The 72,089-nt window shown below is 45.9% G+C and overlaps 1 protein-coding gene and 2 pseudogenes across 1 annotated transcript; all 3 read left to right on the forward strand.

Annotated features, from left to right (window-relative positions):
• The first annotated feature begins 12,602 nt into the window (after positions 1 to 12,602).
• LOC123405023 (probable methyltransferase PMT28) lies at positions 12,603 to 13,655 on the forward strand. The gene is made up of 2 exons (XM_045098894.1): positions 12,603 to 12,770; positions 13,390 to 13,655. The coding sequence occupies exons 1-2, from the start codon at positions 12,603 to 12,605 to the stop codon at positions 13,495 to 13,497; spliced, it is 276 nt and encodes a 91-aa protein (XP_044954829.1). The 3' UTR covers positions 13,498 to 13,655.
• LOC123405025 lies at positions 13,523 to 34,169 on the forward strand (annotated as a pseudogene).
• Positions 34,170 to 40,383: 6,214 nt separating this feature from the next.
• On the forward strand, positions 40,384 to 41,553 carry LOC123405026 (annotated as a pseudogene).
• Positions 41,554 to 72,089: the final 30,536 nt, after the last annotated feature.

Genomic DNA, 72,089 nt, shown 5'->3' on the forward strand with positions numbered 1-72,089 from the left:
ATCTAGGAGAGCTAGTTCTAACAGGAGAAATAGCAGGTTCTACTTCAATAATATCAGCAGTTTCAGAAGTATCATCACATCTAGCAGCAACTCTAGCAATTTGTGCATCTAGGAATGCACCTAGTGGCAAAGTAGTATCAAGCAAAACATCATCACAAGCATCATGGAAAACAGAAGTAGCATCATCAAGCACAGGCGACACATCAAAATTTCTAGCACGAGGTGGTGTCGCAAACTTACTCATAACTGAAGGTGAACCAAGTGCACAGCTAGATGGCAGCTCCTTACCTGTCCTCGTAGTTGAGGGCAAGACTTTAGTTTTTGGATCTCTCGGATTCCTCGTAGTGATCAGCAGACGTAAATCCCAAGTGACTCAGAGAATAGAGCTATGCCTCCCCGGCAACGGCGCTAGAAAATAGTCATGATAACCCACAAGTATAGGGGATCGCAACAGTTTTCGAGGGTAGAGTATTCAACCCAAATTTGTTGATTCGACACAAGGGGAAGCCAAAGAATATTCTCGAGTATTAGCAGCTGAGTTGTCAATTCAACCACACCTGAAAGACTTAGTATCTGCAGCAAAGTATCAGTAGAAAAGTAGTGTGATACCAACAGTAGCAATAGTGACACCAGTAGCAACAGAGTAGGAGTAGCAGCAGTGACAGCAGGAGCGGCAAAGTAACGTAGCAAGGACCAGTAGGAAAAACTCGTAGGCATAGGATCGGTGATGGATAATTATGCCGGATGACATTCATCATGCAACAGTTATAACACGGAGAGATATGTAACTAGCTCCAGTTCGTCAATGTAATGTAGGCATGTATCCCATATGTAGTCATACGTGCTTCAGGAAAGAACTTACATGACATCTATTGTCCATCCCTCCCGTGGCAGCAGGGTCCTAATGGAACCTACGGGATATTAAAGTTCTCCTTTTAATAGAGAACCGGAACAAAGCATTTGCACTTAGTGAATACATGAACTCCTCATACTATGGTCATCTCCGGGAGTGGTTCTGGCTATTGTCACTCCGGGGCTACTCGGTCATAACACATAGTAGGTGACTACAACTTGCAAGATAGGCTGAAGAACACACATATATTGATGAGAACATAATAGGTTCAGATATGAAATCATGGCACTCGGGCCCTAGTGACAAGCATTAAGCATGGAAAAGTAGTAGCAACATCAATCTCAGAACATAGTGGTTACTAAGGATCAATCCCCATCAAAACTAACTCGATTACAAGATAGATCTCATCCAACCCATCATCGTCCAGCAAGCCTACGATGATATTACTAATGAACGGTGGAGAGCATCATGGAATTGGTGATGAAGGAAGGTTGGTGATGACGATGGCGACGATCTCTCCTCTCCGGAGCCCAGAATGGACTCCAGATCTGCCCTCTAGAGGAAGAACAGGTGGTGGCGGCGCCTCCGTATCGTAAAACGCGATGAACTCTTCTCCTTGATTTTTTTCCAGACGAAAGGCACTAAATAGAGCTGGAGTTGGAGGCGTCGGAGCTCCGAGGGCCCCACAAGCCTGCTAGGCGTGGCCAGGGGGACCACCTGGTGGGCTTGTGGGCTCCTCGCTCCACTCCTCTGGTTGATTCTTGCACCAGTATTTTTTATATATTCCACAAAAAATCCTCGTAAATTTCCAAGTCATTCTGAGAACTTTTATTTCTTCGCAAAAACAACACCATGCTAATTCTGCTGAAAACAGCGTTAGTCCGGGTTAGTTCCATTCAAATCATACAAATTAGAGTCCGAAACAAGGGCAAAAGAGTTTGGAAAAGTAGATACGACGGAGATGTATCAACGTGCTCGGGTGCGACGGCGACGCCGAAGAGAGAACGGGGGGATGGAAGTTGGTGGAAATTTCGGCAACTTCCGGAATATACGAATACCTTTGTTTCCGGTTGGTGGCTCAAACCGGAACCAAAGCAACACTTTAGTCCCGGTTTGGTACACCAACCGGGACTACAGGTCAATTTCGTCGGCCCAAAAGGGCAGGAAGAAGAGACCTTTAGTACCGGTTTGTTACTCCAACCGGGACGAAAAGTCAGTATTGGTGCCGGTTGGAGCCACCAACCGGGACCAAAGTGTGGTGTTGCCCGGGCCAAAAGTTTATTCCCACATCGCCAGCGGAGAGAGGTAGCGATTGGTTTATAAGCGCTGTTGTGCACAACCTCTTGAGCACCTCAAAATTGCATGCTTCCGGGCCTAATCTGTCACTGCGTGTGGGCCTATTTGGCCTACTGCGGGCCTGAATCCTAACCTAATAGGATGGTTGGGTTTCTAGTCGTATTCTGGCCGTGGTCGCCTAGTAGGTGACATTTTTTATTTTTTAGTTTTTTTTACTTTATTTATTTTATTTTGTTCCCGCTTACTGTTTTTCATTGATTCTTTTTGCTTTTAGGTCACAAAATCCAACTATTTCTGACTTCATTTGGTATTTTTCATGCATTTACTGATTTTTTTAAAGCTAAATGACCCTTAAATTGAAAAGCACTACAAATGAACTCTGAAAATGTTGAAAGTTGGCATGGTATCATCATTTCACCCACATAGCATGTGCTAAGAAGTTGAGAGGGTTACAACAAAAACTGGATGCACTTCGTGTACACAACGGACAATCTATTTCGTAGTATCACGGTTTCATACGAAAACTCATCTGTTACAATGGGATTTCATTTTTTGAACTTATTTGAACTCCAGACTTTTTGTGTGTTCAAAATGCACCATTCAAAGCCACATCATCAATTTTCAACTATTTCTGACTTCATTTGGTATTTTTCATGCATTTACTGATTTTTTTGAGCTAAATGACCCTTAAATTGAAAAGCACTACAAATGAACTCTCAAAACGTTGCAAGTTGGCATGGTACCATCATTTCACCCACATAGCTAGTGCTAAAAAGTTGAGAGGGTTGCGGAAAAAACTGGATGCACTTCGCGTACAAAACGGACAATCTCTTTCGAAGTATGAGGGTTTCATACGAAAACTCATCTGTTACAAAGGGATTTCATTTTTTTGGAATATTTGAACTCCATACTTTTGTGTGTTCAAAATGGACCATTCAAAGCCACATCATCAACTTTCAACTATTTCTGACTTCATTTGGTATTTTTCATGCATTTATTGATTTTTTTTAGCTAAATGACCCAGAAATTGAAAAGCACTACAAATGAACTCTCAATAGGTTGAAAGTTGGCATGGTATCATCATTTCACCCACATAGCATGTGCTAAAAAGTTGAGAGGGTTGCAGCAAAAACTGGAGGCACTTCGTGTACAAATCGTACAATCTATTTCGAAGTATCATGGTTTCTTACGAAAACTCATATCTTACAAAGGGATTTCATTTTTGAACTTATTTGAACTCCAGAACTTTTGTGTGTTCAAAATGCACCATTCAAGGCTACATCATCAATTTTCAACTATTTCTGACTTCATTTGGTATTTTTCGTGCATTTATTTCAGTTAAATGACCCTTAAATTGAAAAGCACTACAAATGAACTCAGAATTGGTTGAAAGTTGGCATGGTATCATCATTTCACCCACATAGCATGTGCTAAAAAGTTGAGAGGGTTGCGGGAAAAACTGGACGCACTTCGTGTACAAATCGGACAATCTCTTTCGAACACTCAGAGTTTCATACGAAAACTCATCTCTTACAAAAGGGATTTCATTTTTTGGTATTATTTGAACTCCAGACCTTTTGTGTGTTCAAAATGTACCATTGAAAGTCACATTATCAATTTTCAACTATTTCTGACTTCATTTGGTATTTTTCATGCATTTATTGATTTTTTTGAGCTAAATGACCCAGAAATTGAAAAGCACTACAAATGAACTGTGAATAGGTTGAAATTTGGCATGGTTTCATCATTTCACCCACATAGCATGTGCTAAAAAGTTAAGAGGGTTGCGGCAAAAACTGGACGCACTTCGTGTACAAATCGGACAATCTCTTTCAAAGTATTAGGGTTTCATATGAAAACGCATCTGTTACAAAAGGGATTTGATTTTTTGGAATTATTTGAAATCCAGCCCTTTTGTGTGTTAAAAATGCACCATTTAAAGTCACATAATTAATTTTCAACTATTTCTAACTTCATTTGGTATTTTTCATGCATTTATTGATTTTTTTTTGGAGCTAAATGACCCAGAAATTGAAAACCACTACAAATGAACTCTTAATAGGTTGAAAGTCGGCATGGTATCATCATTTCACCCACATAGCATGTGCTAAAATGTTGAGAGGGTTGCGGCAAAAACTGGACGCACTTCGTGTACAAATCGGACAATCTCTTTTGAAGTATCTGGGTTTCATAAACTCATCTGTTACAAAAGGGATTTCATTTTTTGGAATTATTTGAACTCCAAACCTTTTGTGTGTTCAAAAATGCACCATTCAAACCACATCATCAATTTTCAACTATTTCTCATTTGATTTGGTATTTTTCATGCTTTTATTGATTTTTTGAGCTAAATGACCCAGAAATTGAAAAGCACTACAAATGAACTCTGAATAGGTTGAAAGTTGGCATGGTATCAACATTTTACCCACATAGCATGTGCTAAAAAGTTTATAGGATTGCGGCAAAAACTGGACGCATTTCGTGTACAAATCGGATAATCTCTTTCAAAGTATCACGGTTTCAGACGAAAACTCATCTGTTACAAAAGGGATTTCATTTTTTAGAATTATTTGAACTCCAGACCTTTTGTGTGTTCAAAATGCACCATTCAAAGCCACATCATCAATTTTCAACTATTTCTGACTTCATTTGGTATTTTTCATGCATTTATTGATTTTCTTGAGCTAAATGACCCAGAAATTGAAAAGCACTACAGATGAACTCTGAATAGGTTAAAACTTGGCATGGTATCATCATTTCACCCACATAGCATGTGCTAAAGAGTTGAGAGGGTTGCGGCAAAAACTGGACGCACTTCGTGGACAAATCGGACAATCTCTTTCGAAGTATCATGGTTTCATACGAAAATTCATGTGTTACAAAAGGGATTTCATTTTTTTAACTTATTTGAACGCCAGACTTTTTTGTGTTTAAAATGCACCATTCAAGGCCACATCATCAATTTTCAATTATTTCTGACTTCATTTGGTATTTTTCATGCATTTACTGATTTTTTTGAGCTAAATGACCCAGAAATTGAAAAGCACTACAAATGAACTCTGAATAGGTTGAAAGTTGGCATGGTATCATCAGTTCACCCACATAGCATTTTGTGTTTGCGCCAAGTAAGGACTTTGGGATGGTCTACGGTGTTTGCAATTTAATTTTGCTGAAAAAACATTAACTTTTGACCTCAGTCCAGGAATTTTTTTAAATTCACTAGAACGTGCTTTTGATCTCAATTTGTTACAGAAGATTCATATACAATATACCCAGATTGTCTTAATTTTTCATAATTTTTGGAGTTACATAAGTATTCGAATTATACAAATTACTTCCGACTATTCTATTTTTGAGAGATTCTGCTTTCTTTGTGTTGCTTGCTTATATCGATGTATCTATGGGTTGTATCGGGGGTATGAACCATGGAGAAGTTTGAATACAGAAAATATTACACCAATATGAATAAATAATTAGTTTACAACAATACCTAAAGTGGTGATGAATAAACAAATGGCTAAATAACCATTCAAATTTGGAAACTATATAATAGCACAAATAGAAACTAGATATATATAAATTGGTCGAAGCAGTACATAATAAAACATGCAAGAAGTACATAATAATAGCTAGCATACATATATATACAAGTGTTCGCCATTCTGAACATTACTCGTCTGAATCTGAATCTGAATCTGAATGTCCCAAAGCTGGTGCTGCGAGGTGACACTGGCCTTAGTTCACGATACTAATCTTGCGGTACAACTTGTATGCAATGCATGCATCTTTTGCTGCATACTGAATGTTGATAGGGTAGAGTGGGGTCTTCCCCCACTTCTTGTGCTGAGACTTCGGGAATGAAGTCCTCATATCATGGTACTCCTCGTCGATCAAGGCGACTGTCGTATCAGCCATCGGAGTCCTCGGATATTGAAGCTGGAATAGGCCTTGGAGATCAATGTGGCACTCAGCTGGTATCTCAATGCCAAAGTTGCGCCTCATATTCGGCCCATCGTTCATTATGTCAACGCTAGCAAAACGTATGGCACTGCGAAGGAAGACCATGAGTTCTGGACAATGCTTGTCACTACTACAACATCAATAAATTAAAATGGAACAAATGTTACATACTAGTGCAACAAGAGAAATTTATCATAACGATTCAAATGGAACATATTGCTATTCTATGCAATTTTCATATCCTATGAATTGATTTTTATAGGATTCCAATATTGTAACATATTGCTATCCGATGCAATTTTCATATCATATGAATTGATCAAAAACCCTCAATTAACTATCCAATGGAACATATAAAGAAACTGCATATTGCTATCCAATGGAACCTAGAGAGATCAGTATATGCAATTTTCATAACCTTTGGATCGAGGAAAGCCTCAAAACTTACCAATGAAAAATTGTTTCACTACAACTAAAGAGAAATTATTCTTTATTGGATTCCAATATTGCAACATATTGCTATCCTATGCAATTTTCATATCCTATGAATTGATCAAGAAACGCTCAATTAACTATATATCCAATGGAACATATATAGAAACTTCATATTGCTATCCAGTGGAACCTAGGGAGATCAATATATGCAATTTTCATAACTTTGGATCAAAGAAAGCCTATGTTGTAATATATCCAATGGAACCTAGGGAGATCAAATATATGCTATCCAATGGAACCTAGGGAGATCAATATATCAAATGTTGTAACACATATTGCTATCCTATGCAATTTTCATATCCTATGAATTGATCAATATTTGATATCCAATGGAACCTTTGGATCAAGGAAACCCTCAATTAACTATCCAATGGAACGTATATAGAAACTCCATATTGCTATCAAATGGAACCTAGAGAAGATCAATACATGCAATTTTCATAACCTTGGATCAAAGAAAGACTCAAAACTTACCTCGCCCATTGGAAGATCAAGACATGCTGTTTGAAACACAGCAGGATGACGGCAACACCTTGATGGTTGGCCGTGTACTCTAGATCAAGCCCCAAGAACGCCTCATGCTCCGGCGCGGCGTCAACCCACTCGTGGAACCGTGATAGAAAATTTGGCACCGCCCTACTCTTTTTCGTGTACCTGACCCTGAGTTTCATCATGCCATGTGCGCGGACCACTCCGGTTTCATATGTCATGGTGGAAGAAGAATGGAAGAAGAGAGGCGAAGAAGAGAGGAAGAAGAAGAATATAGGATAGCGCTAGAGGAGAAGAACATAGAATGGTGATAGACTCTGCTTTGGTTGCAGTTTTCATCGCTGGAAACGACGCGGAAGGGCGAACCGTTTGGACCTTTAGTCCCGGGTTGGACGACAAACCGACACTAAAGGGGTGATTCGAAGGGTCGCCACCCCGGTTTGATCCACCAACCAGGACTAAAGGAGGATACGAACTGTTGTACGAACGCCCGCCACCACACCTTAGTCCCGGTGTGATCCACCAACCGGTACTAAAGGGGATACGAACGATTTCCGGCCTATTAGTCCCGGTTCTTGACTAGAACCGAGACAAAAGGGGTGAGACGAACCGGGACCAATGGCCCACGATGCCCGGCCGGCGCCCTGGCCTGACGAACCGGGACCAATGTCACCATAGGTCCCGGTTCGTATGTGAACCGGGACTAATAGGATTTCAGGACCTGGACCAAAGCCTTCTTTTCTACTAGTTGGTGGCAGAGGGGTATATATTGGCATCTCCAAAAATCCAACCGTTACAACATTATTGCCCAACTCGGTGACACCGACATGAATCTCGGTGATACCGAGTTGTGCTAAATGTGGCAACTTTCGGATTCTCGGTGAGACCGATATATGAATCTTGTTGGTACCAATATGGTGCCTAGGGCAGTTTCCAAATCTCGATGAGGCTGATTTCAAAACTCAGAAATTTCGATTCTTGAAATCGACAAACCAAAAGGTTGATCACTGATTTTTTGTGGCACCGAAGTAAAAGATGGTGGTACCGAGATTCTAGGGCTTGCCCTATTAGTCTCGGTTTGTAAACACGCTGGCACTAATGTGACCATTAGTGCCGGTTCCAACGGCTAGGGGGAGGGCATCATTAGTCCCGATTCGTGTTGAACCTCTAGTACCGGTTCGTGACACGAACCGAGCCTAAAGGGGTGATGGCAGGCTGGTATCAGGCTGGGGCCCCACTAGCACCTTTAGTCCCTATTCGTGGCACGAACTGGTACTAGAAGCTCACATTTAGTCTCGGTTTGTGTCATGAACTGGAACTAAAGGTTTTCCTATATGAACCCTTCGTCCAGCCTGTCGTGGTTATAAGCCTGATAGTAGATGTGTAGGGTACAAATGGAGAGGGAAGAGTCCTAGCTACGACAAGGTTGTATGAGTTCAGGCCCCTCTGCATGGAGGTAACAGACTACGTCATAGTGCTCGTGGAGCTTATGTCGAGTGGAATATGATAGTTACAAAGATGCGAACCCTTGTGCCAGAGGGAAGGGGTGGCTTATATAGAGTGCGCTATCCCTCATCAATGCTCGGCATGCAAGGGTGCGGTTAGTGGTGTTTAAGTGCGTGCGTTACTGATAACGTACGTAATAAATGGTGTTAATTACGGCCAGCTGAACGCCTGCCCGTTAGCCTCTTTTAGGTGGCTTCTGACCTTCTGTGTCGACTAGCTTCGCGCGCTATCGAGTGGAAGAGGAGTCCTCCGAGTGAATTTATACCGAGTGGATTAGACATTGGACGAGGACTGCAACGGGGAGAGTGGTCGACAATGGAGTCGACGGGTGACGAAGAAGGACGCCACGGGAACCTGCACTGAAGTCCGTTGCCCCACGGATCGGGAGCGCCTCAACGTCCAGAGGCGCCTCCTGAAGCCATGTTGAATCATCGGCGATGAAGATGAGGGCGCCGAAACGGATCTCGTGGCCCGAAGACATACAGCCGACGAAAGACATGTTGAAGACGAAAAATTGCAAACTTGCCGGAAGTCGCCTAGACGCCTGCCCCACGGTGGACGCCAACTGTCGTGGGATTGACCCTGACAGTAGAGGTGTAGGGTACCAATGGAGAGTCCTAGCTACGGCAAGCTTGTACACTCGATGTATGAGTTCAGGCCCCTCTCATGGAGGTAACAGCTCTATGTCTCACTGCTCTAGAGCTTTGTGTCGAGTGGAATATGTGTGTTATAGGGAGTGCGAACCCTTGTGCCAAAGGGGAGGGGTGGCTTATATAGAGTGTGTTACCCCTCGTAAAGGCTCGGCAACCAAGGGTTCGATCAGTGGAGTTTAAAGGCATACATTACTGATAACGTACATAATAATTGTTACTTATGACGGCCAGCTGAATGGTCACCCGTCAGCCTCCCTGGAGTGGCTTCTAGTCTTCTGCGCCGACTGACTTCTGGTTCTTCCGAGTGGAATTTAATTGTCGAGTGAAGTGGGATATTCTCCATGTGAATTCCGTACCGAGTGATTTAGACGCGATGGCTATCCAGTCGGAGTCTTCCTTGTAGTCTTCAAGTCTTTCATGAGGAGCCCTTAGGTAGGACATGTAGGTCAGGTCTATGACCCTATCTTAGGTACATATCCCCGTCAGGTACCCCTATCTATGTTTCTATGTTGTGCTTAGGTTGATCTTGGGTTAATTTTCTATCTAGTTCATGCAATGGTACTATCTATGCTACTATATTGATGTTGTTCTATCTAGAAAATTAATGTCGTGCTTGATGTTCTATCTAGTTGATCTATGTGTTAGTAATAAAAGTAAGATGCAACCATGGACATGCAACCATGTTCGTGCATACAAAGAATCTATCTAGTTCATGTATTAGAAGAATCAACAATAATGGACAAGCACCAAATATGTAAAGAAAAAAAAGAACAAATTACAATGCATACATGTGTTCAGGCAGCCATGCATGAATGGATCTATCTATCCTCCTTAAAAAATGATTCGATTAATTTATCGAAAACAGACATGTTATGGTACATGCAATGGTGCACGTGAGAGCCCTTTTATTTTCTTCATTAATTTATCCATAAACATTGTCTATCACAAAATGTTTTATATATTTACATTGTGTATCAAAAAATGACCCATCATAAAATTTAATGCACGACATTTTTTTGCCGAAGCAATATGGGTGCACCAAGCGGGTGGGCTTGTTTTTTCTTTGGGCTTGCTTTTTCTTGGAGTCATCATGAGCCCACGGTCCAATAACTTTTTTTTACCCTCAACACTCCACCGAAATCTTTGTTAACTGAAGAAGGGGCTGCAAGTGTATGTGACAGAGGAGACCAAATTATTGTATTTTATTATCAGGGGAAGCAAATAATCCAGGGACAGAAGAGATATACTTCATGAATTGTTGCATTTTATTCATTAGGGGCTATAAATATAACTAGAATCAGAGTCATTACAAGAATTCATGAAAGTTTTGATTGGCACAAATTCAGCTAGCAAATGCTCCACGGACTAACTCAAACTACTAGCTAGACACACTATCTGAAACTAGGGACCCCTGAAACTAGCTTGACACACTAACTGAAACTCTAACAACTTCTAGTGATTGATGAACATCAAGTAAAACAAACCCGTAGGAATGATACAACAATAAAATGCTCCAGTCATCATACCTGCTTGCTGATCAAATCGATCATCTACTTTAGTTTCTTGTTTATTTTCTTTAGTTCCCCATTCAGTTCAGCATTGTCGATCATTGGATCGGCTCTGTCAGCCGCCAAATGAGGGGTGGGTTCCGTAGCAAGCGCCCCCACCAAAATTAAGCTCTTGGATTGATGCCTCCAATTTTAACCTCTCAACGTACTCATCGAGCTACTCAAAATGCCCACATTTCTTCAAAACCTGAAAAACAGTGGTCGGCGCCACATAAACCCTAGATCCACTGGTCAAATTCAACAGAAAAAAGACAGAAATCGGGAGAAATTAGACCATACGATTGGTGAAGTACACATATCTAACCGGCCCTGGTTGTGGCCTGCTCAAGCATTTCACGAACTCGCGCCCACGGTTGCCATCTTCTTCTTCATACAATTCAAATGCTTCAAAAGCTCCATGCGTGGGCAATCGGGGCATCTTGGCAACGACACTGGACCGTACTGCCACCATGATTGGCGGGAGTGCGAAGTCGAGCTAGACATCACTCGCTGGCCGGTGTTACCGCGCTTCATCGCTGAGAAGAGAAATAACAGGGTGGGGGAAAGGAAAGGGGAAGGGCAAGCAATGGGGCCGGCTCGGGCTCGTGGCTGGCTCGGGCACGTTGATGAGCACAGACATGCTTATGTGGATAAGTTGTGAGTCCCGCACATATATAAGTAAGTTGTAGGTCCCATGTTGATGTGGATAACAGTGGGTCCCGTGTCATAACTCAAATCGCTAACCCCTTGTGTCTTATGTTTTATGGTTAAAGAGGACCATGTCACATAGGAGCTATACTTGCCATAAAAAATATAGCACGGGAGTTATTTTCATATACTATGGCATAATTATTTCAATTCAGCTCAAACATGTCGCATAGGAGCTATTGACTCCAAACTTACTTATAGTTCTAGAGGTCTTGATAACTCACAGTTACTACATGCATTCATGCCCTATATCAGCTCCTAATATAGTTACGCACGTTTGACAAGAAATCTCCCCTAATAATAAAGCGCGCAGCGCTTCTGCCGTCCGTCGTGGCTTTTTGCGAAAAATTCCCTTCATTTTCGAACATTCAACCCGCAGTCCCTGATTAAGTGGAAAAACGTTTTAGATTTGCAAGAAAGCCCCTCGGATCGGATCCGCCCCACCGCCGCCAGGGCCGCTCCGCGCCAGCCACCCTCGCGCCTCCCCCGGCCTCCTCCGCCCCCTTGGCCCTCCTCTCCACCGACCGGCTCCTCCTAGCACCGGCCACAGCCCCGCCGACGAGCTCCTCGTCGTCGACGAGCGCCTCCGCATCCAGATTTACTCCTCCAGGGAGGGCCGCTGGGGCTGTCCGCGCCGCGCTCCCCCGCCGCCAGTCCAGGCTGTTCCACGACTCCTACCCCTTGGTCATCGGCCGCACCGTCCACTGGCTGTGCAACCCGGAGCCGCTGCCGCCGTTGAGGTACCTGTCTGGCCCGGAACCGTATATTGTCGCCGTGGACGCCGACACCATGGAGGCCTCCGTGATTGATCTGCCGCGGGGCTGCACTAGCAGAATGACGGCCTCTATGAGCACCACTACACCCCTTGCGTGGATTTCGATGGAGATGGGAGCCAGAAGCACCACGAGCGGAGCTGCCCGAGGTCGCTGGTCACATGCCTGGTGTCGCTGCCAAAGGAGTACAAGCTGCGTGCTCCATGGCCGGAGAGGAAGGAGAATGTGAGGGGGTCGAGCATAATTTTATGAAAAATCATGATGTTTTCCTTCCTCTGCTTTACTAGGTTGTTCTTGTGGGTCTGAACTCTGAACTGTCGTTATGCACTTACCTGTGCAGGTTTGGTATGGGAATGTTGGACATCCTAGGTTGTCAAGCTATGCCAAGGACCACAGCTGGCTGAATCGGACCGGCGAGCACCTTGTTTTCCCGCCGGAAGAATCAGAGTTCAAAGGCGGCGCAAGACATTATATCGACACAATTGATGAGGTAACAATCGGTGGATCTTTTACATTTGCTTTTGATGCAAGGTAGTTGTATGCAGAAGGAGCTCTAGCACTCATACAGTTTACTACTGGGAAATGATATTAAATCAATTTCTGCACATTGCCAACTGATTGAACACTAAATAAGTGCAGTAACAAATGAGTATTATAATTGTCGATATGGAACAAATTATTTGGGAAATCTATACACATAGCTCTGTTCTTTTTAAAGATTGAACTATTCTGCGTAGAGGATAATTAATGTCTTAGCTGTGATCTGCTTAGATGATTTTCATCTTCAGTCTCTTAGGTTCATTTGTCGATAGCTTTCCTGTTTTTTCGAAGGTCATTTACCACTGATCTGCACTGAGTGTCCTGGTATACGGATTCAAAAAATTTATTCTTACACAATAACGCGTAATGGAACAAATTAGTTTACTTTGCCTAAAACTTAAAATGGAAGATTGTTTACATTTTTTGTAAATGAAACACAAATATTATTATATTTTGTACTCCTTCCATCCCAAAATAAGTGTCGCTGATTTAGTACAAATCAAAATAATGGAGGGAATATTACTTAGTGTGCTTAACACAATTTACATGATATTTTGTTTGTCACGTAGATGGCACCTGATCTTGACTGGGGTAAAAATATTCGCATAGCATTGGACATTGGATGCAAAAGTGCTGGATTTGGAGTTGCTCTACTCGAGAAGGCTCATGAACTTTAACTTTTCCTAAAAGGAATGTATTGATATGGCGAAGATACCAAGTAATCTGCACAGAGCACAGCAGAGTGAACTGGAGGTCTAAGAGACGGCCTTCCGCCGTACCCTGTTGAAGGAGGGCTTGAGTGGCTGGCTAGCGCTGGGCTCAAACGGTAGCAGCGGCTTCTTGACCAGCATGCTACTGCCACCACCACCGCCGTGGCCGGACGCCGTTGCAGCGCCAGCGCCGGGCGGTTTGCCGGCCCTCTACTTCTTGGCCTTGGGGGCCTCCAGCCGCTCCAGGATCCTGGAGGTTTTCTCGTCGAGCGGCTTCACCGGAGACAGCAGCGTGGAGACCACCGGAGGCCTGTGGAATAACGGGGCCCTGGAGCTGGAGGAGGAGACATGGGTGCAGAAGTCGTCGTTGTCGTCGATGATGATGAACTTCTCCCACTCCTCGGAGATGCTGGGCGACGCCTTCTTCTCCTTGGGCTAGCTCGGGAGCTTCTTCTCCCTGGGCTGGCTCGGGGGCCTGTCTCTCGGAGCTCGGAACGACGGTGTTGTCGTCGTCGTCCTCTGCGGCTCGCTGAACGCGTAGATTCGGTCGGCGTCTCTGGCCTTCTCCCTCTGGCTCATGAACATGTTCTCCCAGGGAACCTGCAATGCTGTTATGCTGGTATTTGTGGCTCGCTGAATGAGTCGAGGCGGGCGGCGTCCTTCACAGCGTAGGGTGGGGCGACTGACCTGCAAAATGAAGTTGAATCAATGAGAACTTCTCATATATAGTCTCTTGGTAAGCCAGCCAAGTAGCAAAACCCAAGTAAGAACTCAAAACCGTACCCGAATTGCAGGCTATCCTTCACCAGAGCATTCAGCTTCGAGTGGAAACCTCTTTCATGGTGTAGGGGGTTGTATTCCTTCAGAGCAATCTGAAATACTTCCAGGTTGTTAGCAGGCATGTGGTAACATACTTGAGAAACCAATGGCAACCACACCGTGCAACAAGAGATACCTGGAGCCATGTCATAAAAAGAAGATAAAAAAGAGATACCTGAGGCGGTCCGGTCCAATAACCATACCTTCGATAAGGTTTCGATTGAATTCTTGGTGCCCATGCTAACAGTCGGGGGCGGAGCCAGGATTTCAACATAGGGGGGCGAAGAACACATTGAAACACACAAAAGACATAACTTAAAAATATTTAAAGTCTTGAATATTATAGTGTATCAAAGATGTAATAGTATAAGCTTTACAACAACAAAAACTACATTTCTACTAGTTTGAACGAAGATCTACGCCCCCAGCCGGTCGATCGAATAAATCAATAATCTCATTAACATTGAACTTTGCAGCTATTTCCTTTTCAATGTATACAACCATGTAATGTCGAAGAAAATCATCACTCATTTCACTTCGGAGACGCGTTTTGATAACCTTCATTGATGAAAAAGCTCTCTCCACAGTTGCAGTTGACACCGGGAGAGTGATGATCAATCGCAATAATCTATCAACCATTGGATACACAGAAGCTTTACCTGTTTTATGCAATGCAACGGTCAAATCAGCAAGTGATGACGAAGATTTCAGTTCTGAATGGTTGTGAACATCTAACTGATAGTGTGGAAGTTGTGACTCTAGATGGGCCTGCTCTTGATTAGAAAAATCCGTTGGATAATTTTTTTCCACAAGCCTGCAAATCTTTGACATGTCAAATGACTCATGCCTTGGATCCAATGATGCGCAGAGTGTCATCAGCTCTGTAGTTTGAACACTAAAACGGTCATTTAGCTCCACCAATTGTTGATCGATCGCCACATTAAACACATCAGCTTTGTAGTGGTGAAGCACGGTGATGTTATTATGTTTATTCCGAGACTTAGTAACATCAACATACCTGCAAATTACAAATACAATATATGTGTTAGTAAAGCATGTGTGATTAATATATTATTCTATTATACAAATAGAGGAAAGGGACGTACTTGCGACTCATATCGGGGATCTCAACTTCGTGCTTCGTACAAAAGTTCTTAACCTCCTCTACGAGAGGTTCACATCCTTCTTCTCTTAGATCAGCAAGGAGCACCTTAGTGTTCGATAGTGTATCTAATGCATTCAAAATGTCCAAAGATTTCTTCTGGAGTGTTTGGCATAAGACATCTGTGATTTTCATAATCCTCTCCATGAGGTGCAAAATGAAAACAAAATCAAAAGAAACAATTATCCTTAGGGAGCCTCCAGCATCTCCACGGGAATATTTTGTGACCGAACGATCATTCGCTATACTTCGCAGGACTGTAACTGTAGCACCAAACATCTTTCTTAAGCTCTGAATTGACTTGAAGTGTGAACTCCATCTAGTATCTGCTGGTCTCTGTAAAGAGCCTATCTGGTTTGCCCCTTTTCCCGTATCAAGCTCCCCGAGTTCAATTTCACGTGCAATCTCGGCGGCTTGGTTTGCTAGTAACTCATCATTGCGTTTAGGTGAAGCACTAACAACATTTATGACAAAATTGGCATGTTGAAAAAAATTATGCACTTCATGTACCTCACGAGAAGCTGCAACAAGGGCCAATTGAAGTTGATGCACCATACATTGAATGTAGTATGCATAAGGGGACTCCTTCAGAATTAAAGCCTTCAATCCATTCCACTCCCCTCGCATATTGCTCACCCCGTCATAGGCTTGACCTCTGATATCTTCCACATCTAAATTGTTATCTGCTAGGCTAGTGCAAATTGTCTCCTTAAGAGTCAATGCAAGAGTGTCATTCACATGAATGACATCAACGAAACGCTCATATATAAACCCTTCTTCCACCTATCAAAGCCCAATACAATAAATGTTTCTGAGCCGCACTTCCCAATTGGCTTTCTTGAGAAGAGGAAACAATGGAAGCAATATGCACGCTTTGTGTAAGGTGAAAACTCGAGCCATTCAAAATCCTTGAACCAACTGTACTGGAAACGCCGATGATGTTTTGGTGGATCATCATTATATGGATACTCTCTCATGTATGGCATGTATCGACCTTCAGAAATATAGAATTGCCGTGCTTCATTTTTCTTCTCAAGAGGAAGTTCCCAAATCTGTTTGCACTTTCCAGGGTCTCGCTCAAACGGTGTGCTTCCGATTCTTTGTTGTTCTAGAACTTTCACAGATGCCTCAATATTTTGCTCAGGGGGTGGCATATCAACTGAACTGAGATTGGTGGCATTATGACCAATGGGTTGATCTATGGCATCTACCATCATGGTTGCATTTGCATTTTCAACTGTAGAGTTTGTAGTAATTGGCTTGAAAAAATTACTTATGAGTGGTATCTTCCTCTTCCTCATGACCTATGAAGTTCTCACATTAGTAAAAAATAAATACGTAAATATGTATGAACCTGTAGGTTGTAGTGTAGACAGTAGCCATCACAATGACAGTAAAGAAAAACCATCCCAAGCTCCCAATGAGTCAACGACAGCAGCCATGAGCCATCCAACTATATATCCAAGAGAGAAGAGACCAAGACTCCAAGAGATCAATGACAACAACAGTTTCATTACATTTACCTCTGGGCATTGGGCTACGTACGTGATTCCTGGAGCGATACATGCAGCCTGGTGGCTTCCTTCCCTTGCGTTTTGGGCTTGAGAGTAATTAAGCTCATATATAATATTGTAGCCAGATGATTAAGCCCATAATATTAATACTAATCCCCTCTACAGTTAGTTGGGGGGGACCATGGGGGGGTCTGGCCCCCGCCCCCCCCCCCCCCCACACCCCCCCATTCCCTCTACCACTGCTAACAGTATAGTTGCGAGGTCGACTCACATCCGGGAGAGGCAGTATCTCTTCAGATCCAGCGAGCCTCTACAGCACAAACATGTTCCTACCATCAGAGCCAAGCAATGACAACGCACACACCCTACATCTCCCCTAATAATAAAGCGCGGTGCGCTTCTGCCGTCCTTTGTGGATTTTTTGCGAAAAAGTCCCTTCATTTTCGAGCATCAAGTGGAAAAACGTTTTAGATTTGCAAGAAAGCCCCTCACCCCCGAATCGGATACGCCCCACCGCTGCCAGGGCCGCCCCGCGCCAGCCTCCCCCGGCCTCCTCCGCCCCCTGCCCCTCCTCTCCACCGACCGGCTCCTCCTAGCACCCGGCCACAGCTCCGCCGGCCCTCGACCGGGCCAACTCCGGCTAGGACCCGTCCCTCCTCCGCGGGGTCTCCTACAAGGCGGAGGACAGCGATGCCGACAGCCCCGTCCGCGTTGTTCAGCGCCGACGAGCCCTCCGTGCTCCGCGGCTTCAACGACACCCTAGACTTCGAGCCCGTCGCCTCCCGCGACGGCCTCGTCGTGCTCCGCCGCCTCCGCCCCAGCCCCCTCTTCGGCCAGTCCATCGAGGAGGGGCCCCCCGGCAGCGTCCTCCGCGTCTGCCACTCCTTCACTGGCGTCGTCTCCGTCCTCCCATCTGTCTCCATCCGCGACTACCGCAAGCACGCGCTCCTCTCCGTCGAAGACAACGACCGCGCCTTCGAGATCCTCGTCGCCGACGAGCGCCTCTGCATCCAGATTTACTCCTTCAGGGAGGGCCGTTGGGGCCCCATCCGTGCCGCGCTCCCCCGCCGCCAGTCCAAGCAGTTCCACGACTCCTACCCCTTGGTCATGGGCCGCACCGTCCACTGGCTGTGCACCCTGGAGCCGCTGCTGCCGTTGAGGTACCTGTCTAGCCCGGAACCGTATATCGTCGCCGTGGACGCCGACACCATGGAGGCCTCCATGATTGATCTGCCACGGGGCTGCACTAGCAGAATGACGACCTCTATGAGCCACAGGGGGCTCCTCCTGGCTTCTTCGGTGGACGGGAGGCTCAAGGTGGTTCTCTCGAAGACCCAAGTGATATCCATGTGGACCATGTCACCCCCCGTCGAGGGGGAGCCACCGAGATGGGTCAGGCAGGTGCTGATAGACAAGCAGGACTGGGGCGTGCACAGCTCAGTTCAGTTCGAGGGGTTCCGGCTGAGGAGTGGCACCTGTTGGAATTATGCCCTAGAGGCAATAATAAATGTATAGTTATTATTATAATTCCTGTATCAAGATAATAGTTTATTATCCATGCTATAATTGTATTGAATGAAGACTCATTTACATGTGTGGATACATAGACAAAACACCGTCCCTAGCATGCCTCTAGTTGGCTAGCCAGTTGATCGATGATAGTCAGTGTCTTCTGATTATGAACAAGGTGTTGTTGCTTGATAACTGGATCACGTCATTGGGAGAATCACGTGATGGACTAGACCCAAACTAATAGACGTAGCATGTTGATCGTGTCATTTTGTTGCTACTGTTTTCTGCATGTCAAGTATTTATTCCTATGACCATGAGATCATATAACTCACTGACACCGGAGGAATGCTTTGTGTGTATCAAACGTCGCAACGTAACTGGGTGACTATAAAGATGCTCTACAGGTATCTCCGAAGGTGTTAGTTGAGTTAGTATGGATCAAGACTGGGATTTGTCACTCCGTATGACGGAGAGGTATCTCGGGGCCCACTCGGTAATACAACATCACACACAAGCCTTGCAAGCAATGTAACTTAGTGTAAGTTGCTGGATCTTGTATTACGGAACGAGTAAAGAGACTTGCCGGTAAACGAGATTGAAATAGGTATGCGGATACTGACGATCGAATCTCATGCAAGTAACATACCGAAGGACAAAGGGAATAGCATACGGGATTATACAAATCCTTGGCACTGAGGTTCAAACGATAAGATTTTCGTAGAATATGTAGGATCCAATATGGGCATCGAGGTCCCGCTGTTGGATATTGACCGAGGAGTCTCTCGGGTCATGTCTACATAGTTCTCGAACCCGCAGGGTCTGCACACTTAAGGTTCGACGTTGTTTTATGCGTATTTGAGTTATATGGTTGGTTACCGAATGTTGTTCGGAGTCCCGGATGAGATCACGGACGTCATGAGGGTTTCCGGAATGGTCCGGAAACGAAGATTGATATATAGGATGACCTCATTTGATTACCGGAAGGTTTTCGGAGTTACCGGGAATGTACCGGGAATGACGAATGGGTTCCGGGAGTTCACCGGGGGGGCAACACACCCCGGGGAAGCCCATAGGCTTTGGGGAGACACACCAGCCCTTAGTGGGCTGGTGGGACAGCCCCAAGGGAGCCTATGCGCCAAGAATAAAGAATCAAAGGAAAAGAAAAAAAAAGAGGGAGGAAGTGGGAAGGGAGGGGGACTCCTCCCACCAAAGCAAGTCCAACTCGGTTTGGGGGGGGAGTCCTCCCCCCCTTGGCTCGGCCGACCCCTTGAGGGTCCCTTGGACCCCAAGGCAAGCTCCCCCTCCCTCCTCCTATATATATGGAGCAATTAGGGCTGATTTGGGACGACTTTCTCACGGCTGCCCGACCACATACCTCCATAGTTTTTCCTCTAGATCGCGTTTCTGCGGAGCTCGGGCGGAGCCCTGCTGAGACAAGATCATCACCAACCTCCGGAGCGCCGTCACGCTGCCGGAGAACTCTTCTACCTCTCCGTCTCTCTTGCTGGATCAAGAAGGCCGAGATCATCGTCGAGCTGTACGTGTGCTCAACGGGGAGGTGCCGTCCGTTCGGTACTAGATCGTGGGACTGATCGCGGGATTGTTCGCGGGGCGGATCGAGGGACGTGAGGACGTTCCACTACATCAACCGCGTTCTCTAACGCTTCTGCTGTACGATCTACAAGGGTACGTAGATCACTCATCCCCTCTCGTAGATGGACATCACCATGATAGGTCTTCGTGCGCGTAGGAAAATTTTTGTTTCCCATGCGACGTTCCCCAACAGTGGCATCATGAGCTAGGTTCATGCGTAGATGTCTTCTCGAGTAGAACACAAAAGTTTTTGTGGGCGGTGATGTGCGTTTTGCTGCCCTCCTTAGTCTTTTCTTGATTCCGCGATATTGTTGGATTGAAGCGGCTTGGACCGACATTACTCGTACGCTTACGAGAGACTGGTTTCATCGTTACGAGTAACCCCCTTTTGCTCAAAGATGACTGGCAAGTGACGGTTTCTCCAACTTTAGTTGAATCGGATTTGACCGAGGAGGTCCTTGGATGAGGTTAAATAGCAACTCATATATCTCCGTTGTGGTGTTTGCGTAAGTAAGATGCGATCCTACTAGATACCCTTGGTCACCACGTAAAACATGCAACAACAAAATTAGAGGACGTCTAACTTGTTTTTGCAGGGTATGATTGTGATGTGATATGGCCAATGATGTGATGTGATATATTGGATGTATGAGATGATCATGTTGTAATAGAAATATCGACTTGCACGTCGATGGTACGGCAACCGGCAGGAGCCATAGGGTTGTCTTTATACTAACGTTTGTGCTTGCAGATGCGTTTACTATTTTGCTAGGATGTAGCTTTAGTAGTAATAGCATAAGTAGCACGACAACCCCGATGGCAACACGTTGATGGATGATCATGGTGTGGCGCCGGTGACAAGAAGATCGTGTCGGTGCTTTGGTGATGGAGATCAAGAAGCACGTGATGATGGCCATATCATGTCACTTATGAATTGCATGTGATGTTAATCCTTTTATGCACCTTATTTTGCTTAGAACGACGGTAGCATTATGAGGTGATCTCTCACTAAAATTCCAAGACGAAATTGTGTTCTCCCCGACTGTGCACCGTTGCTACAGTTCGTCGTTTCGAGACACCACGTGATGATCGGGTGTGATAGACTCAACGTTCACATACAACGGGTGCAAAACAGTTGCGCACGCGGAACACTCGGGTTAAGCTTGACGAGCCTAGCATGTGCAGACATGGCCTCGGAACACATGAGACCGAAAGGTCGATCATGAATCATATAGTTGATATGATTAGCATAGGGATGCTTACCACTGAAACTATACTCAACTCACGTGATGATCGGACTTGAGCTAGTGTAAGTGGATCATGAACCACTCAAATGACTAGAGAGATGTACTTTTTGAGTGGGAGTTTAGCATATAATTTGATTAAGTTGAACTCTAATTATCTTGAACATAGTCTAAGTCCACTTTGAATATATTTGTGTTGTAGATCATGGCTCACGCAAGTGTCATCCTGAATTTTTAATACGTTCCTAGAGAAAGCTAAATTGAAAGATGATGGAAGCAACTTTGTAGACTGGGCTCGTAATCTTAAGCTAATCTTACAAGCTGGGAAGAAGGATTATCTCCTTAATGCTGCGCTAGGAGATGAACCACCCGCTACGGCTGGTCAGGATGTTAAGAACGCTTGGTTAGCGCGTATGGAGGACTACTCAATAGTTCAATGTGCAGTCTTGTATGGCTTAGAACCGGGACTTCAACGTCGCTTTGAGCGTCATGGAGCATTTGAGATGTTCCAGGAGTTGAAGTTTATCTTTCAGAAGAACGCCCGGATCGAGAGGTATGAGACCTCCGATAAATTCTATGCTTGCAAGATGGAGGAAAACTCGTCTGTCAGTGAACATGTGCTCAAAATGTCTGGGTACTCAAACTGTCTAGCTGAACTGGGGATTGAACTCCCGCAAGAAGCTATCACTGACAGAATCCTCCAATTACTGCCGCCAAGCTATAAAGGCTTTGTGTTGAACTACAACATGCAAGGGATGAACAAGTCTCCCGGCGAGTTGTTTGCGATGCTGAAAGTCGCAGAGTCTGAACTCCGTAAAGAGCATCAAGTGTTGATGGTGAGCAAGACCACTAGTTTCAAGAGAAACGGCAAAGGCAAGAAGGGCAATTCGAAGAAGAGCGGCAAGCCTGTTGCCAATCCGCCGAAGAAACCCAAGGCTGGACCTAAGCCTGAAACAGAGTGCTTCTATTGCAAGGGTATGGGTCACTGGAAGCGCAATTGCCCCAAGTATCTGGCAGATAAGAAGGCGGGCAAAGAAAAATCAGGTATATTTGATATACATGTTATTGATGTGTACTTAACCGGCTCTCGTAGTAGTGCCTGGGTATTCGATACCGGTTCTGTTGCTCACATTTGCAACTCGAAACAAGAACTGCGGAATAGACGAAGGCTGGCAAAAGACGAAGTGACGATGCGCGTAGGAAATGGTTCCAAGGTTGATGCAATCGCCGTCAGCACAATGTCACTTCAGCTACCATCGGGATTAGTGATGAACTTAAATCATTGTTATTTAGTGCCTGCGTTGAGCATGAACATTATATCTGGATCTTGTTTATTGCGAGACGGTTACTCTTTTAAAGTCTGAGAATAATGGTTGTTCTATTTCTATGAGTAACATCTTTTATGGTCATGCACCGAATGTGAGAGGATTGTTCATATTGAATCTTGATAGCGATACGCATGTACATAACATTGAGACCAAAAGAGTTAGAGTAAACAATGATAGCGCCATATTTTTGTGGCACTGCCGCTTGGGTCATATTGGTGTAAAGCGCATGAAGAAACTCCATGCTGATGGACTTTTGGAGTCACTTGACTTTGATTCACTTGACACGTGCGAACCATGCCTCATGGGCAAGATGACTAAGCCTCCGTTCTCCGGAACAATGGAGCGTGCAAGTGACTTGTTGGAAATCATACATACCGATGTGTGTGGTCCAATGAGCATAGAGGCACGCGGCGGATATCGTTATTTCCTCACCTTCAGTGACAATTTAAGTAGATATGGTTATGTCTACTTGATGAAGCACAAGTCTGAAACATTTGAAAAGTTCAAGCAATTTCAGAGTGAAGTGGAAAATCATCGTAACAAGAAGATCAAGTTCCTACGGTCTGATCATGGGGGTGAATATCTGAGTTTCGAGTTTCGTGCTCACTTAAGACAATGTGGAATTGTTTCGCAGTTAACACCGCCTGGAACACCACAGCGTAATGGTGTGTCCGAACGTTGCAATCGTACTTTGTTAGAGATGGTGCGATCTATGATGTCTCTTACTGATTTGCCGTTATCTTTTTGGGGTTATGCATTAGAAACAGCTGCATTCACTTTAAATAGGGCACCATCAAAATCCGTTGAGACAACACCATACGAACTGTGGTATGGCAAAAGGCCAAAGTTGTCGTTTCTTAAAGTTTGGGGATGTGATGCTTATGTTAAAAAGCTTCAGCCTGAAAAGCTGGAACCCAAAGAGGAAAAATGCGTCTTCATAGGTTACCCAAAAGAGACAGTTGGGTACACCTTCTATCTCAAATCCGAAGGCAAAAGTGTTTGTTGCTAAGAACGGAACTTTTCTCGAGAAGGAGTTTCTCTCGAGAGAATTGAGTGGGAGGAAGATAGAACTTGACGAGGTTGTCGAACCTCTCATCCCTCTGGATGGTGGCGCAGGGCAAGGGGAAACCTCTGTCATTGCGACGCCGGTTGAGGAGGAAGTTAATGATGATGATCATGAAACTCCAGTTCAAGTTTCTGTTGAACCACGCAGGTCGACGAGATCACGTGCTGCTCCAGAGTGGTACGGTAATCCCGTCTTATCAATCATGTTGTTAGACAACAATGAACCTGCGAATTATGAAGAAGCAATGGTGGGCCCAGATTCCAACAAATGGCTAGAAGCCATGAAATCCGAGATAGGATCCATGTATGAGAACAAAGTGTGGACTTTGGAGATACTGCCTGAGGGCCGCAAGGCTATTCAGAACAAATGGATCTTTAAGAAGAAGACGGACGCTGACGGTAATGTGACCGTTTATAAAGCTCGACTTGTGGCAAAGGGTTTTTCACAAGTTCCAGGAGTTGACTATGATGAGACCTTCTCACCCGTAGCGATGCTTAAGTCCGTCAGAATCATGTTAGCAATAGCTGCATTTTTCGATTATGAAATCTGGCAGATGGATGTCAAAACGGCGTTCCTTAACGGTTTCCTTAAGGAAGAGTTGTATATGATGCAACCCGAAGGTTTTGTCGATCCTAAAATGCTGACAAAGTGTGCAAGCTCCAGCGATCCATTTATGGACTGGTGCAAGCATCTCGGAGTTGGAACAAACGCTTTGATGAGGTGATCAAAGCATTTGGGTTTATACAAGTGGTTGGAGAATCTTGTATTTACAAGAAAGTGAGTGGGAGCTCTGTGGCGTTTCTAATATTATATGTGGATGACATATTACTGATTGGAAACAACGTAGAGCTTTTGGAGAGCATAAAAGGTTACTTGAATAAAAGTTTCTCTATGAAGGACCTAGGAGAAGCTGCTTACATTCTAGGCATTAAGATCTATAGGGATAGATCAAAACGCCTGATAGGACTTTCACAAAGCACATACCTTGATAAAGTTTTGAAAAGGTTCAAAATGGAACAGTCCAAGAAAGGGTTCTTGCCAGTTTTACAAGGTACGAGATTGAGTAAGACTCAGTGCCCAGCAACTGATGAAGATAGAGAGCAAATGCGCTCCGTCCCCTATGCTTCAGCCATAGGTTCTATCATGTATGCGATGTTGTGCACTAGCCCGGATGTTAGCCTAGCCATAAGTATCGCAGGTAGGTTCCAGAGTAATCCAGGAGTGGATCACTGGACAGCGGTCAAGAATATCCTGAAGTACCTGAAAAGGACTAAGGAGATGTTTCTCGTGTATGGAGGTGACGAAGAGCTCGCCGTAAAAGGTTACGTCGATGCAAGCTTTGACACAGATCCGGACGACTCTAAGTCGCAAACCGGATACGTATTTATTCTTAATGGGGGTGCAGTAAGCTGGTGCAGTTCCAAGCAAAGCGTCGTAGCAGATTCTACATGTGAAGCAGAGTACATGGCTGCCTCGGAGGCGGCTAAGGAGGGTGTCTGGATGAAGCAGTTCATGACGGATCTTGGAGTGGTGCCAAGTGCACTGGATCCAATAACCTTGTTCTGTGACAACACTGGTGCCATTGCCTTAGCAAAGGAACCAAGGTTTCACAAGAAGACCAGACACATCAAACGACGCTTCAACCTCATCCGCGACTACGTCGAGGAGGAGGACGTAAATATATGCAAAGTGCACACGGATCTGAATGTAGCAGACCCGCTGACTAAACCTCTTCCACGGCCAAAACATGATCGACACCAGAACTGTATGGGTGTTAGATTTATTACAATGTAATTCACATGGTGATGTGAAGGCTAGATTATTGACTCTAGTGCAAGTGGGAGACTGTTGGAATTATGCCCTAGAGGCAATAATAAATGTATAGTTATTATTATAATTCCTGTATCAAGATAATAGTTTATTATCCATGCTATAATTGTATTGAATGAAGACTCATTTACATGTGTGGATACATAGACAAAACACCGTCCCTAGCATGCCTCTAGTTGGCTAGCAAGTTGATCGATGATAGTCAGTGTCTTCTGATTATGAACAAGGTGTTGTTGCTTGATAACTGGATCACGTCATTGGGAGAATCACGTGATGGACTAGACCCAAACTAATAGACGTAGCATGTTGATCGTGTCATTTTGTTGCTACCGTTTTCTGCGTGTCAAGTATTTATTCCTATGACCATGAGATCATATAACTCACTGACACCGGAGGAATGCTTTGTGTGTATCAAACGTCGCAACGTAACTGGGTGACTATAAAGATGCTCTACAGGTATCTCCGAAGGTGTTAGTTGAGTTAGTATGGATCAAGACTGGGATTTGTCACTCCGTATGACGGAGAGGTATCTCGGGGCCCACTCGGTAATACAACATCACACACAAGCCTTGCAAGCAATGTAACTTAGTGTAAGTTGCTGGATCTTGTATTACGGAACGAGTAAAGAGACTTGCCGGTAAACGAGATTGAAATAGGTATGCGGATACTGACGATCGAATCTCAGGCAAGTAACATACCGAAGGACAAAGGGAATAGCATACGGGATTATACGAATCCTTGGCACTGAGGTTCAAACGATAAGATCTTCGTAGAATATGTAGGATCCAATATGGGCATCCAGGTCCCGCTGTTGGATATTGACCGAGGAGTCTCTCGGGTCATGTCTACATAGTTCTCGAACCTGCAGGGTCTGCACACTTAAGGTTCGACGTTGTTTTATGCGTATTTGAGTTATATGGTTGGTTACCGAATGTTGTTCGGAGTCCCGGATGAGATCACGGACGTCACGAGGGTTTCCGGAATGGTCCGGAAACGAAGATTGATATATAGGATGACCTCATTTGATTACCGGAAGGTTTTCGGAGTTACCGGGAATGTACCGGGAATGACGAATGGGTTCCGGGAGTTCACCGGGGGGGGGCAACCCACCCCGGGGAAGCCCATAGGCTTTGGGGAGACACACCAGCCCTTAGTGGGCTGGTGGGACAGCCCCAAGGGAGCCTATGCGCCAAGAATAAAGAATCAAAGGAAAAGAAAAAAAAGAGGGAGGAAGTGGGAACGGAGGGGGACTCCTCCCACCAAACCAAGTCCAACTCGGTTTGGGGGGGGAGTCCTCCCCCCCTTGGCTCGGCCGACCCCTTGAGGGTCCCTTGGACCCCAAGGCAAGGTCCCCCTCCCTCCTCCTATATATATGGAGCAATTAGGGCTGATTTGGGACGACTTTCTCACGGCTGCCCGACCACATACCTCCATAGTTTTTCCTCTAGATCGCGTTTCTGCGGAGCTCGGGCGGAGCCCTGCTGAGACAAGATCATCACCAACCTCCGGAGCGCCGTCACGCTGCCGGAGAACTCTTCTACCTCTCCGTCTCTCTTGCTGGATCAAGAAGGCCGAGATCATCGTCGAGCTGTACGTGTGCTGAACGCGGAGGTGCCGTCCGTTCGGTACTAGATCGTGGGACTGATCGCGGGATTGTTCGCGGGGCGGATCGAGGGACGTGAGGACGTTCCACTACATCAACCGCGTTCTCTAACGCTTCTGCTGTACGATCTACAAGGGTACGTAGATCACTCATCCCCTCTCGTAGATGGACATCACCATGATAGGTTTTCGTGCGCGTAGGAAAATTTTTGTTTCCCATGCGACGTTTCCCAACAGCACCGTGATCTTATATGTTGGTAGAGTTGGGCTCATTCGGCTCAACCTTATGACAAAGGAGGCGGTTATCGTGTACCACCGCAGCGATACCGCCTACATCTCGCAGGTTTGCCTGCACGAGATTGATTTGTCCTCCGTGCTCCACACCATGAAACCGCTACCACCGCCGCCCGCAGCTGCTCACGCTCGTCACAAAGCTCCACCACCGCTACCTCTACCCCGCCGACCGCTACGCCTAATCCCCCCTCGCCAACGCCAAGTCCTCGGCCCACTCCCGTCACCTAAATCTGAGCTCTGATTGCTCGTCCGACGTCGATGAGCGCTCCTCGGACACGGGCAGCTCCCTCGCCGATGATTATTTCACCGCCCAGGTTGCTGCTCTCGCGGCGGACGCCGAGCTGGTGATGGCGTTGGCCGGGACGTGCTGGTGGACGAGGCGGACCGTCGGAGGGTCGAGTCCGTGCGCAAGATCGAGCTGCGGGAGAGCCTGCTGGAGGTGCTCAAGTCGGAGTGGGTGGTGGTGGCTGGCAAGGGTGCGGCTGGCAGAAGAGTGGACCCCGTGCGTGCTGACTTTGGTGACGGTGAGGAAGGTCGGCCAGCAAATGAAGGGCGGCAAGTACAACGGCGGCTACTTCTGCCTGTAAGCAGGCAGCGGCGGCTCCATGGCACCTGCGGCGAGGTTGTGTCTCCTTTTGGTGCTTCTTTATGGTTTGCCTCCCTTTGAGCATCGACCAGGAGATGGTTTAGGCTGGGGTTATTATGAGGCAATGCTGGGTGTAAGATGATTGTACAGGAATAGGATGTAATGTTCGATGTATTGATTGGATGCAAGCGCATCTATATATATGATGTATAAGGTGAGTCAAAACCTCAACTATACAAGGAAGTAGGAGCTGAGCGAGGTATATAAGATACATGTGAAATATACTCAACACCCCCTCCCCCGGCGCATTCGAAGTTTCACCCGTGCTGATGCAAGGACTGGACCGAAGTCTTCAGACGACACCGTGTGTAAGCCCTTGGTCATGATATCTGTAAATTGTTGGGCAGTAGGGATGTGTAAGACACGGACATGGCCAAGAGCCACATGTTTCCAAATGAAATAAATATCCAGCTTAATATACTTGGTCCGGCGATGGTGAATGGAGCGGGCACTACTAGAAAAAGGGCTATAGCTAATATGGACATTAATGGCGCACCATGTATGTGGTGCGCTACTGCTATATAGCAGTGACGCACCATTAGTGTCCATATTACTAATGGCGCACCTTGTGTGTGGTGCGTCATTGCTATATTTGTCCTGGCCCCACACCCTTTCCTAGACATATCAGTGGCGCACCAGGGGAAGTGCGTCATTACTAGTTTTAACTAGTAATGGCGTACCACATCCACGGTGCGCCAGAACTAACAATTGTTTTTTCAGTTTTTTTTTTCAAAACTACTAATGACGCATTTTTACCAGGTGCGTCATTAGTAACCCTGGTTACCAATGGCGCATTCTTAGGTGGGTGCGCCATTGATAACCAGAAGTGAAAAAAAACTCCCGCTCCCCTCCCCTCATGGCTCTCCTCCCGATCCAATCCAGCGAAACTCCCGCTCTCGCGCGAGCCCTCCGGCCGCCCCTCCAACCGCACCTGCCGCCGCCGGCTGGCCCTCCGGCCACCTCCCCCACCGCACCTGCCGCCGCTGGCTGAACCCCCTGCTCCCCCCTCACCGCTGCGCCACCGTCTACCTCGCACCGCGCCCTCCCCGCTCCCTGCCTCTCCCCACCGCCGCCAGAAACCCGCGCTCCCCTCCTTCGGCCGCGAGGTTCGCCCCCTCCTCACCCCTCCCCCCCCCCCCCCCCCCCCCCCGCATTTTTGAAACAATTACCACACGAAATTCTTCATTTTCAAAGATTCCTTAGTCTGTAATTCTTTTCTGCCTTGGCTATTAGTACATACTCTAGATTGTACTATGTGTGTGTAGTCCATGCTAGCAGTCAATTTTTGCAGTCCTTTTCATCATCCGTGTAGAAATTTTGAAAAACTAGAGATGTCAAAAGATCAAATTTCCCCTGAAGCCCTCTGTTCGGGGTTCCCATGCTTCGGCTCCCTGGCAGAATTAATCAGGGGAGTCTCACATATACCATGAGTCTCACCTATAACCTGGTCAGCGATAAAAGCTAAGAATGGGGGACAAACCTGTGATCCCAACCAGCAGTTGTTGTGATCTTGTTGTCTGGCCGAATCGCTATACCCGCTATACTTGGTCGCTCAATTTCTATCTCATTCCTCAAAGAAAGTGTGCCCTGTAATCAAGAGAGCTACATTTCCGTTAAGATCAGTTGTCTTGATTCCTAAATGAAATTGCAAGCACACCAGTGCAGGTAATGCTTGTGATGAAACGAATGTAAAAATCACAATCACACAAGTAGTTGACATGCCGAGCTATTGAGTCTGAATTATAGTAGATCATAAAGTGCTTGATTTTCTGACCGTGCAAACTAGTTAGCACCACATGTATGAATTATCACATGGACATATTGCTCCAAATCTGGGCTAATATCCAAGTACGAAACACTGATAAACTGACATCTCAATGTAGCTGTCATTTTGGATATGCAAGCACTCATCAACCTTCTGAAAAGAGGATATAATACATAACACCGAGCCATCATTTTTTACATAGAATTGATGAATGCAAAGATATCCTGAGATAACTTTAAAATCATGTTTTTCCTGTCAATTTTTGCAGTCCTTTTCATCATCCGTGTAGAAAACTGACCAGCTTTTCACACCACACATGCAAGCCTTGAGCTTCACTTCATGCTGGGGGGTGCATCATTAGCTCTACCAACATATACTTGTGAGCTAAGCCTACCCACAGTAGTAATATTTTTCATGCTCTTAGAGGAACCGAGGCAAGAAGATGTTTTTACCCACCTTTGTCAGTAAAAGTTACCTGAAGCTTGCCCTCTTGCCTATGCATCCAGCAGCAACCTGTTAATTACAGAAAAGCATGATGCTGCTGATGTTGTTGTTTATCAGGCAATACAAGTACAACTTACAATGCATGATCTTTGCCTGCCCCAAAACCCAAATGGAAGCCCTAGTTCCGATGTAAATACTCTGTAACCTCCACTCATTGGAATTACTAGTACTGCTATCCTCCACTGGATTAGAGGCGCTGCGCCCCTGGTTAATTAGGACTGCCGGCACATTTACCAATGGGAATTTGTATCGGCCTCAGGGGTAGATCTAGATCTGTGAGCCCGCGAAATTTTTCTAGTAGTATTGACAAGTTACAACTTGCGGGCAACCTATTTTTCAGAAAAGGGAGAGAAGTTATGTATGTGGGACAACCAATCAAACATGGTGTGTTGTCCCTTATCAGAGACCTAGTTGATCAAGTAATTTTTGCTAGGAAAGAGTCCGGTCAGTTTAAAGATCGTATTAGAGTTTGAATGAATCACCGACTTGTGATAAAGTATTGTCTACAATAAAGAGGCCGACCCCTTCCAGTGAAACATAGAAGAATATTATTGTTTACTTCTATCCATTTTCCAGTAAAATGGGTTTATGTCCATAGTAGATTCTTCCATCAACATGAGAGCTTCTAAAGGCCTTGTACAATGCAGGGAGAAATAAATTAGTCTTTCTTTATGCATTGCTTGACTTGCCATGAACCATGGTACCGAGAGAGGTATCATTCATCTTACTTTTACATTTTACATGCTAATATTACTATTGTGCCATGGTACCGAGAGAGGTATCATTCATCTTACTTTTACTTGCCATGAACTATGTTACCGAGAGAGGTATACATGTAATATATTGCACAGAACGAGTGCTCTTCATGTTTGGTAGCTTTGCTTGTTTTGTCGGAATGTTGATTCATTTCTGTTCCGGCAAATTTCAGACGCTCCATATCTCCACTTTTTAGTAAATGTCATGCCCAAATTTTCTCAGTTGTAGGAATTATCGTGTGACGATGAATACGTTATGTGCGAATACTTCCAAGACAAGCGCGACCTTTGCGACACGCCTTTCCTAGTTGATGATAGGCGCTTCAGCATCATGCTGGATGAGGACTTCGAAGTGGATACAGTAAGTCACAACAATAAGTCTTTTTCGTAATTAAGCATGACTTCTTTTGCTTCAACTTATAATTTATTTTTTTACTATTCTACTAGTGTATCCCCTGTCATGCAAGATATTATGTGTTGGATAAAATTGGTTTCAGTACTGAAGAAACTATGGAGGTAAAGATAGTTCACTTGAGGACCGAGCATGGATATACTTTTGCCGTAAAATTGTATAATGCAAACACATACTCCTTTTTTAATGCAAAACTTGGGTAGCACTATGCAAGACTTATGCATTTGAGCCTAATATGCTTATCACCTTTGATATTCGTCCGGAAGATGAAATTGAAGGTAATATCGACATCTGGGTCGATGTGCAGACACCTTCAATTATACCATTATGTGAGTTTCTCAACCACATTTATTAACTAATTTATATTGTTTATTTAAAAATAGTTGACAACTTATTTCCATTGACAGCTTATTTTCATTCTTCAAAAAATGTACGGAAAATGGTAGACAGAACCTATTACTACAATGATGAAGCAGAAATAACTTGTGAGGAGATACATCATCTTGTCCAATTTATCATTGATCTTGAGAATTATAATACCAATCAGCAAACTTCCCAACATTATGGTCAATATGTGCCACTAGAGCATGTGGTGAACTATGGTAACATGCATGGAGATTGCATAGTAAGATTTTCTAATATTACGACATCCATGCATCTTTTGCATAAATTCTTGTAAAACTAAACTACATTGCTAGCTACAAAGCTAATACTATGTTTTTCAACAGAAAATCCCGGAAGATTGTGTGCCTCATCTGATGTTACCAAGAGGTCGTGTTGATGTTATGATGATACGACCAGTACGGCCGGGTCAGCCTAGGTATCTGATTTACTCCTGTCCATACTGGATTTCTAAAACCGATGAAGTCATGACAATCAAAGATTGGATAAAATGTATGGTCTATCCTAGAGAGCTACTTGGAAGCAACACTGTGCGTAGGCCAAGAATTGAAGACATGATGATCTCCATTCTCCATAATGGAGAGTCAGGGCCTATCTTGTTTTTTGATATTCTACCTAAGCAGAGGAGTAGGTCCTAGATTCAATGTGTTATTATGTGCTACAATGTGTTAATGTAATGATGTGCTACAATGTGTTAATGTGATGATGTGCTATAATTTATTAAATAGTATTGGTGGTAATGACTACGATGATTATTAGCTATTTTCGAGATGATGTGATAATGTACTACAATGTGTTAGAGTTGACGATGATGATGAGGAGGAGTTGTGATTATAACTAGTGACCAACTTTTGTTATATAATGTCTCATTGACTATGATGATTACTTCTACATCACTATGTATCGCTATTTTCGAGATGATGTGATGATATTTTATTGTATAGAATATGTATCACTTTCTTCTGCATCACTTATATTTTGTGCTGTAATGTATTTTGTAACCTGTGAAAATATAAGAAAAGCAAAAAAAAATCCTAATATTCATAGTAGTGGCGCACCATCTAAAAGTGCGCCATTAGTAAACCCACAGCAATGGCGCACTTCTGGGCCTACTAATGGCGCACCAGGCGGTGCGCCACTGTTATGTATATTTACAGTGCTGCACTAGGGGTGCGCCATTACTATTTATTAGTAGTGGTGTGATAACAGTGGCGCACCTATAGTGCGCCATTAATAGGCAAAATAGGTGTGCCACTAATAGCTTTTTTTCTAGTAGTGGGGCGGAGAGGTAGACACCAGACACGTTGTCGCAGTAGACCACCGTAGCCTTATCAACATGACACGATAGCTCAAGAAGTAATTGGCGAAGCCATGAACACTCGGAGACGATGTTGGCCACGATGCGAATCTCAACCTCCGCACTGGAATGGGAGACCATATGTTGTTGCTTGAACGACCAAGAAAGGAGTGATGGTCCAATGAAGACACAATAGCCCGAGGTGGAGCGGCGAATGTTCGGGCAGCCGACCCAGTTAGCATCCGAGTAAGAAGTGATGTCGGTGGAGGTGGAGGCGTGCAACGTGATGCCAAGGTCCATAGACCCCCGAATGTACCAAAGAATCTGCTTCACTACAGTCTAGTGAGCATCACACGGAGCATGCATATGAAAGCACACTTGTTGGACTGCATATTGCAGCTCCGGTTGAGTAAGAGTAAGGTATTGAAGAGCACCAACAATGGACCGGTAAAAAGGTCCATCGGGAGCAGGAGAACCGTTAGTGGCTGATAGCTTGGCCTTCGCATCGACTGGCATAGATGCAGGTTTGCAGTTAAGCATTCCGGCGTGCTCGAGGAGCTCATGGGCATACTTACGCTGATGGAGAAAGAAGCCATTGCCGCGGCGCACCACCTCACCACCGAGGAAGTAGTGCAAGAGACCGAGATCCTTGATGGCAAACTCAGTGCAAAGATGATCAGTGAGCTGATAGTGGAGGCCAGGCGTGCAGGCTGTCATGATGATGTCGTCGACATAGAGGAGCAAAAATGCCGTGTCAGCACCATGGTGGTACACAACAACAAAGCATCGGAGCGTGTGGAGCGGAAGCGATTAAGAAACACCACGATGCGTTGGTACCAAGCACGGGGAACGTTCTTGAGTCTATATAATGAGAGAGAAAGTAGACACATATGATCTATGATGTTCGGATCCTAGAATCCTGTCGGCTACTAACAGAAGACCTGCTCATCAAGATGACCATGAAGGAAGGCGTTGGAGACATCCATCTGATGCACGGGTCATGCACGAGAGACCGCATGCTGGAGAACAGTCCGGATCGTCTCGGGTTTGACAACCGGGGCGAAGGTGTTGGTGAAGCCGATGCTAGCATGTTGTCTAAAACACGGACAACCCAACAGGCCTTGTAGAGATCCAGAGTGCCATCCGGGGCGCAGCTTGTACTTGTAGACACACTTCCCGGTGATCACGTTAGCATGCCGAAGACGGGGAACAAGCTGCCAGGTCCGGTTCCCCTGTAGGGCATCAAACTCTTCATGTATTGCGACAAACAATAGAGGATCATGAAGCGCCACACGAGCGGACATCGGTACAGGTGACAACGTCGAGGTTGAAGCCGTGCATGCATACTCGTCCAAAGGATAACGAGTGCTTGGACGGAAGACCGCCGCACGAGCACGGGTAAACGGTCTAGCAGGAGTCGGCGCCGGAGTCGCTGCAGGTGGCGGTGATAAAGGTCCCGCAACCGACGAAGATAGGGCAACTGGCGATGCAGCAGCCGACATCACAATAGCCAGCGACTAAGTAGCCGACGATGCAATAGCCGGCAACGCAGTACCTGGCGACGAACCAGCCGGCAACCCAGCAGCCGGTGACGCAGCAGCCAACGACGCAGGAGATGGTGACAAAGTAGCCGATGAAGACGACGCAGCTAGTGACGCAATAGCCAGCGACGAGGCAGCCGACGGCACAACAACCGATGGCGCGGGCGCGAGGCGGCGACGCAGAGCGCCTAGCGCCGGAGATGATTCCTCTTGTGGCTGTGCAAACGAAAAACAATGCTCATCAAAGTACATGTATTGGGAGGTGATGACGCGATGGGACACTGGGTCATAGCAGTGGTATCCTTTGTTGTTAGCCGGGTAACCAAGGAAGACACAAGGAACGGAGCGTGGAGCAACTCTAAGAGGAGTCGTAGATGGCATGCTAGGATAGCAACGACAACCGAAAATATGGAGCCGTGGTAGGATGGTGGGGTGCCATAAAGAAGATGATGAGTGGAGTAATGTGAGCGCGAGCGACATGATCGAAAGATAACGTGAAGTGCGACGGTGGAGAGGGCATCAGGCCAGAACTGTGGAGGTATGTAGGCGTGAAAAAGAAGAGTGCGAACACACTCGTTAAGAGTGCGAAGGATGCATTCAGCATGGCCATTTTGTTGGGATATGTAAGGGAAACTATGGTGGAAGATGGTGTCGTGTATTGAGAGAAGAGTGTGAATGGTGAGATCGTCCATCTCTTTCCCGTTGTCAGTTTGAAGAGCGAGTATGCAGCGGCCAAGTTATGTGGATACGTAGGAGTAGAAGGCGCAGAGCGTAGCAGGAACGTCAGATTTCCTACGAAGAGGAAATGTCCACAGAGTGAGAGGAGGAACTAAAGGAAACCAGTGTGACTAGAAATAGAAGATGTACATACATCGTAATGTAGTAACTCAAACGAAAAAGGCGCAACTACGGATGATGAACTAAAAGGAAAGCGAACATGTTTGCCGAGAAGTCATGCTTGATAGGAGTGAGCATCTGTTTTATTACATGTAAAACAAAAACTTCTTATGATTTGACGAAGCGAAGGGGGGCTGGGGTGTCCAAGACGCATGTGCCACAGATCAACACCAGCGAAAAGAGTTCGGGGAGCGGCGGATGTGGAGGATGGCGGCTGAACTAGATAGAGGTCATCAGGACTGTCACATCGGTGCAGAACCATCTTGGTGTGGGCGTCCTTAACAAAAAAACCAACTTCATCAAATTCCACAATTTCATAATTATCACGGGAAAGTTTACAAACACGAACTAGGTTGTGAATAAGCTCATGAGAAACAATGACATCTTGAAGAGAGAGTGGCCTAGATGATGAGGGAAAATAGTGGAACCAATATGAGAGATGGGTAGGCCGACACCATTACCGATGATGATGCGGGTAGAAGTAGACATGGGAAAGGCAATGGAGAGGTTACCCGGATGTGCGGACATGTAGGCGAAAGCCCCGGTGTCCATGAACCAATCACCCCCGCCGGTGTAGGGCGCGACGTGTGGCTGTTGAAGAGGAGCGAGGAGCGATGGGTCCACCGTGGCATACCCGTGAGGACCACCATAAGCACCGTAGGTGGTGGCGGGCGGTGGACCGAGAAGGCCGGCATGGCCGGGTGGTGTAGGTGCGCCATAGCCAGGTTGCGGCTTGGCAAGCATGGCCTGATGCGCCGTCGGGTGTGGGCCAAAGAGGCCCAAGGCTCGGGGGCGCGGCATGGGCATGTTGTAGGCGTGCACGACCCCAATCCATGGGTTATAGCCACCACCCCAAGGTGGCAGAGCTGTCGTGTTAGAGAAGCATGACTGGCCGCCGCCACCGCCATTACCGGAATCGCCACCATTGCGGTTGCTGCCGTGGCCCCGACGACGGGTTCCATTGCCAGCGTTGTCACGAGTGCGCTGCTGCTGCGGCTCTGGTGGGAACGGCGGGAACTGGATAGGAGGAGTCGACTGCGAGGCTGGAGGGCTTGACTCTGGAGCTACCGCGAGGGGTGCGGGTTCGCCACGGGAGAGGCCGACGGCGAGGGCGGTGTGGACGTTGCGGGTGCATGCGTGCTTCATCTGCCGTTCTTCAAGATGGATCTAGGCCACCGCACGCTCGAAGGTGGGATCCGCCATGAGGGTGAGGTTGGAGGCGGCGTTGCCGAAATCCTCGTTGAGATCGGCGGTAAGAGTGGAGAGGAGAACCTCATCTCCAATCTTAAAGTCGATGTCATTGAGTTCCTCGGAGAGGGTCTTGAGCCGAAGACAATAGGCATCGATGGAGAGGTCGTTTTGATGACACTCAAAGAACTCCTGCTGCAAGGACACAACGCCTTGCAGCTTTTTGTTGGTGAAGAGGCCGTTGATCTTGGTCCACACTGTGTAGGCATCGTCCCCATCACGAACGACGGTGTGGAAGATGTCCGGCTAGACGGTGAGGACGAACCACCAGATGAGGTTGGCGTCATTGGCCATCCAGTTGGCATTGCGGCCCACGGCGAGGAGGTTGGCGGTGCCGTCGACGTGATCATCGAGGTTGTACTCCAGGAAGAGGAGGTTGACGTAGTTCTTCCAGGTGTAGTAGTTAGCCTCCTTGTAGGAGAGTTTGATGGGAACGTGATGAGAGAGAGGAACATCGCGGATGTGGGTGGTGTTGGGAACCTCGGAGTCAGAGGAGAAGGAGGAGCCGAAGGGGTTTTTTCTGCGATTGGAGGAAGAAATGGCGGCGGTGGCTACGGTGAAGCGGCGGCGCGGGTAGGGTTAGGGTTTGGAGCTGCGCGACCGAGAGGTGGCGGCGGCACGGCTGGTGGGGGCGGCAACACAGGGAGTAGCGGCGGCTACGGGACGGCGCGTAGGAGGCGCAGTGGGGTGTCGGCTAGGGTAGCCTTGGCGGCGGCACAGAGAAGATGCGGCGCGGCAGCGGCTAGGGTAGGATCGGGTTAGGCTGATACCATGTAGAGAAATATGATGTAACTCTTGATGTATTGATCGGGTGCAAGCGTACGTATATGTAATGTATAAGATAGGCTACAACCTTAACTATACAAGGAAGTAAGAGTTAGGCTAGGTATACAAGATACACACGAAATATACTTAGCAATGATAATTAAGTTGCTCTTCCTGGGCTGGTTTACTCAAGCACTTTCACTCAGACTGATGGAACGGTGGAGACGGGCAAGGTATATATATGCTAGTACTATTATTATGAGAAACTTGTAGCAGCAGTAGTTTTTTTTGAAAAGGAGGCATAGCCCCGGCCTCTGCATCGAGTGATGCATACAGCTAAATATTAAAATCAAAAGCAAGTCTCAGCCGAGTACATAAAGTTTGATGTAAAATCAGTAAAAAACAAAGATACAAGACATCTCTCATGCCCAAGCCGGTGATGACAAAAAGAAAATAGATGACTGAACACCTATCCTATTAATATGCCGCCATTCAAACCGGTTAAAGATACCCTGTGCTACCATCTTCCATCAGACACACCCAGTAACCATAGGCTCCCTGGCTTCCACAGGAGTGAGTAATGACCAGGTGCGGATCAGTGCGGTAGCCTTGTAGATAACCTGCAAAAAGTGCAAATCGCGTTTTATATTAAAGACCAAGTCATTTTTGCAATTCCATATTGCCCACGGGAGAGCACAGGAACCCACGCGAATAAGTTTAGCAAACTGCACATCAACACCATTTAGCCACATCCCAAATAACGTGGTCATGCTATTAGGAGGAGTGATGTTAAAGGCAATCTGAAGCGAGCGCCAAACAAGTTTAGCCATAGGACAATCGAGAAAAAGGTGTTGAATGGTCTCTTTATCTGGACAAAAGCTGCATCTAACATTACCATTCCAGTTTCGCTTGACAAGATTATCCTTTGTTAGAATTACCTTTTTATGAACACCACATAAATTTTTTAATTCTAAGTGGGACTTTGATCTTCCAAATATTAGCCGATTTTGAAATAGGTGTGTAATTAATGAGATGCATATACATCGACTTAACCGTGAATATGCCATTACTAGTCAACTTCCAACGCACACTGTCCGGGTTATTGGAAAGATTGACGTCCATCAACCTCCTCACAAGATGCAGCCAACTAAGCCATCTATCCCCAATGAAAGATCTACGGAATCGAATATTGAGAGGACTCTCATTAAGTATTCAGTAGTTACGACAATAGTCAGTAGTTACGTGGATTAAAGTGACCACCGCAATAAGTTTAGGAATCTAGGATGAATTTTTCTCTTTATAAACACTATGGATCAACTCACACACACACACACACACACAAAAAAAAAAAAAAAAAAAAAAACCTACGCATCATCTACATGGTAATCCTGGTCGCAACGACCTAGAACCAGACAGAAGGATTCCAGCAGACAAGGACGATCAGATTCAATCAAGTTATCTACAAGCCTTTTCCCCTCAGGATTGCCTTCAAACCAGTCGCCCACGAGCACCATGAAAATGAAGAGGAGCCAGCCGCCGACGAGCGCAGCCAGGAACCATCCGATGTCCACCATGATACCCGTGGTCTTAGTAGGATGGGATTCCTTGAAATCCAAGAAGCTGTGGAAGGCAAGGATGATAGCCAAGGCGACGCAGCCCAGCAGGCACATGCACACGCGACGGCTGCACTCGGCGGGCTCCGCCTCTGCCACGGCCGGACCGCTGCCGTCGTCCACGTCGGGATTCTCGATGTCTGCCATACGTGTGTGACCGATCGGTCGACCAAGCGGTAATGCTTTCTCTCTCTGGTGATACGTACGTCGTCGTAGGACTTCCGTCCTTTATATATCGTCCATCCATTGATCTATCGGGGCCGTACGTACGCGTGCGCCGTCTGGGCACGTAACCGGGCCGAACAAGAGTTCGTACCTGTGGTAACAAACCGTGCTTCTTTTGTGAATAATAAGTTCGTTGCGTGATTTGGTTCCCAAGAGGAAAAGGTGTTTGCTATTCGGATTTGCTAATTCTCACCTAGATGAAAATTAACAAAGTCGTATCTAACTCTCATACATACATTATGGGGCGTGCTAGGCATAAGTCGGCGGATTTTTAAAAAATATCCGCCAGCTCGCGAGCCGTCAGATCTGTTGCATCGAGCGACAGAATAACTTCTTCACTTTTGCAACTTAAGCTGAGTTGCAGTTTTTCTGCAACTACGGTTTTGTTGCATATTTTTTACAACAAAGATCTTATTGTAATTTCTTTTTACAGCTGAAGTTTCGTTGCAGATTTTTTTTTTACAATTGAGATTATGCTGCAGTAGCGTCGCGTTGTTGTACTATCTAATTTTAAGGATTCAGATCCTGCAGCAGAGCTGTTGTTGCGATGAGAAATTACAACAACATGCTAGTTGTAAAAACTTTTAATGGTAATCATGAGGCACGCGACGTGTAAAGAAGAGGGCGGATGCTAGTGTGCGATCCACCGGATGATTTATAACGTTTTCCATACATTATCTATCTACTTCCATAAAAAAGGACGAAGAGGCAGATCCAACTCATCATATTAGCCGTTCGGTTAGTAATCTAATCTACCAACTAAAAAAGGAAGAAGAGGCAGATTCAACTACACGTATTAGCCGTCTGATTAATGATCGAATGGTCTGTAATCCACTAACGAAATCCTGTTAACGAAACACCGCTGATCCTTCGTCTCTCGTCTCTGCAAACCCCACGTTCTCACGCTGCTTGCCCCGCCCCTCCACTCCCCTCAATCGCTTATCCCCTACTCTCCCACCCCTGATTGAGTCGTTTGCCTCCGACATGGTTGTCGTCACCACCATCTTTCCCTACGCACCAACCGGGCGACGAAGCGCGGCTTCTAAAAGGCGACGGGGAAGGACAAGGAAATCTTCCGCGGCAAGGGCTGCGACGCCGTCCTCGTCGGCTTGAAGAAGACGCTCGTCTTCTACACCGGCCGCGTCCCCCGCAGCGGGAAGATGCCGTGGGCGATGCACGAGTAGGGCCTCGAGGGCCCGCTGCCCCATCGCTTTCCCCGCATCGCCAAGGTACGGCAACGGCAAGAATCTATCTATTGTGTTTTTCAGTCTCCATCTGACTGTACATGTAGATCGATTGAACTGACCGCCGGAGCATCTGGAGATGTTGCTGGACCACGCGCTCACCTTGCCTATTGCGTGCGTGCAGGACGATTGGGCTGTTTGCCGGGTGTTCAACAAAGACTTGGCGGCTGCGAAGAATGCGCCCCACATGGCGCCGGCGACGGACGGGGCCATGGACGACCCGCTCGCCTTCCTCAATGTCGATGGCTTCGTCAACTATGATGAATTGATCAACAACGCCGTCCTGCTCGACAACTCCGACCTGTCGATGCTCATGGACTCTCCGTCTGGAGCCGACGACTTCGCCGCCCGCGCTTCGAGCTCCACCTCCAGCGCTGCTCTGCCGCTTGAGCCGGACACGAAGCATCGGACTATCAAGGCGGAGCCACCGATGACGCAGCAGCAGATGCAGAGCCCCAACTACTTCTTCATGCCGGAGGCGACGGCCAATGGCAACCATGGCGGCGCCGGGTACTCACCCTACCAGGAATCCATGGGGGACCAGCAGACCGCGATCCGTAGGCACTGCAAGCCGGAGGCGGCGTCTTCGTCAGCGCTGCTCAGCCCTTCGTTCGGCTTCTTTGTCACGGGCGCTCTAGCCGGCGCCGTAGACACGTCGTTCCTGATGCCGTCGTCGCGGTCGTACGTCGATCTGGAGGAGCTGTTCCGGGGCGAGCCTCTCATGGACTACTCCAACATGTGCTAGACCTGAAATCCATCCATCCATCCATCAATCCGATGTACTACTGGATCGTCTACATTTGCTTGCTGGTAGCTATAGATGGTTAATTTGATTGGTGCTAGCTCGTCGATAGATTAGTTGCTTCATTAACTTTCAATCAAGGATCGGGTTAATTAGGCAGTGATTCGAGGAGGATGGTCGATCGTGTGTTTGTTGATGCGTGCAAGGCATAATGATGGTCTGCGAGTAGAGGGAGTGCTGATTAATCTTAGGCTAAGATGTGATAACAAACTGCTAGGAGGCATGTAGTTTGTACATGGTTAGCTGATTTCTTGCCATCATACAGTTTAGCGATTAGGGGATGAATTGGAGAGTAGGAGATATACCGAGACCGAGTTGATTCATAAATCTGATTGTGTGTTGATTGAAATGAATTATTCCCCTTCTATATGTTCTATTTATTTGATTGTTGTTTGATCTTGTATGTCAAGGTTGATTTGAGGGTCTTGGTTACTTGACAGTACCGTGTCGATTAGCCGTGCGTATTTCCTGATCCAACGGTAGATTTGTTTAATGAGCTAGCAAAATGCCGAAATGGTTTGAAGATTTTGAAGAGCCCAATCGCGATTCCTTGTAATTGTGATTCGTGATCCCGACAATATATGTGTTTATCGACCAAAATGTACTGAACCTGTTTAAATATTTTGAAGCGTCTGGTCACCGAGCCAAGGTGCATCACGTACATTGTGTTCCGTCTCATTCCTTGCAGAGGTCACAGGTTTCATTTCCCTACATGTTTATTCAATGATTTCCAAATTACAGTGGTTTTGAGCGTGTTTATTTACTGGTTCCAAAAGTAGTGGTCAGGATGGTTCAAACTTGCGACATGTGGTAGTTCCACGTGTTTTCCTCATAGAGGTGACCTGTTCATTCAATAAAAAAAGAGGTGACCTATTAAATTTTTGTACCAATTCATTCATTATTTTTAAACTTGCTCTCACACCTCATTGATTTTCCTTCAGATCGTGCGGGCTGCAACCCATTTAGCCTTGTTGTAACTCCGCTCCTGTTGATGAAGTATAGGACAATAGAATAAAGTTGTCCGAGTGCATTCACGAAATGCTGGTACTTGACTTAGAGCTACCTTTTTGGGTTGAACTCTGTTCTTCATATGAAGATTGTTCTTATGAAATGTTGATGCAATTCCATGGACGACCGATGTGAGGCGTACGTGATTAGTTTTTATTCTTTAGCTGGGTGTTTTGATTAGTTCAAATGGACCAACAAGCATGAGGCCTCACCTGCTGTTGTCTCGCAGGAATCAAACCGTGTCCCGTACATGCGTGTAACCAATCATGCACATTCGTTTCGAGGCCACGTGACGTTGTCGTCGAATCCACTTGCATCCACGCGCATAAAAAAAACTAATCAAATATATATTCCTGGTGATCAATGGGAGCACGCATAATTGGTGTGTCTCTCGTGCTACTTTGTACTACCCCATGTGCAATAAACCTGTTTAAATTGCATGACAAAACTATTTTTTTCATGTGTGTGTACTATTTTTACATGTACTTTGATTTTTTTTTACTTGTCATATAGATCTATCTTTGTGCTTATTACCACTTCTTCCTCCCGAACTAAGACCTACATTTATCCCGCTATGAAATAAAATTTTCCCTATTCCATTTAATGTATTAACCATTTTATGAATATATGCCATCCTTATAGATGAAATATTCTTGGTCAAAGGCCTCCCCCGGAACAAGAAAACATTGAGTTCTTTTTTTTTTGCAAAGGGAGCACTTGATGCACATGCCCATAAAACATTGAATTCTTGATAGGAGCTAGAGATCTTGTTGACCTCGCCATTTGATTATTCCCTAAGATTTTATTTGGAATATTGTATACAGTTTCTTGGTTACTAAATGTGATTTATGATTCAAATTGTCATGCAACAAGCTTCGTTCTAGCGTAATATTTTATGATTATATTATCTTTTTTATTTGTTGTTGGATAACCATTGTCAGCGGCTAAGTTTGAAAAAGAAACCTTTTCAACGTGGCACCTCTATGCTTGTCCATTTTCCCTCTCAATTTTGAGTTTATGTGTAAACTGAATTAGCTTAGAGTTCTTTAGTAAACCCACTCAAAGCTTTTGTGTTGGTCCAAATAAAAAGAGCAGAAAACAAGAATTGAGGACCAACTTTAATTAAAAGCCTTATGTTGAACTTTAATTGAGGAACATTGCCAATTTAATTATTCAAAATAGCACGAAACTGATCTTACATATATATATTCTTAAAATGAAGACAAATGTGATATCATTATTTAGCTATAGACAAGTGTCAAGGCCAATGTTAGTATCCATGGTAGTTACATCTGTTGAGTTAGTAGCAATATTATACATTTATACAATATTCATGGTAGTTCCATCTTTGATCACTTTGTAGTTCGGAACTTGCATTATTGTTTGGAAATATTATCCATTTATCACCCAGTGAATGGAACAATGCACATGTAATAATAAGCATCTCAACAAAAGGTATTTGCTGGGCACATGATCACATATTTTCGCAAATATATAATATATGAGTGATGTGTTGCTATGTTAATTCCACATTTGCAGACCTGGACCAGTTGGTTGGTTAGAGGAAGAAAGCAGAACACATGAATTAAAGTGGAGATCACAAATAAAGATTTGATTTCCCTAAGATGCACTGGGTTGAATAGTTGAATTACCTTGTCCTTTTATTAATCATAAGGCCAATTATCATCATATTTGTCATGGACCGCGGTGAGTATTCTCATAGTTGGAGAAAATAAGTAGTATGTGGATTCTCATAGTTGGAATTAATAACACACACAATGACGTATTAGTTGCAAGCCAAACAACAGACATCATATTTTTGTTTCGTCGTAATGCACGACAATCAATTGTAATGTTACAACGTGGCAATGGCTCGGGAGGCACCAAATCTGCCGTATTGGCTAAGGGGGCATCACGGGTGGCAGATGACTCGCCCCCCTTGTAAACTGTGGTAGATCGGCATGAACACCACGGGGGGTGGGGGTGGGGGGGATCAGGACGGAGAGTCTGGCTGTTAGCGGGGAACTATTCCTTGACGGCCCATGAAAAATTCGTTGTGAAGCAAAGATGGTGCCAAGATGAAGGTGAGATGGTCGTCATCCCGTTTAAAAGGAGAGGGCGCCGGCGAAGAATATTCGATAGAAAAACAAAATGGTGCATCATGGGGTGTGTACTTGGGAACGCGTGTTAGAAATAACATGATGGATAGTCGAGACAATCAAGTTTTCCCCGTCTATGGGCTGAATTTTTGGGACCCAGGACTATTCAAATGGTTGAATATTGAGAAGCTGGTGGGTGCCTGTTTGATGTCTTAACACAATCAAACGTATGAAAAAGAAATGAGCTTTGAACCAACCTCAATTATTTGTTTGATTTATGATACACATTGTAACCCGTAGCAACGGACGGGCATTTTACTAGTAATTGTAAAGCGTACTAACAAAACACTGTTAACAAAAGGATATTACAATTAGCGATGTGTGTGGCGACCCACGTCTCCCGCTGCGCCCCCCCCCCCCCCCCCCTTTCCAAAGAAAACCACCCACTCCGCACGCCCCACTCATTGCTCCCACGCCCCACTTTGCCGCTTTGCCCCTCCCCCCTTCCCCTCCGACGACGAGCAATGCTACACGTACGGGAGTTTTACAGGAGTTTTACAGGTTAAGATGAGGTGGAATGTATTGATTGGTGATTAAGATAAAGCGGACCCATCCTAAAAAATAGGGGGGAAGAGATTAGTGAGGAGAAAGATCAGTCCGTTAAATCTTGTAAAAAGTTTTCGTAAGTCTAGCATTTTTGCTCCGACGACCCCGCCCGCGCCAGCATCGAACATGGCACGCCACAGCGGCACCGCCCAGTTTCTACTGGCGCTCCTCCTCGCCGACGCCGGCGCCGTCAAGGGAGACACAGCGGAGGCGCAGGAAGCATCGTCTAACGAGGCCCAGCGGCCGCCGCGCCCGTTCGTCATCCAGCTGCCGACCGTGGAGGAGAAGAGGGTTGATGCCGAGGCGCCCACTGCTGCGGTGCGTGAGACGGAGGATGGCGGGGGAGGCCACGAGCCCCGCATGACCGTCGCCCCGGGCGCTAATCCGGAGCCACCCACCACGGCTACTTCACCACCGACGCCCGCCACTTCACCGGGCTACGGCGCCGCTGCGCCCGGAGCCAAGCCATCGTGAGCTCCGCGTGACCCCCGCCCCGACCCGACCACTGAGCCAGAGCCCAACTTCCGGGATCCACCTGCGAGTGACCGCTACCACTTCACCAGGTTGTGGTGCTGCCCATCGAGCACCGCCCCACGGGCTGATTCACTACGCCACCCGGTGGCGCCACTTCACGTCCGCCTCCATCGCTGGTGCCGCTGCTTCCACCGGTAGGTCGCCCTACGTTTGCTGCCAATGATTTGAGAAGACGAGCCAGCGAGTGGCGGCGATGACACCGCGAGTTCACCATGTACAGTGTGATAGCATAGTACGATACATGGTAATAATATCCTTTCCTGAGCATCAGTATTCTTACATTTCCTTATTTCATCCATGGAGGTTGATTTTGCAGAAATACACAAAGGAAGCCTTTTCTCAGATAAATATGCTTGGCTCTGAAAATTGCTGCACGCCTTTTTTATGTATAAATATGCTTGGTGCTTGACGCCGTGGTGTATGCATATAACATTATAACTTGGTTGCTCAACATGGAAAACTTTCTTCACATGCGTGCTTCTGTGAAGAATGTGGCAAAGTTCTTCCCTACGGCAATTGTCAGCGGGAGGTCCCGTCACAAGGTTTGAACAACTTTTGCACGATTTGGCCTGTGACGGTTGAAATAATTCCTACTTTTATGAAGAACATATAGCTGATGGTGTTCTCCTTGCATCTTCATGTTCAGGTGTTCGAATTTGTAAACCTGAAGGAGCTCTGCTACGCTGGAAGTCTTGGAATGGACATAATGCTATCTTGCGCAAATTCTGAAAGTAAAATAGAAGATGTGAGTACTTCTTTCGTCATTTGTAGAACGGCCAAAATTGCTTTGTTGCATTGCCTAAAAATATGTTATGTGGCAAAGATAAACATTGATATGTTCCTCATTGACACACATTGTGTTGCCTCGACAGAGTAAGGGAAACGTCCGCATTGCAGCCACCAAAATCACAACTAATCATCACTCCGCCCGCAATGGATATTTTTTCTGAAGATATCTGTTGTGTTGGTCTTACAAATTCGGTACAGCTGCAGGTAAGAGAAATGGCATGACCAACGGCATTGCAAATACATTGCAACTCGACAGTGGGCACTAGGATCATTGGCTCATGACTCACTTTCTGTTCTGAAAGTATAATTGTCTGCTTCCTTTTTGTGTTTATTTCTCTTTGTTTTTGCACTTTGGGAACTTGGAGCAGTCATTAGTTCTATTATTTTCTTCAGTTGAGAACCCAAAATATGCTCTACATGACAAATAAAATCACCTGAAACACAATTGACATATCTTCTGTCCCCAATCCAACATATATTTATTCTCTCTGTATTATGCTGGGAAAGGGGGTCTGAACTAAATTCTCTCAGTAGATTGGCTACCATATTTCATATATGAGAATCTAAACAGTTTACATATCTGATCCAATACGTTAGGAGAAACTGGCCTTGATTCTGAAATGGATAATCTAATATTAAGGCAAGTTTTAGCTAACTGAATATGCTGCATAAGATCTGCTATGTGCCATCATGTAAATACATTGCCTCAAAGGTCGCGTTGTTAATATTTTTACAAAAGGCAACTTGCTAGGATCGGTTGTCAGTTGAGAAAGCGGTGCACAGGAGCCAGGAGGACATGCTTACAGGAGTAGAGGACCCTCTCGCCTTCTTAGTGGTACATATTGAAGTTTTGTTGCACACAGGTCTACTTCATCTACTACCACTAAAAAAGGAAGAGAAGGCAGATCCAAATTACAACTTCAACCGTCTAATCACACAATCAGTGGAGGCTGTTGGAGATGTATCTGAGCGCTTGGAGGCTGCTGTTCTCAGCCCACGTGGAGCGGCTCTGCCTCGGAGCCTATGTCGTCCTCCAACTCCTCCTCGGTGTTGCTCGTTGGCGCTGCGGGAGCCGACGGGTGCGGACCGAGGTGGCATAGATCCAGTGCGTGTGCGCGCTGATGGACCGACTTTGACGCACCATCCCCGCTAAGGGCCAGCGTGGTCTCTAGATGAGGTGAGGATGCTCTTCAATGAGTCTGGACACTTTCCAGCAATTTGTTGCAACAATACGTATTATTTAATAGATAATTGTTGGAGCTAGCTCCGCCTCTGAATCCTTCACAAATTGATTTGGTGTTGTTGACCTCGTCTTCATGGTATGTATGTCTGTGTGTTGCAGGCTTGCATCCCGAAGCAAATTCCTAAGATGAATGTCGAATGTCAGGCGGCGGACGCGGTGGAGCTCAGTTACGCGACATGCGTTCTCTATTGAAACAATCAGTACATAGCTGTTAGTGTATTAGTGCACGCATACTGTCAGCTAACCACCTCCTCCACTTTCTTCTAGATTTTAGTTGGATAAGATAGCATTCAGTTAGCTGATCGTGTGCCTTTCTACATGTATAAAACATTAAAACTCCATGATGTCAATGTAAATAAGTGTGCCGCATAAACTCTCTCTCTCTCTCTCTCATTCTTTACACTCTCCATGGTCGACAGGGTCAACTCCTACTGGCTCCCGGATCTCACGCGCATCCAGGTAATCTTGCGCTCTATGGCTTGGTTTGTGCTTGTCGCAGCCTTAGTGCCTCACAGGTTAGGTCCTGGCATGCATGGTTCGTCATTCCGAGGGTTGTCCGTCTTCATCTGTGCTTTCCAATGTTTTTGTGGTTACAACTGAAGACTCATATGATCATGGTGGGGTGCAAGCTGGACTTGAGGGACGACCAATAGAACAGACTTAAGCAAACGAGGGAACCCAGCATGCAGTTGTTCCGTGAGATGGAGACCTCCATTGAGATTTGAGTGCTCCGCGCTTCGCCAGATCCAGGTCATTAAGACCCCATTGTATAAATTTGCATTGGTAACACTTAATTATGTCAAATCGTTGATTGTTCACCATGAAACTGGAATGCTCAAAATGCAGATGCAATGTTCAAGAAAAAGGGAACCCAACTGTCTATAGTTCAGGCCCGCCTCTGATATGTCTTTTTGCTTGAGTTAACTGGCACTAGAATCTGGATGTCTTTCAAAAAGTTATGGTTGTCCAGCTCATTCAGACATTTTGTTAACAATGTTTAAGAAAAAGGGAACCCAACTGTCTATAGTTCAGGCCTGCAGCAAACTTCCTATCTTCTATACTTCCAAGCTCCTATATTTCTTAAATAGATAATTAGCTGCTAATTGTGCTGCACTTGTAATATTTTTTCTCAAACGAAACTTCTACACCAATGTCATTTTGTGTTATTTTGAAATTATGATACTATTGTTTCAACCATTAATAAGCATATTTGATATTTAACTGTGCTTTGGTAAGGTGCCAGGTGCTACTGGACAAGTAGATACGGAAATACTTACACTGGTGGTCAACATCAAGTAAAAGAATTGTTTCCATCTCATGCCATATATTTGTGTTGTATTGTATCAGTATCTAAACTAATCCTTTTGTGCAGGTAACATAGGCAATAATTGAGGTATCGAAGGAACCCATGGCTTTTGGTATTCTATTAGGAAGATTTCATTTTGTAAGCAGGCCAAATCTTTTCCAAGGATTTTCAAGTGAGCATGTATTTCAGGTTTTGTTTTGTCTCCATTTTTATGCTTCCTTGAAGTTCTACTTTTTAAATGGTTGTTCTGAGTTTCCTCTATCATTTCAATATGAACTAACACGAGAAGTCAAAAATTGTTGTATTTTTTATCCATATATGAAAAGAAATTAGTCTTAAGTAAATTTTGAAACTGTTATCCATAAAACAAATAATTTGGTGCTATAAAGAAAAGTTTAATTGTGTTAAGCTTCATGAACATATTGCCATCTCTGAGAAGATGGTTTCGAGTTATATATTTCTATTTGACGAATGCTTTGCCTTCTTTTAGTAAAAGCAATAGGGGAACATGCAAAAATGAGCCATATATAGCGGAATTTGCTATATGCAACATGAATTTTACTACTCCCTCTGATCCAAATTAATTGATGCAGCTATAGTTCAACTTTGTAAAAAAGTTGTACTACTGTGGCGTCGATTAATTTAGAAGTGCATTTAAAAAAATTAATGTATCAGGACAAATTTTGGTCTATATTGCTAAGGTTGTCGCTGTGTGCATCACAACATGAGGTACCGCATGCAGCATGGTGTGATGATGGTGGCGACGAGATGGTTGGCAAGGACTTCCCACTGAGTACAAGAGGCGATGACCAGCACTCCCACAATTCTTCCTCTCATCCATGTGGGGGTGGCATGCAGCTCTCTGATGCATGGCAAGGCCTTCCCAGTGAGTATTGAGTCCTCGAGGACCTCTTTCTTATGGCAAGGTAAAGTTCAGTTTGTTGGTGACCATATTTTATTAAATTTCTGTGCTAGAATCGTCATCGTTTTTAGTTTGTGATTGATATGCTTCGGTATATAAATTTGATTGGTTGATAGGCATAGTTGTCTTATTCTGGAAAAAGATTATGTTGCATCAGATTGTAAGAATGAGTAACCTTAACAATTATAAGCTCCTTGTCGATCTTGTCTCGGAGGGTCAAACTCAGCAACCTGGTGTATGACCAAAATAAGAGGCTAAAGTTGTGAAAATCCATATCGGCTTACCCACAAGAATATGACATTACAAATATTCAACATATGGTAACAATAGAACTGCTGATGGTACTGGCATGTGACTTGGCTCCTGGAGGGACAGAATTAAGCTTTTTATAGTCATCTGACGGGACAACATTTAATTATTTCTCTCCGTATTAGTTGTCCCTTTGTTGATCACATGTTTATTATGGTGCCTTTTCTTACTCTTCCATGAAGTGTCTTGTCTTCTTATATCTTGAGCTAATACTGGGTGTAATGTACTACAAATTTTGTATCTATGTTCTCCTAAACTAAGATGTGTTTTCAATCCAAATCGGATCCAACTATTTATTCATCCTATTCTGACTTTCATGTATGCCGAGAGTATAACATCAATTGTAACAAGTATATAGTTCTGTTGATTTAATTGCTTCCCCATGATCTTAACGTGTCACAGCTGGAGAATCATCATGCAGCTGCAGCTCCGTTAGGATCAGGGGATCGTCCCCGTTTATAAAGACCAAATGAGCATAATATTTTAAGAATAAGTTCATTTTTTGACTGAACTCTGCCAACATTTACAATGATTGTGAGGCTTTTTGCTCTGATTTGTCGGCGGAAGTAGCAGAGATCATCGTGGCTAAATCCTTTTTGTATGGTGTGAAAGGCTGCAGATTTTGTGAACGTTCTTTTATTCTACAAATGAGTGTAAATCATGTATGCTACTTGACTATTAATGATTATTTACGCCATTGGAAGATGTGAACACATGCATTATGCATCCAAAACTGATTTGTTGTGAAGCTTTTTAAGTGATCAAGCACATTTCTTATTTAATTGCTCAGTCTGTATCTATACACAAAACCACTCTATGGGCATGTGCATTTGTAGCTCTGTTTGAAGCCATCTCTCTGCAACCATTTCATTCTCCATCCAAATTGGATTCCCTGGTCACAATACACAGATATTTTAAATTATCTTTTGTACAAAGTTCACTCTGGATGACAAGCACTAGTAGAAAAAGGACCTATTGTCCCGGTTCGTGAGGGCCATTTGTCCCGGTTTTTGAACCGGGACTAAAGTGTCGGTACTAATGCTCTAAACATTTAGTCCCGGTTCTTGCATAAACCGGGACAGATGGGCCTCCACGTGGCCGGTGCGGCGAGCCCAGGCAGGCGGCCCTTTGGTCCCGGTTGGTGACACCAACCGGGACCAATAGGCATCCACGCGTCAGCATCTCAGGTGCTGGGGGGTTTTTTTAGGGGGGGAGGGTTTGGGGGGTTTGGGGGGTTAATTTAGGTGTTTCATATATTGTCTTAGCATGCTAATTAATAGAGAGAAGTGTCCTTTCTTATCTCCGTGCTTGGTCGACGCTACATACTATACGTATAGAGAGGACTAGACACGCTAGCTAGTTAAGCAAATGAAGGAAACAGAAGATCGTCATGAACAGATGCATACAAAGAGAAGTGATATCGACCACCTCTCCTTCTCTCAGAGATTGGTCGAACAACAAGTTCTCGTATATCTATCCGACGCTACTGGCTACATATATACAATATAAGTATCTTTTACAATATAATCTCCTAATTAAAATTGAACGCATCAGGTCCACATAGTATTCTCCGTCTTTAGCGATCACGTGGTCAAGAAAGAATGCCGTCAATTCCTCTTGAATTCCTCGCATACGATCTGGTGCTAGGAGTTCATCTCGCATCCGAAATATCTAATTTGAAGAAGGGGTCAATACATATATATGAATAAATGAAACTGAACACAAATGAAACTGAACCCCCGATGATGGGCGACGACAAGGGCGCCGCCGCCGCGCTCCCCTCCTTCGGCCGCTAGGTTCGCCCCCTCCCTCCTCCGCATTTTTGAAATAGTTACCACACGAAATTCTTCATTTTCAAAGATTCCTTATCTGTAATTCTTTTCTGCCTTGGCTATTAGTACATACTCTAGATTGTACTATGTGTGTGTAGTCTATGCTAGCAGTCAATTTTTCCTGTCAATTTTTGCAGTCCTTTTCATCATCCGTGTAGAAATTTTGAAAAACTAGAGATGTCAAACGATCAAATTTCCCCTGAAGCCCTCTGTTTGGGGTTCCCATGCTTCGGCTCCCTGGCAGAATCAATCAGGGGAGTCTCACATATACCATGAGTCTCACCTATAACCTGGTCAGCGATAAAAGCTAAGAATGGGGGACAAACCTGTGATCCCAACCAGCAGTTGCTGTGATCTTGTTGTCTGGCTGAATCGCTATACCAGCTATACCTGGTCGCTCAATTTCTATCTCACTCCTGAAAGAAAGTGTGCCCTCTAATCAAGAGAGCTACATTTCGGTTAAGAATTTCAGTTGTCTTGATTCCTAAATGAAATTGCAAGCACTCCAGTGCAGGTAATGCTTGCGATGAAACGAATGTAAAAATCACAATCATACAAGTAGTTGACATGTCGAGCTATTGAGTCTGAATTATAGTAGATCATAAAGTGCTCGATTTTCTGACCGTGTAAACTAGTTAGCACCACATGTATGAATTATCACATGGACATATTACTCCAAATCTGGGCTAATATCCAAGTACGAAACACTGATAAACTGACATCTCAATGTAGCTGTCATTTTGGATATGCAAGCACTCATCAACCTTCTGAAAAGAGGATATAATACATAACACCGAGCCATCATTGTTTACATAGAATTGATGAATGCAAAGATATCCTGAGATAACTTTAAAATCATGTTTTTCCTGTCAATTTTTGCAGTCCTTTTCATCATCCGTGTAGAAAACTGACCAGCTTTTCACACCACACATGCAAGCCTTGAGCTTCACTTCATGCTGGGGGGTGCATCATTAGCTCTACCAACATATACTTGTGAGCTAAGCCTACCCACAGTAGTAATATTTTTCATGCTCTTAGAGGAACCGAGGCAAGAAGATGTTTTTACCCACCTTTGTCAGTAAAAGTTACCTGAAGCTTGCCCTCTTGCCTATGCATCCAGCAGCAACACTGTTAATTACAGAAAAGCATGAAGCTGCTGATGTTGTTGTTTATCAGGCAATACAAGTACAACTTACAATGCATGATCTTTGCCTGCCCCAAAACCCAAATGGAAGCCCTAGTTCCGATGTAAATACTCTGTAACCTCCACTCATTGGAATTACTAGTACTGCTATCCTCCACGGGATTAGAGGCGCTGCGCCCCCGGTTAATTAGGACTGCCACCACATTTACCAATGGGAATTTGTATCGGCCTCAGGGGTAGATCTAGAACTGTGAGCCCGCGAAATTTTTCTAGTAGTATTGACAAGTTACAACTTGCGGGCAACCTATTTTACAAAAAAAGGAGAGAAGTTATGTATGTGGGACAACCAATCAAACATGGTGTGTTGTCCCTTATCAGAGCCCTAGTTGATCAATTAACTTTTGCTAGGAAAGAGTCCAGTCAGTTTAAAGATCGTATTAGATTTTGAATGAATCACTGACTTGTGATCAAGTATTGTCTACAATAAAGAGGCTGACCCCTTCCAGTGAAACATAGAAGAATATTATTGTTTACTTCTATCCATTTTCCAGTAAAATGGGGTTATGTCCATAGTAGATTCTTCCATCAACATGAGAGCTTCTAAAGGCCTTGTACAATGCAGGGAGAAATAAATTAGTCTTCCTTTATGCATTGCTTGACTTGCCATGAACCATGGTACCGAGAGAGGTATCATTCATCTTACTTTTACATTTTACATGCTAATATTACTATTGTGCCATGGTACCGAGAGAGGTATCATTCATCTTACTTTTACTTGCCATGAACCATGTTACCGAGAGAGGTATACCTGTAATATATTGCACCGAAAGAGTGCTCTTCATGTTTGGTAGCTTTGCTTGTTTTGCCGGAATGTTGATTCATTTCTGTTCCGGCAAATTTCAGGCGCTCCATATGTCCACTTTTTAGTAAATGTCATGCCCAAATTTTCTCTCTTGTAGGAATTGTCGTGTGACAACGAATACGTTATGTGCGAATACTTCCAAAGACAAGGGCGACCTTTGCGACACGCCTTTCCTAGTTGATGATACGCGCTTCAGCATCATGCTGGATGAGGACTTCGAAGTGGATACAGTAAGTCACAACAACAAGTCTTTTTTGTAATTAAGCATGACTTCTTTTGCTTCAACTTATAATTTTTATTTTTTACTATTCTACTAGCGTATCCCGTGTCATGCAAGATATTATGTGTTGGATAAAATTGATTTCAGTACTAAAGAAACTATGGAGGTAAAGATAGTTCATTTGAGGACCGAGCATGGTTATACTTTTACCGTAAAATTGTACAGACACCTACTCCTTTTTAATGCAAAACTTGGGTAGCACTATGCAAGGCTTATGCATTTGAGCCTAATATGCTTATCATCTTTGTTATTCGTCCGGAAGATGAAATTGAAGGTAATATCGACATATGGGTCGATGTGCAGACGCCTCCAATTCTACCATTATGTGAGTTTCTCAACCACATTTATTAAGTAATTTATATTGTTTATTTAAAAATAGTTGACAACTTATTTTCACTGACAGCTTATTTTCATTCTTCAAAAAATATACAGAAAATGGTAGACAGAACATATTACTACAATGATGAAGCAGAAATAACTTGTGAGGAGATACATCATCTTGCCCAATTTATCATTGATCTTGAGAATTACAATACCAATCAGCAAACTTCCCAACATTATGGTCAATATGTGCCACTAGAGCACGTGGTGAACTACGGTAACATGCATGGAGATTGCATGGTAAGATTTTGTAATATTACGACATCCATGCATCTTTTGCATAAATTCTTGTAAAACTAAACTACATTGCTAGCTACAAAGCTAATACTATGTTTTTCAACGGAAAATCCCGGAAGATTGTGTGCCTCATCTGATGTTACCAAGAGGTCGTGTTGATGTTATGATGATACGACCAGCACGGCCAGGTCAGCCTAGGTATCTGATTTACTCCTGTCCATACCGGATTTCTAAAACCGATGAAGTCAGGACAATCAAAGATTGGAAAAAATGTATGGTCTATCCTAGAGAGCTACTTGGAAGCAACATTGTGCGTAGGCCAAGAATTGAAGACAAGATGATCTCCATTCTTCATAATGGAGAGTCAGGGCCTATCTTGTTTTTTTTATATTCTACCTAATCAGAGGAGTAGGTCCTAGGTTCAATGTGTTATTATGTGCTACAATGTGATGATGTGCTACAATGTGTTAATGTAATGATGTGCTACAATGTGTTAATGTGATGATGTGTTACAATGTATTAAATAGTATTTGTGGTAATGACTATGATGATTATTAGCTATTTCAGAGATGATGTGATGATGTGCTACAATGTGTTAGAGTTGACGATGATGATGAGGAGGAGTTGTGATTATGACTAGTGACCAACTTTTGTTATATAATGTCTCATTGACTATGATGATTACTTCTACATCACTATGTATCGCTATTTTCGAGATGATGTGATGATATTTTTGTTGGGTAACGTAGCATAAATTCAAAATTTTCCTACGCATGTTCAGATCTTCCTATGGAGAGACCAGCAACGAGAGAGGGGTAAGAGAATCTTCATACCTTTGAAGATCTCTAAGCGGAAGCGTTGCTAGAACGCGGTTGATGGAGTCGTACTCGCAGCGATTCCAATCTAGTGCGGAACAACGGCACCTCCGCGTTCAACACACGTGCAGCCCGGTGACGTCTCCCGCACCTTGATCCAGCAAGGAGGAGGGAGAGGTTGGGGAAGATGACCAGCAACACGACGGCGTGGTGTTGGTGGAGAGACGAGGTCTCCCGGCAGGGCTTCGCCAAGCGCCGGCAGAGAGGAGGAGGGAGAGGAGTAGGGCTGCGCCGAGGGAGAGGGAAAACCGTGTCCGCCAAAGGCCAAAAGTTCCCACTATATATAGGGGAAGGGGAGAGGGGGTGCCACCCCTAGGGTTCCCACCCTAGGGGTGCGGCAGCCCTCCCAGATGGGGGGAGTGGCGACCAGATGGCGAGGAGGGGGTGGCGCACCCCTCTGGTGGGCCTAAGGCCCACCTAAGTTAGGGTTCCCCCCTCTCCCCCCTTTTCGGATGCACATGGGCTGGGTGGGGGGCGCACCAGCCCACTTAGGGGCTGGTTCCCTTCCCCACTTAGCCCATCTAGCCTCCCGGGGTCGTCACCCCCCTTCGGTGGTCCCGGTGGTCCCGGTATGTTACCGGTGATGCCCGAAGCACTTCCGGTGTCCGAAACCATCCGTCCTATATATCAATCTTTACCTCCGGACCATTCCGGAGCTCCTCGTGACGTCCGGGATCTCATCCGGGACTCCGAACAACTTTCGGTAATCTCGTATAACAATTCCCTATAACCCTAGCGTCATCGAACCTTAAGTGTGTAGACCCTACGGGTTCGGGAGACAGGCAGACATGACTGAGACACCTCTCTGGCCAATAACCATCAGCGGGGTCTGGATACCCATGGTGGCTCCCACTAGCTCCACGATGATCTCATCGGATGAACCACGATGTCAAGGATTCGATCAATCCCGTATACGATTCCCTTTGTCTGTCGGTATAGAACTTGCCCGAGATTCGATCGTCGGTATACCTATACCTTGTTCAATCTCGTTACCGGTAAGTCTCTTTACTCGTTCCGTAGCACGTCATCGTGTGACTAACTCCTTAGTCACATTGAGCTCATGATGATGTTCTACCGAGTGGGCCCAGAGATACCTCTCCGTCACACGGAGTGACAAATCCCGATGTCGATTCGTGCCAACCCAACAGACACTTTCGGAGGTACCCGTAGTGCACCTTTATAGTCACCCAGTTACGTTGTGACGTTTGATACACCCAAAGCACTCCTACGGTATCCGGGAGTTGCACAATCTCACGGTCGAAGGAAAAGATACTTGACATTAGAAAAGCATTAGCATACGAACAATACGATCTAGTGCTAGGCTTAGGATTGGGTCTTGTCCACCACATCATTCTCCCAATGATGTGATCCCATTATCAATGACATCCAATGTCCATGATCAGGAAACCATGATCATCTATTGACTAACGAGCTAGCCAACTAGAGGCTTGCTAGGGACACATTGTGATCTATTCATTCACACATGTATTAGTGTTGCCTGTTAATACAATTATAGCATGAACGATAGACGATTATCATGAACAAGGAAATATGATAATAACCATTTTATTATTGCCTCTAGGGCATATTTCCAACAGTCTCCCACTTGCACTAGAGTCAATAATCTAGTTACATTGTGATGTATCGAACACCCATAGCATCATGGTGTTGATCATGTTTTGCTCGTGGAAGAGGTTTAGTCAACGGGTCTGCAATATTCAGATCCGTGTGTACTTTACAAATATCTATCACTCCACTCTGGACATGGTCCTGGATGGAGTTGTAGCGGCGCTTGATGTGCTTCGTCTTCCGGTGAAACCTGGGCTCTTTGGCTATGGCAATGGCTCCAGTGTTATCACAGAAGAGTGTCATAGGACCCGACGCGCTTGGAACCACTCCAAGGTCGGTGATGAGATCCTTCATCCAAATTCCTTCATGAGCCGCTTCTGAAGCAGCTATGTACTCCGCTTCACATGTAGATGCTGCCATGACTTCTTGCTTGCTGCTGCACCAGCTCACTGCCCCACCATTCAACACATATACGTATCCGGTTTGTGACTTAGAGTCATCCGGATCTGTGTCGAAGCTAGCATCGACGTAACCCTTTACGACGAGCTCTTCGTCACCTCCATAAACGAGAAACATTTCCTTAGTCCTTTTCAGGTACTTAAGGATATTCTTGACCGCTGTCCAGTGTTCCGCACCGGGATTACTTTGGTACCTCCCTACCAAGCTTATCGCAAGGTTTATATCAGGTCTGGTACACAGCATGGCATACATTAGAGAGCCCACGGCTGAAGCATAGGGGACAGAACTCATCTTCTCTCTATCTGCTGCCGTGGTCGGCGACTGAGTCTTAATCAATCTCATACCTTGCAAAACTGGCAAGAACCCTTTCTTTGAGTTTTACATATTGAACTTCTTCAATATCTTGTCAAGGTATGTACTCTGCGAAAGACCTATGAGGCGTCTCGATCTATCTCTATAGATCTTGATGCCTAATATGTATGCAGCTTCTCCAAGGTCCTTCATTGAAAAACTCTTGTTCAAATAGGCCTTTATGCTCTCCAACATCTCTATATCATTCCCCATCAATAATATGTCATCCACATATAGTACGAGGAAAGCTACAGAGCTCCCACTCACTTTCTTGTACAGACAGGCTTCTCCGTAAACCTGTATGAACCCAAACGCTTTAATCACCTCATTAAAGCGAATGTTCCAACTCCGAGATGCTTGCACCAGCCCATAGATGGAGCGCTGGAGCTTGCACACTTTGTTAGCACCCTTAGGGTCGACAAAACCTTCTGGTTGCATCATATACAACTCTTCCTTAAGGTTCCCGTTAAGGAACGCTGTTTTGACGTCCATTTGCCAAATTTCATAATCATAAAAGGCGGCAATTGCTAACATGATTCGGACTGATTTCAGCTTCGCTACGGGTGAGAAAGTCTCATCGTAGTCAACTCCTTGAATTTGTCGAAAACCCTTTGCGACAAGTCGAGCTTTTTAAACGGTTACATTACCGTTCGCATCAGTCTTCTTCTTGAAGATCCATTTATTTTCTATGGCTCGCTGGTCATCGGGCAAGTCCACCAAAGTCCATACTTTGTTCTCATACATGGATCCTATCTCGGATTTCATGGCCTCAAGCCATTTGTTGGAATCCGGGCCCGCCATCGCTTCTTCATAGTTCGAAGGTTCACCGTTGTCTAACAACATGATTTCCATCACAGGGTTGCCGTACCATTCTGGTGCGGAGCGTACCCTTGTGGACCTTCGCGGTTCAGTAGTAACTTGATCCGAAGCTTCATGATCATCATCATTAACTTCCTCTTCAGTCGGTGTAGGCACCACAGGAACAACTTCTTGCGCTGCGCTACTTTCCTGTTCGAGAGGGGGTGTAATTACCTCATCAAGTTCTACCTTCCTCCCACTTACTTCTTTTGAGAGAAACTCTTTCTCTAGAAAGGATCCGTTCTTGGCAACAAAGGTTTTACCTTCGGATCTAAGATAGAAGGTATACCCAATAGTTTTCTTAGGGTATCCTATGAATACGCATTTCTCCGCTTTGGGTTCGAGCTTTTCTGGTTGAAGTTTCTTCACATAAGCATCGCAGCCCCAAACTTTAAGAAACGACAACTTAGGTTTCTTGCCAAACCACAGTTCATACGGTGTCGTCTCAACGGATTTAGACGGTGCCCTATTTAAAGTGAATGCTGCAGTTTCTAATGCATATCCCCAAAATGATAGCGGTAAGTCGGTGAGAGACATCATAGATCGTACCATATCTAATAAAGTGCGATTACGACGTTCAGACACTCCGTTGCGCCGCGGTGTGCCAGGCGGCGTCAGTTGTGAAACGATTCCACACTTCCTTAGGTGTGTGCCAAACTCGTGACTCAAATATTCTCCTCCACGATCAGATCGTAGACATTTAATCTTTCTGTCACGTTGATTCTCAACATCACTCTGAAATTCCTTGAACTTTTCAAACGTCTCAGATTTGTGCTTCATCAAGTAGATATACCCATACCTACTCAAATCATCGGTGAGAGTGAGAACATAACGATAACCACCGCGAGCTTCAACGTTCATTGGACCACACACATCAGTATGTATTATTTCCAATAAGTCGGTGGCTCTCTCCATTATTCCTGAGAATGGAGTCTTAGTCATCTTGCCCATGAGGCACGGTTCGCATGTGTTAAATGATTCGAAGTCAAGAGACTCTAGCAGTCCATCAGTATGGAGCTTCTTCATGCGCTTAACGCCGATATGACCAAGGCGGCAGTGCCACAAGTATGTGGGACTATCGTTATCAACTTTGCATCTTTTGGTACTCACACTATGAATATGTGTAACATCACGATCGAGATTCATCAAGAATAAACCATTCACCAGCGGAGCATGGCCATAAAACATATCACTCATATAAATAGAACAACCATTATTCTCTGACTTAAATGAGTAGCCGTCTCGCATTAAGCAAGACCCTGATACAATGTTCATGCTTAAAGCTGGTACTAAATAACAATTATTAAGGTTTAAAACTAATCCCGACGGTAGATGTAGAGGTAGCGTGCCGACGGCGATCACATCGACCTTTGAACCATTCCCGACGCGCATCGTCACCTCGTCCTTGGCCAGTCTCCGCTTATTCCGCAATTCCTGCTTTGAGTTGCAAATGTGAGCAACAGCACCGGTATCAAATACCCAGGAGCTACTACGAGCGCTGGTAAGGTACACATCAATAACATGTATATCACATATACCTTTAACGTTGCCGGCCTTCTTGTCCGCTAAGTATTTGGGGCAGTTCCGCTTCCAGTGACCTTTTCCCTTGCAGTAGAAGCACTCAGTCTCAGGCTTGGGTCCGTTCTTTTTCTTCTTCCCGGCATCTGGCTTACCGGGCGCGGCAACAGCTTTGCCGTCTTTCTTGAAGTTCTTCTTATCCCTGCCTTTCTTGAAACTAGTGGTCTTGTTGACCATCAACACTTGATGCTCCTTCTTGATTTCTACTTCTGCAGACTTGAGCATCGAGTACAACTCGGGAATGGTTTTCTCCATCCCTTGCATGTTGTAGTTAAGCACAAAGCCTTTGTAGCTTGGTGGGAGAGACTGGAGGATTCTGTCAATGATAGCATAATTCGGAAGTTCGACTCCAAGTGAAGTCAGACGACCGTGTAACCCAGACATTTTGAGTATGTGCTCACTGACAGAACTGTTCTCCTCTATCTTACAGCTGAAGAACTTGTCGGAGACTTCATATCTCTCGACACGGGCATGAGCTTGAAAAACTAGCTTCAACTCTTGGAACATCTCATATGCCCCGTGTTGCTCAAAACGTCTTTGGAGCCCCGTTTCTAAACTGTATAACATGCCACACCTGACCAGAGAGTAGTCATCACTCCGCGCTTGCCAGACGTTTAGAACGTCCTGCGCTGCTGCTGGAGCGGGAGGGTCACCTAGCGGCGCATTAAGGACATAAGCCTTTTTAGCTGCTTCAAGGATGAGCTTCAGGTTGTGAACCCAGTCCGCATAGTTGCTACCATCATCTTTCAGCTTGTTTTTCTCTAGGAATGCGTTGAAGTTGAGGTTGACGTTGGACATCTACAATATTTATAAAGACAACTTTTAGACTAAGTTCATGACAATTAAGTTCATTTAATCAAATTAAGTATGAACTCCCACTTAAATCGACATCCCTCTAGTCATCTAAGTGATACATGATCCATGTTGACTAACCCGTGTCCGATCATCACGTGAGACGGACTAGTCACCATGGTGAGCAACTTCATGCTGATCGTATTCAACCATACGACTCATGTTCGACCTTTTGGTCTCTTGTATTCGAGGTCATGTCTGTACATGCTAAGCTCGTCGAGTCAACCTAAGTGTTTCGCGTGTGTAAATCTGGCTTACACCCGTTGTATGCGAACGTTAGAATCTATCACACCCGATCATCACGTGGTGCTTCGAGACAACGAACATTCGCAATGGTGCACACTTAGGGGAATACGTTCTCGAAATTTTAAGAGGGATCATCTTATTATGCTACCGTCGTTCTAAGCAATAAGATGTAAAACATGATAAACATCACAATGCAATCATATAGTGACATGATATGGCCATTATCATCTTTGCTCTTTCGATCTCCATCTTCAGGCATTGCATGATCATCATCGTCACGGGTGTGACACCATGATCTCCATCATCATGATCTCCATCATCGTGTCTCCGTGAAGTCGTCACGCCAACTACTACTATCACTACTACTACAGCTAACCGTTAGCAATGAAGTAAAAGTAGTAAGCACATGGCGTTGCATCTCATACAATAAATTAAGACAACTCCTATGGCTCCTACCGGTTGTCATACTCATCGACATGCAAGTTGTGAAACCTATTACAATAACATGATCATCTCATACATCATACATGCAACATCACAACTTTGGCCATATCACATCACATGTCAAACCCTGCAAAAACAAGTTAGACGTCCTCTAATTGTTGTTGCAAGTTTTACGTGGCTGATTTGGGTTTCTAGCAAGAACGCCTTCTTACCTACGTGACAGCCACAACAATGATATGCCAAAGCTATTTACCCTTCATAAGGATCCTTTTCATCAAATCCAATCCGACTAGAGTAGGAGAGACAGACACCCGATAGCCACCTTTATGCACGATGTGCATGTTTGTCGGTGGAACCAATCTCACGTAAGCGTACGTGTAAGGTCGGTCCGGGCCGCTTCATCCCACAATAACGCCGGAAAAGAATAAGACTAGTAACGGCAAGCAAATTGACAAACCATCGCCCACAACTTTTGTGTTCTACTCGTGCATGGAATCTACGCATAGAAAACCTGGCTCGGATGCCACTGTTGGGTAACGTAGCATAAATTCAAAATTTTCCTACGCATGTTCAGATCTTCCTATGGAGAGACCAGCAACGAGAGAGGGGTAAGAGAATCTTCATCCTTTGAAGATCGCTAAGCGGAAGCGTTGCTAGAACGCGGTTGATGGAGTCATACTCGCAGCGATTCCGATCTAGTGCCGAACAACGACACCTCCGCGTTCAACACACGTGCAGCCCGGTGACGTCTCCCGCACCTTGATCCAGCAAGGAGGAGGGAGAGGTTGGGTAAGATGACCAGCAACACGACGGCGTGGTGTTGGTGGAGAGACGAGGTCTCCCGGCAGGGCTTCGCCAAGCGCCGGCAGAGAGGAGGAGGGAGAGGAGTAGGGCTGCGCCGAGGGAGAGGGAAAACCGTGTCCGCCAAAGGCCAAAAGTGCCCACTATATATAGGGGAAGGGGAGAGGGGGTGCCACCCCTAGGGTTCCAACCCTAGGGGGTGCGGCAGCCCTCCCAGATGGGGGAGTGGCGGCCAGATGGCGAGGAGGGGGTGGCGCACCCCTCTGGTGGGCCTAAGGCCCACCTAAGTTAGGGTTCCCCCCTCTCCCCCCTTTTCTGATGCACATGGGCTGGGTGGGGGGCGCACCAGCCCACTTAGGGGCTGGTTCCCTTCCCCACTTAGCCCATCTAGCCTCCCGGGGTCGTCACCCCCCTTCGGTGGTCCCCCGGGACCACCTCCGGTGGTCCCGGTGGTCCCGGTATGTTACTGGTGATGCCCGAAGCACTTCCGGTGTCCGAAACCATCCGTCCTATATATCAATCTTTACCTCCGGACCATTCCGGAGCTCCTCGTGACGTCCGGGATCTCATCCGGGACTCCGAACAACTTTCGGTAATCTCGTATAACAATTCCCTATAACCCTAGCGTCATCGAACCTTAAGTGTGTAGACCCTACGGGTTCGGGAGACAGGCAGACATGACTGAGACACCTCTCTGGCCAATAACCATCAGCGGGGTCTGGATACCCATGGTGGCTCCCACTAGCTCCACGATGATCTCATCGGATGAACCACGATGTCAAGGATTCAATCAATCCCGTATACGATTCCCTTTGTCTGTCGGTATAGAACTTGCCCGAGATTCGATCGTCGGTATACCTATACCTTGTTCAATCTCGTTACCTGTAAGTCTCTTTACTCGTTCCGTAGCACGTCATCGTGTGACTAACTCCTTAGTCACATTGAGCTCATGATGATGTTCTACCGAGTGGGCCCAGAGATACCTCTCCGTCACACGGAGTGACAAATCCCGATCTCGATTCGTGCCAACCCAACAGACACTTTCGGAGGTACCCGTAGTGCACCTTTATAGTCACCCAGTTACGTTGTGACGTTTGATACACCCAAAGCATTCCTACGATATCCGGAAGTTGCACAATCTCATGGTCGAAGGAAAAGATACTTGACATTAGAAAAGCATTAGCATACGAACAATACGATCTAGTGCTAGGCTTAGGATTGGGTCTTGTCCACCACATCATTCTCCCAATGATGTGATCCCGTTATCAATGACATCCAATGTCCATGATCAGGAAACCATGATCATCTATTGACTAACGAGCTAGCCAACTAGAGGCTTGCTAGGGACACATTGTGATCTATTCATTCACACATGTATTAGTGTTTCCTGTTAATACAATTATAGCATGAACGATAGACGATTATCATGAACAAGGAAATATGATAATAACCATTTTATTATTGCCTCTAGGGCATATTTCCAACAATTTTATGAAACTATTGTATAGAATATGTATCACTTACTTCTGGATCACTTATATTTTGTGCTGTAATGTATTTTGTAACCTGTGCAAATATCAGAAAAGCAAAAAAAAATCCTAATATTCATAGTAGTGGCGCACCATCTAAAAGTGCGCCATTAGTAAAACCATAGCAGCGGCACACTTCTGGGCCTACTAATGGCGCACCAGGCGGTGCGCCACTGTTATGTATATTAACAGTGCCGCACCAGGGGTGCGCCATTACTATTTATTAGTAGTGGTGTGATAATAGTGGAGCACCTATAGTGCGTCATTTATAGGAAAAATAGGTGTGCCACTAATAGCTTTTTTCTAGTAGTGGGGCGGAGAGGTAGACACCAGACACGTTGTCGCAGTAGACCACCGTAGCCTTATCAACATGACACGATAGCTCAAGAAGTAATTGGCGAAGCCACGAACACTCGGAGACGATGTTGGCCACGATGCTAATCTCAACCTCCGCACTGGAACGGGAGACCATATGCTGTTGCTTGGACGACCAAGAGAGGAGTGATGGTCCAATGAAGACACAATAGCCCGAGGTGGAGCGGCGAGTGTCCGAGCAGCCGACCCAGTTAGCATCCGAGTAAGAAGTGATGTCGGTGGAGGTGGAGGCGTGCAACGTGATGCCAAGGTCCATAGACCCCCAAATGTACCAAAGAATCTGCTTCACTACAGTCTAGTGAGCATCACGCGGAGCATGCATATGAAAGCACACTTGCTGGACTGCATATTGCAGATCCGGTTGAGTAAGAGTAAGGTATTGAAGAGCACCAACAATGGACCGGTAAAAAGGTCCATCGGGAGCAGGAGAACCGTTAGTGGCTGAGAGCTTGGCCTTCGTATCGACTGGCATAGATGCAGGTTTGCAGTTAAGCATTCCGGCGTGCTCGAGGAGCTCATGGGCATACTTACGCTGATGAAGAAAGAAGCCATTGCCGCGGCGTACCACCTCACCACCGAGGAAATAGTGCAAGAGACCGAGATCCTTGATGGCAAACTCAGTCCAAAGATGATCAGTGAGCTGATAGTGGAGGCCAGGCGTGCAGGCTGTCATGATGATGTCGTCGACATAGAGGAGCAAAAATGCCGTGTCAGCACCCTGGTGGTACACAACAACAAAGCATCGGAGCGTGTGGAGCAGAAGCGATTAAGAAACACCGCGATGCGCTGGTACCAAGCACGGGGAACTATCTTGAGTCTATATAATGAGAGAGAAAGTAGACACACAGGCTCTATGACATTCGGATCCTAGAATCCTGTCGGCTACTAACAGAAGACCTGCTCGTCAAGATGACCATGAAGGAAGGCGTTGTAGACATCCATCTGATGCACGGGTCATGCACGAGAGACCGCATGCTGGAGAACAGTCCGGATCGTCTCGGTTTTGACAACCGGGGCGAAGGTGTTGGTGAAGCCGATGCTAGCATCTTGTCTAAAACACGGACAACCCAACAAGCCTTGTAGAGATCCAGAGTGCCATCCGGGGTGCAGCTTGTACTTGTAGACACACTTCCCGGTGATCACGTTAGCATGCCAAAGTTGGGGAACAAGCTGCCAGGTCCGGTTCCCTTGCAGGGCATCAAACTCTTCCTGTATTGCGACAAACCATAGAGGGTCATGACGCGCCACACGAGCGGACGTCGGTACAGGTGACAACACCGAGGTAGAAGCCGTGCATGCATACTCGTCCAAAGGATAACGAGACCTTGGACGGAAGACCCCCGCACGAGCACGGGTAAACGGTCTAGCAGGAGTCGGCGCCGGAGTCGCTGCAGGTGGCGGTGATAAAGGTCCCGCAACCGACGAAGACAGGGCAACTGGCGATGCAGCAGCCGGCATCACAATAGCCGGCAACTAAATAGCCGACGATGCAATAGCCAGCAACGTAGTACCCGGCGACGAAGCAGCCGGCAACCCAGCAGCCGGTGACGCAGCAGCCAACGACGGAGGAGACGGTGACAAAGTAGCCGATGAAGATGGCGCAGCCAGTGACGCAATAGCCAGTGACGAGGCAGCCGACGGCACAACAGCCGAGGGCGCAGGCGCGAGGCGGCGACGCGGAGCGCCTAGCGCCGGAGATGATTCCTCTTGTGGCTATGCAAACGAAAAACAATGCTCATCAAAGTACTTGTATTGGGAGGTGATGACGCGATGGGACACTGGGTCATAGCAGTGGTATCCTTTGTTGTTAGCCGGGTAACCAAGGAAGACACAAAGAACGTAGCGTGGAGCAACTCTAAGAGGAGTCGTAGATGGCATGCTAGGATAGCAACGACAAGCGAAAATACGGAGCCGTCGTAGGATGGTGGGGTGCCATAAAGAAGATGATGAGTGGAGTAATGTGAGCGCGAGCGAGATGGTCGAAAGATAACGTGAAGTGTGACGATGGAGAGGGCATCAGGCCAGAACTGTGGAGGTATGTAGGCGTGAAAAAGAAGAGTAAGAACACACTCGTTAAGAGTGCGAAGGATGCATTCAGCATGGCCATTTTGTTGGGATGTGTAAGGGAAACTATGGTGGAAGATGGTGTCATGTGTTGAGAGAAGAGTGTGAATGGTGAGATCGTCCATCTCTTTCCCGTTGTCAGTTTGAAGATGAGTATGCAGCGGCCAAGTTGTGTGGATACGTAGGAGTAGAAGGCGCAGAGCGTAGCAGGAACGTCAGATTTCCTACGAGGAGGAAATTTCCACACAAAGTGAGAGGAGGAACTAAAGGAAACCAGTGTGACTAGAAATAGAAGATGTACATACATCGCAACGTAGTAACTCAAACGAAAAAGACGCAACTATGGATGATGAACTAAAAGGAAAGCGAACATGTTTGCCAAGAAGTCATGCTTGATAGGAGTGAGCATCTGTTTTATTACATGTAAAACAAAAACTTCTTATGATTTGACGAAGCGAAGGGGAGCTGGGGTGTCCAAGACGCACGTGCCACAGATCAACACCAGCGGAAAGAGTTCGGGGAGCGGCGGATGTGGAGGATGGCGGCTGAACTAGATAGAGGTCATCAGGACTGTCACATCGGTGCAGAACCATCTTGGTGTGGGCGTCCTTAACAAAAAACCAACTTCATCAAATTCCACAATTACATAATTATCACGGGAAAGTTTACAAACACAAACTAGGTTGTGAATAAGCTCAGGAGAAACAATGACATCTTGAAGAGAGAGTGGCCTAGATGATGAGGGAAAATAGTGGAACCAATATGAGAGATGGGTAGGCCGACACCATTACCGACGATGATGCGGGTAGAAGTAGACATGGGAAAGGCAATGGAGAGGTTACCCGGATGTGCGGACATGTAGGCGGAAGCCCCGGTGTCCATGAACCAATCACCCCTGCCGGTGTAAGGCGCGACGTGTGGCTGCTGATGGGCTTATAGTCCCAGGGTAGGGTCATAGGTCTGCCCTATAGGTCCTACCCAAGGTCTACCCTTCATAAAGGACAAGGCCCTTAGACAGTTCCGACTGAACTAAGGACTCCCCCATCATCCAGTCGGTGATGACTCCCCCATCATCTAGTCAGTGACGAGCATTCGGAGCGTATTAAACGTACCGACTGAATTCCACTCTGTACATCGTAACCTCCCTGGAGGGCAACGGTCATACGTTTTCATACACCATTATTAGCATTTAAGGCATACGTTACCTGTAACGTAGGCATTTATTCACCACTAATCCACCCCTATCCGCCGGGCCGTTGAGAAGGGCAGCGCACTCTATATAAGCCGCCCTTCCCCACTGGTGCGGGGGTTGGCTTACACTGTAATCCTATATTCCACTCGACACTAAGCTCCCAAGAGCACTGAGACGTAGGGCTTTTACCTCCACCGTAGAGGGGCCTGAACTCATACAACCTCGCCGTAGCTAAGGCTCTGCCCATCCTTTCGTACCCTACACATCTACTGTCAGACTTATACCCACGACAGCTGCTGAAGAGGAGCGAGGAGCGATGGGTCCACCGTGGGATATCCGTGAGGACCACCATAAGCACCGTAGGTGGTTGCGGGCGGTGGACCCAGAAGGCCGGCATGGCCGGGCGGTGTAGGTGCGCCATAGCCAGGTTGCGGCTTGGCAAACATGGCATGATGCGCCATCAGGTGTGGGCCAAAGAGGCCCAGGGCTCGGGGGCGCGGCATGGGCATGTTGTAGGCGTGCACGACCCCAATTCATGGGTTATAACCACCACCCCAAGGTGGCAGAGCCGTCGTGTTAGAGAAGCACGACTGGCCGCCGCCACCGCCATTACCAGAATCGCCACCATTGCGGTTGCTGCCGCGGCCCCGACGACGGGTTCCATTGCCAGCGTTGTCACCAGTGCGCTGCTGCTGCGGCTCTGGTGGGAACGGCGGGAACTGGACAGGAGGAGTCGGCTGCGAGGCTGGAGGGCGCGACTCTGGAGCTACCGCGAGGGGTGCGGGTTCGCCACGGGAGAGGCCGACGGCGAGGGCGGTGTGGACGTTGCGGGTGCATGCGTGCTTCATCTGCCGTTCTTAAAGATGGATCTAGGCCACCGCACGCTCGAAGGTGGGATCCGCCATGAGGGTGAGGTTGGAGGCGGCGTTGCCGAAGTCCTCGTTGAGATCGGCGGTAAGAGTGGAGAGGAGAACCTCATCTCCAATCTTAAAGTCGATGTCATTGAGTTCCTCGGAGAGGGTCTTGAGCCGAAGACAATAGGCATCGATGGAGAGGTCGTTTTGATGACACTCAAAGAACTCCTGCTGCAAGGACACAACGCCTTGCAGCTTTTTGTTGGTGAAGAGGCCGTTGATCTTGGTCCACACTGTGTAGGCATCGTCCCCATCACGAACGACGGTGTGGAAGATGTCCGGCTAGACGGTGAGGACGAACCACCAGATGAGGTTGGCGTCATTGGCCATCCAGTTGGCATTGCGGCCCACGGCGAGGAGGTTGGCGGTGCCGTCGACGTGATCATCGATGTTGTACTCGAGAAAGAGGAGGTTGAAGTAGTTCTTTCAGGTGTAGTAGTTAGCCTCCTTGTAAGAGAGCTTGATGGGAACGTGATGAGAGAGAGAGGAACATCGCGGATGTGGGTGGTGTTGGGAACCTCGTACTTGGGTTGCTGCCGCAAAACAAAAGGGCTCGCAGGTCGCAGCCATGCACCCGCGCCACCGCCGCCACACACGCATCTACCGCACCACACACGCACGCCACCGGACCGACTAATCGCACCACCTCCTTCCGTGCAAATTCACCACGCACCCACAGCCAGAATCCGTTGCATCCGTCGTGGAACTACAAAAGGAAATGGGCTGCGCCTCCTTCCGTGCAAAATTCATTTTATAGTTTGCGGAAAAATGATTTAACAATTGACGTGGGCTGCGGCTGAGACCGGCATAGCGGAACTACAAAAGGAAATGTTCACGAATATTCTGTTTTACAGTTTTGTTATGCGGGGTCTGCTCGGTGCTAACTCGCGCCAACCCGCAAAATCGATGGATTTTTATCTGAATTTTACACATATGTCACATATTCAAAATCAATTGACTTCGGACAGTTTTTCTAAGTCCAATGCATACAAATAATGCTTTCTAACATCTCAGGCCAACCTCTTCTCTCATTTGTTGTCATTATTTTTTTATGTGTCTTCTTCGTTGGATGCCCGAAGATATTCCGGATCAAAGACATGCATGATTACTTTGGCAAACCTATGCACTGACTCAATTGTAGTATCTTCACCAATGCGAAGGTACTCGTCGGCATAGTCAGCTGGAATGTCGTATACAATTACCCGCATAGCTACCGAGATTTTTTGATATGCACTAAATCCATTCAATCCCGCTGCACTCTTTGAGTAAAATACCGACAATTGACCTCGCAAGCTTGCATAATTTTTACAAAAAGGGATAGGCGCATTCGATTCATTCTGAAAGAGGTGCGGGGGATATGTTGGATTGTCTGCGAAGTAGTCTTGCATCAACATCTCATTACCGAGATGGAGATTGCGAGGAATGCAAAGACGACCGACGGTCGATCCTCGCCGTCTCTTTTGGTTCTCAATGCGAGGGCCATCATCAACATCTGCTACCAATGGTTCTCAAGCAACGTCTCAACATCTGAGTCATCCGAATCGGACGAATCCTGGAGCAAAAACCTCTCGCGAGGGTCAAATTCCATCTAAAATCATAAATACGAGCGCCGCATGAACCAACTATGCATATCGCATCCGAAAGCAGAAGCACAATGCTCACCGGCGGTTTGGGTGGTGGCTCTGCGACGGTCAATCTTGGGGCGGCGACGGCAACTCGGGGCAGCTCGGCTCGGCATATCCGGGGAGCCGGTGCAACAGCTAGGTGGAACCGGGTGAGGGGCGCCCCGGCGGCGTGATTCCATCCGCATATATGGCCAGAATAGCCGGCGGCGGACGGGCGGAACCGATCGAAGGCGGTTGCGGAAAGGGGTGGGGAACGCGTGTGGGTTGAAATGTCCCTCTCGCCAACCGCTTTTCTTCCATACAGGGCAGCGTTGGGTCAAGGAGAGAACCTGTGTTTTCGCGGGTTGGAGGTGGGATTTTCCCGCGCCTCTCAAAATGTTTTACGGGTCCTACGCATTTGCGGGTCTGATCGGACCGCTTTTTTCACGCGGACCAGTATTTTGACGATTATTTTAAGGGTCGGGGCATTAAACGGGATCCGCTAGAGTTGCTCTAGGTTTGTAGTTTAAATTTGTAGTTTAGGTTCGCATGTCAGACCATTTTGAGTTTGTAGTTCAACTACGTTGCATATATAAACCTTGAATCTTATCGAAGTAGTCTATAAGTATGAAATATGGTCAAAGTAGTTTGAATGTTCGTTCTAAAAAATTGGTTTTGCTGCTCTGGATGTCTTATTTTAGAGCAGCTGTTGGACTATTTTGGTGCCCAATTCTTTTTGCAACATCTGCTTTTCATGCCCAAAAATAGGACAACTATTGGAGATGCTTTAAGCATGTCTCTACCTTGTGTTGGACATATTGCTCAAGTTAGGTGTAAACGTATGTTATTTCCTCAAGAACGGTGAGGTCATCTATGCTACTATTTCCTCATTGTCGTAGGTATAAGTCTGACAGTAGATGTGTAGGGTACGAAAGGATGGGCAGAGCCTTAGCTACGGCGAGGTTGTATGAGTTCAGGCCCCTCTACGGTGGAGGTAAAAGCCCTACATCTCAGTGCTCTTGGGAGCTTAATGTCGAGTAAAATATGGAGTACAGTGAAATGTCAACCCCTGCACCAGTGGGAAAGGGCGGCTTATATAGAGTGCGCTGCCCTTCACAACGGTCCGGTGCACAGGAGTGGAGTAGTGGCGAATAAATGACTACGTTACAGGTAACGTATGCCTTAAATGCTAATAATGGTGTATGAAAATATATGA

The sequence above is a fragment of the Hordeum vulgare genome, chromosome 6H (genome assembly GCF_904849725.1).
Source record: "Hordeum vulgare subsp. vulgare chromosome 6H, MorexV3_pseudomolecules_assembly, whole genome shotgun sequence".
Classification (NCBI taxonomy): domain Eukaryota; kingdom Viridiplantae; phylum Streptophyta; class Magnoliopsida; order Poales; family Poaceae; genus Hordeum; species Hordeum vulgare.

Coding starts and splice junctions, on each gene's coding strand:
- LOC123405023 (XM_045098894.1), top strand. CDS start 12,603: ATGCACTTACCTGTGCAGGTTTGGTATGGGAATGTTGGACATCCTAGG. Junction 12,771..13,389: donor ATATCGACACAATTGATGAG/GTAACAATCGGT, acceptor TTTGTCACGTAG/ATGGCACCTGATCTTGACTG.